Genomic DNA, 72089 nt, shown 5'->3' on the forward strand with positions numbered 1-72089 from the left:
AAACTCCCCAAAACTCTTCTCACCAGGGAATAGAGCTAAGATATTGTCACATTTAAAGCTACAGCAAAAGCCTTTGAGTTTGGGAAAACTTTAGAAGTTAACTGAAGAAAATGCACATACATTTGACATAGATATTTAACCAGTGACTAAACTTGGGAAGAAGAACTTCTCTGACAAGTCTTCTTTTACTTTAAATTAATACTATGGCCCGTTTCTTGCAGTGTGCTTAGTTAATTTACATTTTCATAAAATTTCACTATCAGCACATTTATGACTGAAAGCACACATTAGTTTTGGTTCCGACTGCATCTTTATTGCAGTCGGAGTTATGCTGCACACAGTGATCAGAAGCATTTATGCCAACTGTTTGTTGTCTGACTCACATTAAGGGGAGTGTGGGAATGGGCCCCATGCATTTCTTCCACATGGGAAAATTATGTGCTGTTTAAAAGAATTTTAAACAAGAGGTGCATCCACAAGCCAAGCCATAAAGGGAAATAGTTGTGTATTGTCAGGAGAATCACTCCAACTCCTAAAGTTACTGGTGGCTGTTGAAGGTTTTGGTAAATTAGAATAAAATTGTAAATTTGAATGCAGGTCCCAGGAAACTGACTCTCTACCCACTAAAAATGTAAATTAGTTAGAGTGTTCTGTAAACAACATGCTGCAAACCTGGTCTCAAAGCAGAGTAAAAAGTACAAAACCAAAAACGCACAGTTTAATTTGATCTGCTTCCACCATATCAAATATGTACGGCTTTGAGAGACTATGATCTTTTTCAGACTGACAAATCCTTAGGTTGACTAAACCTAACCAATACTGTGTGATAACTAAAGATAGATTAAACCACAATACTTAGTAGCCATTTTATAAATGGCAAAAGAGAGATAATAAATCAATGGTTTTAACTCTGGTTTCTGAGGTCATACAGCTTAATCTGGTGACACTCCTCACTGGTTGAAAAATCCAGTGCTTTAGCATGTTACAGGAGTAATCACTTTGAGGTATTGAGTTAATCTGCAGCTGAGAAATGTTGATGTTCCACATCTCTGTGATTTCAAGCTACAGTGAACGACAATGTTTTCCCCGCCGGTGTGCTATGTCAAACTGACGGGTTATACTGTAAATTAAGATTGACGGGTTCACCAAAACAAAGTCACATCAGTGCTGGTTGTTTTGCATTCCTTTCTATTTGTCCTTTCTATTATTGTAATATGAATGTGCCTTTATGTGTGAGGCTACTAATATTACTCATTTTGTGAGGAGATGCTGCACACCAATTAATAAATATATGCCATTTTACCAAAAAATGAGTAATAGCTATGTTGGGCCACAGTCCAAAATACAGCAGCTTTGCAATACAGGCTAAAAATGTTCTGTTTTCAGCTTTGTTTCCTGTTTACATTCACATCTTTTAAATTGTAAGCATATCAGCATATTTTGCATGTTAAAAACTGTCATGCATGTTCTAATCTTTTGAAACTGCTACATTTCAAAGTACTAGAAAAACATTGTTTTCCTACATTTTGCTTTTGCAATAGTTTTTTATTGTGTGAAACATGTAAGGAGGATGGTGGGATGGAAGATTGGACCAGAAAGCTAAGATCAAGCACCATCTGACCCAAGTTTATCTAACAACTTCTGACTGTTCCCTTTTGGTATAGAAAACCATGCAATGCAAGCTATCCTGTGGGTGACTTTTATTCTTGTTTTAACAATACTGTAGACATGCATAAGATTTAAACAGCACTATGTTTGCATCTTTTGTCATGCAACATGTCCTCCAGGGCCTCAGCCCATTCAGCATATAAAGGCAGAAGAGCTGATTATCAACAGGTTACAGCTTTGATATTTATATGACTCTTGCTCTCCAATGAGGCCATGACTACATGTTAGCTCTACTGGTTCTATTCATTGCTTTTTCCATCAACAAGGACTTGGTATGTGTGTGTCTCAACCTTGGAGCTGCCTCATCTTGCCCTCTGTTATCTTAGCCAACATTTGCCTCTTTAACATTGTTTACAGGGGTTGTGTAAATAAAGATCTGCATTTAAATGGAGTTTCATCCCCTCATCAGACTTACTTATGAAACAAATGGCTGACAGGAGAAAACATAGTATTTAACCTGGCAATTTTGTAGGAGGAAAACTGATTCTTTAAGCAATGCATATTAAGGAAAAATGAATAATTTACTGCATAAAAGCAGGATGCATCAAGAATTAATTTAGTCCCCAACTTGAAAAACGTGCAAACGCAACTGCAACCAGCTTGTGAATTAAACTCCAACACGCAACGTCTTTTCAGGTCTTCTGGTCTCCACTAACTCCTCCTAAAAGAAATGTAGAGCTCTGCTGTGTTCTCCAGCTGCTAAATTTGTCTGCCACGGTTGGTGCTGGATAGCTGAAAATAGCCATCTGCTGCCGCTGGAAAGGAGGTTGATGAGAGTGGTGAGAGTAAAGCACAACAGTAAAGATGCGGGCTTTAAAACCAAAACAATTAGCTGTAATGGGCTGTAAAGCCTGGGAACCACAGAGTTGGTATATAATAAATCTTAGTTAGTTTGCCACTGCAATCACCTCTTGTACATCAGACATCACACATGGTATCCATTTCTTATATGCTGTGAAAACAACTTTGATTAGAGTAGCTTTAACACTTTGTATGTATTTCATATAATGTACTCCTGAAACATTCAGTGCTTCATTTCTTATGTGTGTACACTGAATCATATTAAACCTAATGGATTTCTAAAAGGTGAACTATCTAAATATAAAGCTGTTACCATTTAACCAGAGGTTATCTTAGTGCCACACTTAAGAGCCTGTATGATGTCAGCTCACAGTCATTCTGCTGATAGGCTGCCCATAGCTGCCAGTATAGCCAGTTAAGTGCATGAAGTGCTGTCACTCTCATTATTATCATATAAGGTCAAAGGTCATCGTATGCCTGATTAACACCCTTCCTGGATTAAAAAGGAAAGCAGAGAAGAGAGACTGGAAGACTGACTGTGAGAAAATCATTACTGCATATTGCTGCAGCCAAATCTCACATTGAATGGATGTGATCTAGCAGCTGCTACACATTTACTTTTTGAGTCAAGCTCTTTATCCACACAGCAAACTTTACTGTATCCTTCTTGGATGAACTTTACTCTCAGCAGCTCATCCAAAAAAACTGTGGCCTGTCTTCATTTTCCCCAGACTGTCTTTTCCCAACCCCCTCTCCTTCAACCTCCTCTGGTTGCTTGTGTGAAGGTATTCCCTGAAACTTGCAGACCATGTCCAGCCTTCCTCTTCGGCCCTGCCTGAACTCACTTTATGACTGCTGATGGTGGGGTCTTCCTGCCCTGCAGCGACGTGGGCTTCACTCCACCCAGCCTGGCCTGAAATGTTCATCCTGCTGCTTTCCCAGTGTGGGTCTGACCTCCCCCATGTTTCTTCAGCTCTTTGCGTACACCAGCAACTTTCTGTAAACTCATATAATTCCAGTTTTGTTCTCACCATTAATCATCTCTGTTATGTGTTTTTTTCACTTACTTGTTTTTTTTTATTTTACACACCACAGTCCCAGTTAAAACCATTACATCTAGCTGCTGCTCCCTGCTATACCCTTCTGACCAATGTGCGTGTGTGTGTGTGTGTGTGTGTTATCTCAGTCCAGTGCCAGCAAAATGTTTAACATATGGCTTCATTTAAGGACTAATGAAAGGAGTTATTTGTCTTATAAGCAAAGGAGGACATGCACTCATATTTCTGAGTGTGTATTCGCCCATTCGTTTCTTCTTCCAAAAGAGCCCAGGCATATATTTTTTTTAGTATCATTATGTTGCAATGGAGAATGACAAGCGCTAGAAGTTTCTACTTTAGCTGAGTCACACCCATTTTCCCTCTGTCCCTGATAGGAAACATTCCTGGTCTGGAGGGGGTGGGGTAGGGGGTGTCCTTTCCTTTCCTTTCCTCACTGCTTTCTCAATCTAAGTGTGATCATTTTCATAAACGTTTGTGTGTGACTCCCTCTTCTGGCCTTACAAAACATCACAATTATTAGAACAGAAAATGCCCTCATTCCCGTCACTTCTTCTGGACCAAATCCATTATCTAATACAGCACAGATACAAAAGATTTCTCACATCTTACTTGCAAATTGTAGATATGAGTAAAAAGGATCCTACAGAGTCACATAATGTTTGACAACTTCCACTAAAACATCAAAAACGTCTTCCAAATTTGAGTCATATGGTTGTAATTTATTGATCTAACAATAAAAACACCACATTAAGCTGGTTTAAACTAAGTCATAAAACAATAAACTAATGATTGTCAAGTATAACATAAGGAGTTTCCATTCTTCATAGTTTCCAAATTACAAAAGGAAAATTAGGCAAAGGTTTTGCAAGTGTTGCAAATCACAATTTTTTGTTTATTTTTAGAGTTTTTCCATTCATATGTGGCTTATGTGGGCTATCCTTTATGCACTGCTCTTCTCTGGCCTTAATGTGTACTTTTAATTAAGTTTAGGTCTGCTAGTTGTGAGGGCCTTAAGTTTTCATCTCTTTAGGTTTTAAGTATCATTATCCTGTCAAAGAAACCATCCGCTTTGCATCATCAGTTGTTTTCTTTATTCTGTTGTTGTTGTTTTTACAGTTTGATGCTTGTTTCGAGAAACCATCCATCAATCCATTTTCTAGCACTTATCAGGGGCGGGTTGCAGGTGCTGCTGTCCTCTGCCACATTCGCCAGCTCTTACAGGGGGATCTCGAGTTGTTCCCAGGCCAGCCAAAAGATGTAGTCCATCCAGTGTGTCCTGGGTCTTCCCCGGGGTCTCCTCCCTATTAGATGTGCCTGGAACACCTCACCAGGGAGGCGTCCAGGGGGCATCCTCACCAGATGCCCAAACCACCTCATTTGGCTCCTCTCAATGCAGAGGAGCAGCGACTCTACTCTGAGCACCTCCTGGATCACAGAGCTTCTCCCGACCACCTTGCGGCAAAAACTCATTTCGGCTGCTTGTTTCCAGAGTTTTCTAAAAGTTTAGTTGCTTGTATTCCTTTCTCAGGTGCAGCAAAGTCAAACTCTGGTCTTTCAGGGTTGCTGTGCCCCAGGTCTTAGATGCTTCCCTACTCCAACACACCCGGTTTAAATTAAATAGACCCAACTGCTTGTTGCACAATGACCCATTGATTTAAGACAGGTGTTGACGCAGGGAAACATCTAAAACCTGCAGGACAGTGGCCCTTGAGGACTACAGTTTTACGTCCCTGCTCTAGTGAAAAGTTTCTGCAATACAAGCCCAAAACATGACTGATGTGGTCAAAAAGTTGTACTTTATCTCCCTCAGCCAAAAGGATGTGTCAGAGCAAACTCCTGATGAATTTTGTGATAAAGATCCAGGTAAGCTGCTATTTTTGCACATGTTGCTCCAAAAACAGAATAGTTTGACTTGTAACTTGAGCTGTAAGATGACTCATTAATCAACAATCACTTATTTCTAAATGTTTATTCAGTTTCAGAATTTTACTGTACCGCCACAGTTCCCATTTTTCTTTATGTATTTTGTGGTTTAAATGTATTTCAGTAATAAAATTTTTTTTTTTCTCTATTGAGACATGCTCAAAAGCTATCAGCTTTCATCAGTCACAGGACAATCTGTCTTGTCAGTCTGTTGATAAATGCATATAGGTTCTTTATTGGAAATACTTGTGACGTGATATTTGTAGAAATCCATTTCTTTTATTAAAAAAAAGAAACACAAATTCATCATGTAATTAACTACGTGAAAAGCAAGTTTAACCGGGAACAATGAGATTTTCTTTATGTCAAGGTTATTGGATGTTTTAGTTTCAGAACTTTGTTCTTTCCTCGGAGCCATATCAAAAGCACTTTATCGTCTTGTTCGGTTTCATGGGCAAAGATTGTTTCTGTTTGAAGCAGATTTGCTGTTGAGAAGACTTCATCTGGCCTCTTGTTGTGGGTAGATGATGATGTCATGACCTTGGATTATGAGGGGGCAAAAAACAACGTCTGAAATCGAATGGGTTTCAGGTTAGTGTCATGGTCTTTGGGTTTTGTTAAGTTCCTATTATTTATTTATTTATTTAGGTGTTATCCTTCTTGTCTTTCTTTGCCCTGTATTCTAAACCGCATTTTCTTTTCTTTTTATTGTTAAAACAATTTTATTTTTTCATGTATTACTTGTTGTTTTTTTTAGATAAGTTATAATTATTCCTTTTTGAATTCTGCTTCCTGTTCATGTTTCACACATTGTTGCACACTTTATAAATTTCTAATATTTTGTTTCTGCTTTGCTTGATTCTTTTAGCAATTTTTTTTTGTTATAAAAGTTAAATTATGCTCATCTATCTGCCTCTAAACTTTACATTTGCACCTGGGTCATCTTTGCTTGTACCTGCCACTAGAAACACATTTACATCTTTATGCAACAGTTTGCAACAGTTTAAAGGTGATTTTGAACATCAGTGTGCTGTAATATGTGCATTAAACATTGAAAAAAAAAAAAGAACATTTTAAGACAGAAATAAAGACGCAATTGAATCCAAAACCTGAAAGGGAAAAATTCACAAAAATTCACTCCATGCAGTTTTACCATCTTTGTTTTCTTTTTAAGAGCTGCCTGTAGGGGGAGGCATTGCATTGCATTTCTGCAATGCTCTAATAATGAAGTCACCAAATTCCATGCAATTTCTTTTACACTTACAACAACAAGAACTTAACATCAGAAGAATCAAAAAACAAACTTTACAGATTTAAACTTTTTCTTTCAAGAATGTGCTTTCAGGTTTACATAGAGAAAAGTTTGTTCTCCTTCTGAAGCTACAATGATGATTCACACTATATATTATGGCTCCATGTATAAAGACCTCTGGACGTTGCCATTTATTTAGTAAAAACATATGATCGTGATGTAAAAACACAAAGCTTTTGGGGAGCGGAATGACACATTTTTAGCTGTCAGAATCCAAGAAAGACCTCAGATGATGCAGAGACAGAGATGGATGGCAAATCTATGTCAATGCCTCGGGTACAATCTCTTCATTATTAATATGACAAAGTGGATATTGTGCAGTGCCATTATGTAAAGAAAGGGAATAGCGTGACCTTTTGTGAAGTAGGTCATGTCTGTGATGGGGTTAACATTAGGCTGTGTCAGCAGAATGATGTGATTTGATAATTCCCATAGCCTATGAACCTTCACAGAAGCACAGAAACCAGCTAAGGTCTGGCAGTTGCACTCATTATCCCATGATCTTTTTGTCTGGCTCTAAATACCAGACATTTGTTGGGTCAGATTGGATGTCATGTGTGGTGTTGGTTTGAATTAGGCTCAAAGGCAACCAGAAACCCTTATGAAAATATTTCAGTCAAGCAGTTAGGAGTAAAAACCTCATGAGAATTTCACATCCTGCAAGCCAAAACGAACACGAATCTTGAGCACAGAGCAGAGAATCTATATGTGCACTGGATCAGTGACGGAAATATTTCTATGCTGTCTGACATGTAAGAGTTCACCAATGATTTACCAAGAACTGAGATCCAAGCCTGTAGAAGAACTTGGGCTCTTACATCCGAATGCCTCTTCTTTATCAACAAATTGGTCCTGTAACTGTTTAAAAAGAGTTATATTAGAAAGTCTTGTTTTTCAGTAACCTCTTTGTCAGAAGTCAACGCCCTGCATTAACCTCTCCATACAAAAGGTTACTTAAAGAGAATGTTCTAACTAACTTTCTTCAGGAGCTATAAATGCTTTAGATGTGCAGTATACATATACATTTTTACATTTTTATTGAGCACCTTACTTTTATGTGTTTGAGACTATCAAACTTGAAAAAGCTAAACTTATTAAAAGTTAAGTTATTGTACACTGGTGCACCCACAGTGACAACCAGAAGCTCACATTAGTGTGTTACTTTCATTTACTTCCATTAAAATTTCAGCTTTAAGAAGAAAGAAGAGAAATAGTAATTCATTATATGTATATGACACTGTGTGTGTGTCCATAGCTGTGTGAGTCTATAGTCGTGGGTGTGCCTAAGTGTGTGATGTCATGGCCTGAATCCGGGTGATTCCCTCTCAGCCAATCAGAGTGAAGTAGGAGAATTTTTGGGGGCAGCTGCCAGTGAATGATTAAAGGTTGGGGGAGGTTAGGCTCTACACCAGGCTGTAAAACATTGACCTGTTGGAGTAAGTAGTGGTGTATGTTGCCTGTAGTGGGTTCTCAGGCCAAAATCTTGTCTTCAGCTGCTGAAATGTAACCTCTATTAGTCTGACATGACTGGACTGGATGAGACCCAGCTGATACACGAGTCCTAGTCTGTTACAGCACGAGCTGTAATATACACCAATGTTATGTCACCGTTTTTGCCGTGGTAAAGTCTTCGGGGGTTCCTTAAAACCCTCTTCAAAAGATTAAAGAGTGAGAACATGGTTATAAAATATAAGCAAATGTAAAAACATAACTCTGCATAAACATAAGGCATTTAAATTAATTTCAGAATAAGGAAAAGAACCTTAACTAATAGTTCCAATAAACTCAATATCAACATAACATTAAATCTAATCTAAGGCTCCTACAAAAGTTGCAAGAAACCTGGGTGACATGATTGATGGCCAGCTGTCGTACTCTGATCATGTTGCATCTGTCTCATGTCTCTTTGCACCCTTTAACATAAGAAAGTCAGTCTGTATCTGACCCACCCAGCTTTTTGCACAGGACACAGTTGTCTCTCCTTTTGACTGCTGCAATGTTCTTTTGGCAGGCAGGTCTCCCTGCTTGTAGACTGAGACCATCTACACATGGTCCAGAATGCATCTGGCACACTCCCAACCTCATTTCTCTTACACATCTGTATCTGTTCTAGTTATAATCTGTTATGTAAATAGATTTAAATTCAGCACTTAATCATAAGCCGAGGTTTCTTACTGCACTGAAACCTGAATGCTACTTCCTCACTTTTAAATAACTTTGGATAAAATTGTCTGCTAAATGACTAAATGTAAATGAATCAGTCTTTTTACTTGCAAAACAAATCTCTAAATTAAATAAACCCACCGAGTCATTATGATCACGAGAGGGGCTTTTATTCAGAGAAGGTTTCTGTAGACAGTACTCTATGTATTTTGTAGATTAATCAAATCTTTATGTCTAGATCAACGGCTTTAAGTGGTCCAGCTGATGTCAGGTCCTTTTCCTGCTCTTCTTTTTTCGGTTTAACGCTACTTTTTTTGTTAACCTTATCCTTTCTAGCATGATTGGCAAATATAATTATGGTCTGGCTGTCATGATGGAAAATTTTGATTTTGAAAGGAAGAGCTTTATGGAAAAGAAATGACAGTGGAGTTCTGTGTTGAAAACAGACGCTAGAAATCACTGAACCTTTCATCACCGTGAGAAATTAATTCCACACATATTTTTTTATATGAACAGACTTGAATGCAACTGAGGCTCTAATATTTTAAACCACAAGTGGATGCAACACAGCTTTTACTCATCTCTTTTTAAGTTGCAGAAAAATCTGAACAACCACAGAGCAGAATAATTCTTACTAATGTCAGTGTAAATCTCCACATACAATTAATGAAGATGTGGCTTCTTTTATTCCAAGATATGTCACTTTATATTTGCTTATAATCATTAGAAAGGAACTTTCTGTAAAGATTTTCTCTGAGATGACAAAGTGATAAATCCCTGAATTGTGACAAAATCAATAAAGAACATGTTATTGTAATGTAATAGCATTATTTTAAGATGTTGATGGACATGAGTTTCATCAAGTTACCCATCACATTAAAGAACATTACATTAAAAATAGTTACTGTAAGCAGTGCAGACTCATTTCACATGCAAAACATACAAATAAAGAAAAAAATATGTGCGTAGGTAATGTGTGAATAATTTCCTGTTAAACTGTTGCAAACTTTCTGCTATTTATTCCAACAGAAGTAAATAGGGTGGTTTTATTTTAAGCAGTGAAACCTCTGTTTTAAGTAACCTCATTCTCTGCTGAGCTCATGTCAAAGTTCCTCGTCATATGTTTTAGTTCCCTAATCCTCACGCTTTTTTTAAAATAAGGTCATAAAATACCTTTCACACAGTTTGAATCATAAATACAATTGCTTCCTTCTGTTATTGAGAAACATGACAAAAATTTCTCCACCACTCGTCCTTCATCAGAACAAGAGGAGACATTTTCCTTTATCAGAATACAGTTAAAATGTTTCAGCCTTTGACATTTAAATAAATGCAAGCACTCTGTCGCTGTAGCATCTAGCTATTATCAATGCAACATTTGCCACTCTTCACAGTTGTTTTGATAATTTAATTATTTAACCAATTATTTGGTAAATAATAGTTGCTTTTTTAACAAGAATATCATATAATGTGTCCATACAATGTGACTTTGCTGGTGTCCTGACTTTTTACTCAGTGTCAACATTTGTGACTCTTACTGAATTATTCTGACATTTATTTCATAAAGTGCCATCAGGTTCACTACAGACCTTCAAATTACATTCTAACCAGCAGCACAAATTAATCTATAATTATTAATCACATGTTAACACATTTCATGTTATTATGTTAAGCATAGGAAACCCTTCAGCTAACATGCTAACAGTAGCATTTAGCTAAATGCACAAAAAAGTGTGAAGCTACAAGTGTGATGAAACAACAAGCAACTCTCTTAAATACAGTAGGAATCGTGTCTGCTTTTTGTGCCAAAGAACTTCTGATTATAATGCTAGCAGCTAAAAAAAAAGGACAAATGTCTTTTTAACAAGTTAAAACATAAGACTTGGAATTTGATTCCTGTGTTGTAAGAATTTCAACCTCAAAAAAAAGCTTAAATTACAGCTGTTATTTGTTTCTGTCTCTATTAAGCTTCTTCCAATCCAACCATTTCAATGAATAAATCTCTTTTTAACTTTGATTGAAAAACTGGAGCTGTGCAGCACACAAACAAACAAGTCTGAATATGCCTGCCTTTCCATGGTATCAATGCTCACTGCTTCTAGCTGAGTTCTGACATGAACTTCCTATGTAGCTGCATTCCAGTGTGGGAAGACAGCAGGTACGAGACTGCTGAAAAGACGTGGAGAAAAGGGATGAAAAAGAGAGCAAGACTTAAGCCGTGGAGGAGAGAAAAAAAAAGGCAAAAGGGAAGGAGGACCAAAGCTAGTCAATAAGGAGATCATGGTGGTGCAACACTACTGGCTGATGCTGCTGTTGGTCAGCAGACATGAATGGATTACAGGTAGAGTGGAACTGGTGTGAACACATTAATGTTTGTGTGCTGAGTGAGAGATCTTTCCTTGCATGTCACCATGAATAAATGTGGTTGTTTGTGCACGTGCGTTTGGATGTCCATCTGTCTGTCTGTGTGTGTGAGGTAGTAGATTTGGGCAGCTCTTACTGTCTGGCCTCTTCTGGCCCAGACAAGTCTCAAACTGTCCTCTGAGGAATGTAGCAAATGAGCCTGCATGCAAAACCTGGCAGCAAAGCAGACATACTATTTTCCTGCTAAACTGTCAGTCAATAGGTGCTCTCACTTTTTTAAGGCACTAATGAAGTGAGATTTAGTGTGGAGAGGAAGTGTTATAATGATAGTGCTTTCTCCAGCTATCAGCCTGCACTCAGTAGATGGTAGATTAGATTAAGGAATTGTTTGTTTTAGTGATCTCAAGAAGATAAAATCTCTGTATTTGGTTTATTATTCTTACCAGGAATAAACATGTGTTCAGTAAAGATCACCTTAAAGAAAGACTAAACATTTATATTCCAATATTTAACAATAACAAAATAAGTAAGTTTACAACATGAGAGTTATGTTACTTTGAGTAAAATTTGAGGAAATGATATACGTAACAATAGATTTAACAACTGATTAATAAGGCACTCAAATATAATTTTAACATCTCTATTAATCTGTGGACCCATTTTTACAAACTGGTCTTTAACCTTGACCATGATTTTTACTCAATGACAACGTCCACTTTCTATAACTGTCAAATCTTATGAAGCAGATAAAAGAGGATACCAGTAAAATTGGTAAACATGAAGGATGAGAGTGGGCATGCTTACCTGGTTTTTCTATGAATTGTAAAGGTCTGAAAAAGAGATATTTTTTTACATTTTATGTGGGAAGAATAAATCAGTTTTTAAATGTAATAAATAGCTGATTCTTGCAACTCGCTGGTTTATCTACAAAAGTCAAATGGGTTGTCTCATTAATTATTAACTTTGATGTTTTAATCTTCAGATCACAAGTTGTTCTTTATTTTAAAATGATAAAGCTTGGGTTTCTTTTAAGAAATCTGATCTATCTTCTCTTTGAGATGAATGAACCTGTTTCCTCTAGGAAAAAATAATTTAAAACTATGGAGAACCTAAAAAGGAGCCTCAAATTAATTAAATCAAGCCTGATTTCACTGTTGATAGATCCACAGCTGAGTGCTGAGTCAAGACATCAATTTGAAGTCTTTAATTTATATTAAAGAGACATTAACGGCAAAGACAAGCGGTTTAGTGACTTCTATGTCTCTGATTTAACCTACAGCTGTTCAAATGAAGCTTATTCAATCCAATTCAGCTTTATTTGAATAAAAACTCCTTTTTAATATGAAGGAAAATCCTCCAGCAGAACCCAGTTCAGGGACGGCCATCTGCCTGACAGATTTAACTAAGACTAAGACTGATCAAAAAGGAATGTTCTAAGCCTGATCTTAAAGATAGAGAGGGTGTCTGCCTCCTAAACACAAACTGGGAACGGATTCCATAAGAGAGGGGTCTGATAAACAAAAACTCTGCCTCCCATTTTATTCTTAGAGACTCTAGGAACCATAAGTAAACCTGAGTCTGAGATTAAAGTACTCTGTTGGGTACATATATGAAACTAAGAGAACTTTGATATATAATGGAGCCCCGTCATGGAGCGCTTTAAATGTAAGGAGAAGAATTTTAAGTTTTATCCTAGATTTAACAGGGAACCAATAAAGAGAAGCTAAAACTGCAGAAATATGATCTTTCCGGCTGGTCTCATCATAACTCTTGCTGCAGCCTACTGTAAAAGCAGATGTCAATTCAAAAGACATCAGGCTAGCTATGTTAGCTGTCTGACATATTCAGCATAAAGCAATACATAATCAATTTCTTACCTTACAACTCTGTGTTTCTGACTTGTTTTGATGGCACATGGACATTAACTATGCACATTCCTGAGGCCATTGTTGCCCTGTAATGCCCCAGAGCTAAGAAACAACACTTTATAACTTTATAACCGTCTAGGGGAACATGTTACAGCTACATTTTTCTTTTACTGTGTCACTGTGCCACATGCCAGCAACTGGATTTTAACACTCAAAGATACTCAAGAAAGCAAGAAAAAGAAAGAGAGACAGTGATGGAGCAAGAGATAAGTTAAGACTCATCAGCCTGAATTTTATTGGCAGCGAAGAGCTCAGAGAAGAAACAGGATGCAAGATGAATGCAAAATTAGCCTTGGCAAGGAGTATTTTTTAAAGAAGTAAGGGTGCCTGGAGAGGACCCAAACGTGCACAGGGAGAACATAGAAACTCCATAATGAAAGGTCCTGGTCAGGATTCAAACCTTCTTTGCTAACCATCACACCAATGTGCAACTACTGAAATAATGTCTCAGTAGATTTATTTACAAAATAGATGAGTGGCCAATAAAGTGAAGAAATCTACAGAAAATCTATTATGAGTTGTCAAGTCTGTCTTCTAACTGGAACATTTTTTCCCATCAGGTGTTTTGAGTGGCATCAGTCCATATATAAGGCACTATGAGATCCTATCATATGACAGGGAGGATCTTCACAGGAAGCACTTAAGAGCCAGGAGAACCACGCAACCTCAGGATCACATCCTGCATTTGGATTTTACTGCTTTTCATAGGTAACTTCACATTTATCAGACTTGGGCAGCTGCTTCAAAAGCATTTTTGAATACACAGTTTATTTATTTATTTTTTTTAGCTATTTCTTTTAACTGTAAACCACCAACACATGTAGACCATTAGTTATCAGTCCATATTTCCTAACTGATGATAGAGCTGCATGCTTACACAACACTCCAAAGCTTTGACCCCATCTGCAAGTTGTTTATATTTTTGTTTTCTTCAGAACTTTTCGCCTGCTTCTGAGAAAAGATGCAACGTCATTTTCCGAAGGATTCATCGTGGCTGATGAAAATGGTCCCACGTCCGTTGACCTCTCACATATCTATTCAGGAACGCTTGAGGGTGGGTATGATGTGGATATCTTGCACTTCTTTAGAAGTGGAAACAATTTACCAACTTCTGAATTATAAAAGTAGGACAATTAATGTGATTAATGTGACAAGTCTCCTTTCCCCAATTCAGTCAGCAGCAACTGCACAATTACACTTTAATTGCAGATACAGCCTGGTCCTGGTAAAGAGATCCACAGGGTAGCAAGAGTCATTTCACCCAATATTCTCAACTCTTCCTTTTAGGTTCAGATGACATATTTAGATAAACACGAAAGTCAATTAACCTCATCTCTACCCTTCCTGTGTGAAAGCTGCCTTTAATATATAAGCTTCCCTCTTTATCTTACCTCGCCTTGCAGGTGAACGTGGTTCAGCCTGCCACGGCTCTGTGCTTCAGGGTCAGTTTGAGGGAACCATCCGCACCATCAATGGCACTTATCACATTGAGCCAATCCACAGATACACCAGCAGCCCGACAGATCACCACTCTATAATATACCATGAGGATGACATGGGTAAGACTGCTTTCATGTAAGCGTTTTAAGTCTTTGTCTGTATATTTGGCTTTGTAGTGGGTTTCACTCAGTGTTCATGATAATAAAGCATGTGCTTTTGGAGTCTGGAATTATCCAAACAAATACCCCACAGATAGGCCTGCTGCAGAAGATGGGATAGAGCACATAAAGAAATTCTTTGCTACATTAGATCTGTTTCAGCCGTGTGATCTACAGCTTCTTGCCAGTCAAACAGAAAGACAAGTAACCACAGCAATATACATCCTCCTCCCTGCTCGTCTCAGACAGTATCTGCAGCCTTCAACTCCAGTTGAAACCAGGGTTACTGAGGGTCAGTGAACTACGTATTAGGAGAGAAGTTACAGTGTTTCAGTAGAGTCTATGGAGAGCTCTGAGGGGGGGGGGGGCTCTCCCTGCTTGGGCACTGACCAGAGAAAAGATAAACTGAAGATGGTGTGATTTTTGTAAGAGGAGGAGTAGACGAGACTGGGTTGAAGTAAGAGGGGGAGGTATGAAGGTGGTTAAGAAGCAGAAGGGAAAAGAGGTTTCTGTGTAGAAAAAAAAGGAGAAAATGGTGTGAATTTCTGAAAGAAGAGGAGAAAGAATAGAAGGAAGCAACTTTTTAAAAAAGTTTCTTCAGCTACAGATTAAAATGAATTCCTAATTAGCTTTTGATTACTCTTATGATTTGACCAGATGGAAGTAATAAAAAATCTATCAGAAATGTGAATGTGCATGTGTATAACAGTGTGATTTTCTGGCAGCATGTGGATATTTACATTGGTATGACATTAGTTCCAAGAAAGCATGTTACTGGAAACATAGTGCAGATTGAGCCAGAACTCCCCCCCTCCAACCCCCCATGTTTGTCCTCAAATCTACACAGGCTCCACGGCTGCCTTCCTCTCCACTCCTCCTGCCATTTTTTTTCAAGCCAAGTTGTAGCAAAACCTTGTTTTAGTTAACGTAGCAGCCAACAACATCCTGTCCTTTCAAGCACAGGCCAGCGTATCTGCAGGAAGCTGTGAAAGATTTTGCATGTGATACTACAGTAAACAATCAAAGTCTCCATACAAAGTGGTAAATTGGGACTCAAGATGGTGACATAATGTGTGTATTTTCACTTCCTGTGGTTGTCGTCTGGAGGCCACAAGGTTTACATGAGGAACTTTGAGTCCCATGGGATTTTGGATATCATGCAGTCTGTCAAATCTGGGACAAAGGGTACCGCCAGCGTAATAATTTAGTGCATCTGATCAGAATCAAAATGTGAAATCTGTTCCTCCTTTAAAGTATCAGTGAAATTATTTTTAAAAGCCCAAAATACCAGCATATTCTTACATTCAGTAAGGTGCTTACTGGAGAACCTAAAAATGATCAGAATCATGTTTAGAATAAAACAGCAAAGATGTATGTTTAATATGTTATTCCCACAGTGATAATATCGACTTTATTTTGTTCACTATAACCACTGCTGCATTCCCACGCTCATAATTCTTTACAGCATAGCTTGTTTTCTTGCATTAACTTTACTGGCTTCAAACCTTGATTGTGAGAATGTGCTAAGGATCTTAGGATTGCAGAACTCATGTTGTTGCTGTACATCAACCTGGAAGAGGTTATAAAGAAGAAAGAGTTTGGTCACCACCAATCTACATTACGCAGTGTGGGTAGAAAATGAAGAAAATCATTTACTCTCCTATAACATTACACCAAAATCTAGGAGAGTAAATACAATAAAAGAAACACTGTGTAACATTAACTCACATCAGTTAATGTTGATGTGTATGAATCCACCATCAGTTCACAAACAGTAACGAAAATTGATATCAGGAGGAAGTTATGTCATGTGAGATCTGATATTGATGGTGATTTTAGAGTGAAATAAGTAAAGATGCACATCTCTGTTTGCATTAGTAAAGACGCGGTGAGCAGAAAAGCCTCAGATTAGAAGAAATCAAAATCAACATTTTATTTTGTTGTAAACTAAACAAAAAGGTGCAGCAAAAGACAGAACGTTAACCCAAAACTAGCTAAACTCAGGAATAAATACATAACGAATTCCATGACAGGTGGACGCTAAGAAGGAAATTTAACAGCCAAGACAACAATTGTGACAATTAACTGTCAAGGAGCAAAGAAAACCAGGGAGCATTCAAACCAAAACAGGTGTTGCAGTCAGAAACAGAAACCTCATGTGGCAGGAAGATAAACTAGAAAATACATCTACTGAGAAACCCCAGAAACATCTGTGCATCTTAGGTCTGAACTCCTCAAACAAGTTCTTGCAAACATCTAAAACAAGAGAGAGCATGCCAGCTGGAAATATCATTAACTGGAACTGGATGTATACAATACAACATAGGAAGAAGCTGCTGCAGGTGATGATATGGGGAGGTGAGGTGTCTATACAGGGCCTAAATGATGCTAAAAACTTCAGATTTGTTCTTCAGGATACAGAATTATTTTTCCACTCTAAAATATGACTTATTTATTGTGTGACAGTGTGACAAAATTCTTGAAACAAACACACAACAAAAACAGAGTAATGACTATTAAAAAACATTCAGACAGAGGGGATGAAAGACAAGAAACTTACAAACTGTGCTGCTTATTTATATGAAACCCTGAATGAGACATAAAGACAGGCAGGGATGAGGAAAGATAGATGAATTTGTGAGAATGGTAAAGGTTTGACACCTGGGTGAGCTTTACAGATAAATACAGCTGTATGTCACCAGTGAAGCAGTGGAAGGGAATTTTATGTCTTTATTATGTAACCAAGTGCTACCATATATGAAGACAATCATCTTGGCTTTAGTATTGAAGCTTGGAGGGATGCATGATCAGCAACCTAAACAAACTTTTTTTTATAGTCATGAGCAAACTTTTGTTTTCTTCCACATTCATTCACTATTCCTCTTGCTTTTATTTTACAATAAAAAACAGAATCATGCAGTTCCTTGGTTTAACAGCCATGTAAACCTGTCTTCTGTCTATTTCTTCATGATAGCTGTTGCTCACAGGATTCAGCTCATCAGTCTTTTGGGTTTGCAGTAAAGACACAGCTTTGATCCAACTGGATTATTGATATTCTGACAGAAATAAGAAAAGAAAACCATCTAGTCAAATTTGCAAGATACTATGGTTTCTATGTACTGTATCTTTAAAATAAATAGGTAGTATTACACAAAATGGGAAGCAACTTCAATTCTTGGTCTACAGGCTCCTTAAAGAATGAAGTTGTGGGTTTATAGGATGTTTGCAAAATATGAGGCAGACAATCTCTCAACAAGTCTGCAAATTCATGTAGCGGAACTGCCAAGAAAGATGTGTGTTCATGACTAACATGTACAAACTCTTCGAGAGAAGAAAAACATCTATGAAACAAGCTTGTTATATTGCACCTCAGGGCATATTAAACTATAAACTTGGACCACACTTTGGATACTTAAAAGGTCATTCTTGAGCCACTTAAGCTGTTGTGGAGACATAACCAGGATTTTTATATTGACACTGGAATACTCACTACCCTGAATTCATTGCACCCCTTTAATATAATACAAGGAAAAGTTGATGTTTTGGTCTTTATGCCAGATCCTCAAGTCTCAGTGTTTTGGATTAAGAACACTCTGGCATAAACTTTCTGTGTCTGGCTTCTCAACAGCTGCTAGAAAGCTTGGCTGAAATGTAACAGCTCGTTTGGGGAAATCCTTTTCTTTTGACGCTGACTGACAGTAAAGCAGTTTGTAATTGGTTAGGAAGCGGCCATGATCACTCTGAATAGGTTCAGACAGGTTTTGTTTTTTTTTATTTTTCATTGGAAAAACAACTGCAAACTAAAATGAATGTGCTGATGTGTTTAAAGATTTAGCTTCACACGTCAGAAAGATTGATCTCTGCCAGCTTGTAGGAGATAGAACCAGAGTTCCAGACCTCTGGTTTGTCACCTGGTATTTAGGCTTCCACATCCACTTTCACCCATACTCATGCCATACGTGCCACACATAGGACAAATTGAGAGGTTTATGATTGGCCAAATGGCTTCCAAAGGTGGTGAGATTGGATCTATGTCTCCCGTCTTCTGCTAAATGACCACACCTGACTTTTAAAGACTAAACAGATTTTAACACTCTTATTATCATCCCTTCAAGTTTCTACTGGCCTTACATTAATTATCCTTTTCTGTCACGCTCTCATTGCTATTATACAATACATTTTACTCTCTATCACAGTCTAAAGACACCTGCATGATAGTCCCCACCGTGCTTGTGAATAATCCACTTAACAATATATTTACATTTTCTCTCCACAGCATATGAAGATTTTCTACAATCTTTGACCCAGTAAACTCTGTTGTAATCTCCAATGACCTTTTGCATTTTTGTGAAATTCTGTGGCTTTCAGAGCAACAAGTCTCTCCAGATTGCAATCTAATCACTGTTGCATCAGTTTAAATGAGACAGCCATCTCTAAGGTATTGCAAATCTCAGACAGCATTTTTGTTTTAATGAAATCAAACCAGCACATTTGACATTTCCACAGGCTGATCCCCTGCAGCACTCAACCCAGACCGTCGTGTTAATTTTTCAAGTGTTGGCCCCCTTATTTATAAGAGTCTGAGAATGTGAGGACAAATCTGCTCATTTTAGCTCCACAACTTGCTGCTCACAAAAGAACTCATCATCAACTGATGCACTTTATGTTGGTTTAATAAGAAATTATTCAAATACAAATCATAAAAATGAGTGAAACCTTGATAGTTTCTTAACTGGAAATGTGATCAGTATTATGCATTCAGGAAAGATATAAACAAAGCTGTGTTATTATGCACAAAAAAGTAGTTTTCTGTCCTAAAGAACTAAGATCCACACCCAGTCAGTGAGCCAAAAGCCAAAGTTTGACACTTAGTGAAATTATGGGTCTCTGTTGATGTTACTGTCTTAATTTGGCTTCAACACAAACACACACACAAACACACTCACACACAAAGATCATGAAGTAAAAGGGAATTGTTGTAGAACATAACTCATCTATCTTATGCTTATCTTACATTGTGGCAGAAAGTTGAACAGAGTATTCCAGATATCCCTCTCCCAGCAAAATTTCCCAGCTCTTCATGGTGGATCCTAAATTATTCCCAAGCCAAATAATCACTCCAGTAAGGTCTATCTTGAGGTTTTCTCCTACTAGATATGCCTGTTAAATGTTAAAAAGGGAGGTGCACAAGAGTTTCAATAATCCCATGTCAAAACCCCTCAGTGGATCCAGCTCATCTATTTTTTCTTTTTTTTTGTTTTTTGTTGTTGTATTTTACCATCATGTAATTAAAATCATGAGTTTCTTTAACTCCTCTTTCTGTGTGAAATCTAAAAGAAGAGTCTTCAGCAAACCTCTGTTATTTCCTCTTCAGTAATGTGTGACTTTATGCAGCTGTAAAGCAAACCAAAGACAAGTCCTCGCTTTCAAACTTGAAAAGAAACTATGTTAACAAACCCTTAAATGTTAAGGAGAGAACCAAGAAACATTAATCACATATAAACACTCTTAGCTAACACATCTTTATTGGTTCTATGAATTGCTGGCACACATTTATACTTATAGTTTTCATGGCATGTTTTTTATGTAGCTGTAGCATTGTTTCTTTCCTAACTCTTCAGCCCTGAACCACCACACTATGTTGTGTTTACAGAGGAATAGTACTGGGATAAATTACGTTACGTTTGATCTCTGTTCATTTATTTATCGCTCTTAGCTAACTTAGACTTTACTCATGGCAGTGTTTACTTGTCTGCACACAATTTTGTGAGTGTTTGACTGCAAGAAGAAGACAAAATAGATTAAATATTGCACATGCATGTGTGCAACTAAAATATTGTGTTTGTTTTTATGTAGTCCTTCCACGCCTGAGCTACCACACTGATGGGTTCTGTGGTGCCGAGCATCTAAACAGCCTCACCCAAAGCTTTGGACCTATTCAGGTAAAGACATGATGTTGATGAGAACACAAAAACCCACTTACACACGCTCTTCTTTTTCTGTTTTTTGCCCTCAAAATGTCATCCTCTGTGATGTTATTTAAAACCAAATAAGTCCTGACTTATAAATGATTATTAGAGGAAATTCACTCATAGGTCTGATTCATCTTTTTCAGCTGACCTAATTTATAAACATATTCATTCATTCGTTCATTCATTCATTCATTCATTCATTCATTCATTCATTCACTTTTACTGCACAGGATGAGTCACTGACAACAAATTGCGAGTTACAACTCCAGATGGATGTTATTAGAATAGCGTGTGACATAGAAAGCTGAGAGCTGCCTAATGGCAGACAACCTTGACTGTGTCGTAAGATGATAAAAACAGTCCCGATAACCATCTGTCACAGGTATTAGACTAATCTCCCCCTTGGGGTCCCTATTATTTGCTAACCTTTGACCAACTGGGTGGTGGCCCCCGAGTCTATTGTGAACAGTGGATGTCAGGACATTGCTATGGATCCATTTTTAACAACATACCTGCCGGTGGAGATCATTTCCACTGTGTGATCATTAAATGGCTTGAACAGATGTTTATCCCTGATGAGTGTTCAAGTTGTGTTCCTGCAGTAAAGTGTCCCAAATTCCCAGTGGGACACCAGTACCAGCACTAAGTCTGTTTGTAAACACTTGGCTTCTTATTTTGTTTTGGTCTAACCAGTTTTGAGGTTATTAATCTGCAATATAACTCCTTCAATATAAAGAGAGAGGCATTTTTCTTTCTCTCTCTTCCTTTCTTTCTTTCTTTCTTTTATTGTGACCATTAAGGTACAAATCCACCTTGGGGACATGCCGTCTCCACTCATGACCTTCCATTTTAATCCACAGGAGACACCAGTGAGCCGTTCTAGGAGAACAGTTGATGAATCGAAGACCAGCTGTCTGCTCCACTTCCACGCTGACCACCTCTACTTCAAGAGGTTCAAGTCCGTTGAAGCTGTCGTGGCTCAGGTGATTAATTCAAAACTGCTTTTGAACATTAATAACTCCATATTTAATGTCCACACAAGTTTATTTTGTTTTTAATTTCAGACATTTTATATAGATGCTGCAGCAGATGGTCACAAGTTTGCAAAAATCCAAATGTGAACAACTTAGGTCCCTCCTTTTTTTTTTTTTTTTTTTTTATTCTTTCTTTTAGCTAAAAATAGAAATGACAAAATAGTGTCCCACAGAGACAACAGTCAACACCCTCAGGTTGAGACACAGGACACTTGTTTCACAGAACACAGTGTTCTCCAGTATTTGTCATGCAATCACCTTTGACTGAGAGCATCATAACAGGACAGAAACCAACCTTGCTCATATTTAATTCTGAGCTTTGCGTTCTGCACACATCTGTCCTTAAAGTCTTACTTCAGGTTTTTGGGGACAGTCATCTGTCATTTTGTACTTTGGTACAAGATCGGTGGTCTTATTGATCTTTATTCTGCTTTCTGAAAATGTCCTTGAGACATTTTGTGTCCTTTTTCTGACTGTGAAACTATAGTTCTGTAGTGAACCATATGCTGTGGAGGTAAAATGTAAATATGTGGTTAAATGGATTAGTCACAAGCACTGTGGGGACTATCATGCAGGTGTTTTTAACTGTGATATCGAGTAAAATGCATTTAATGGAGTAAAAGTGGTTCTTCTTAAACTGGGAAACAAACAAGGAAGTTTATTTTTGAAGAATATAAGAGATGAGTGCAAACAGAAAAATGCATTTTAATTTCATAAATTAGTTGAGGAGCAGTGATGATATGATGAGCTGTGTTCAATACCACTAAGCTATATATGAAATACTAGTTTCTGTTTTTTGTGAAGGATCATGTGAGGCTATTACTTTAACATAAACTTAACACAAAAGTAAGGAAATTAGGAAGATTATTTCTTTGTTGTAAGGATGTTTCTTGGCAATAAATCTTGCACTGTTGGAAAGTCTGTTTATTTCCAGTTTAAACAATGGCACATTTGTAAGGAAAATGCATTTGTAGGATGAGGATCACAGCTGAGTGTGTGCAGAGGTAATTCTAGGCTCTCTCGAGCCTGCTCTAACAAGTATTCATCAACCTAATCTTAAAAGGTTTTGTTGTTATACAGCTGCGGTTTTTAAATGCTACTCCTGGATGTTCTTTGGCAGCTTTCTCTATTTTTCTACGTCATTATTTACTATGTTCACAGGGACAATATGGTCTGACATGGTTCTAATACAGAAAATTAAACTATGTGCCAGAGCCTGCATTGTGACTATTTAGGACTACATTTACGACATAAAACAGGGCATACATAAAGTTTTCAGAAGCATAAAACCCACTAGACACATGGAACATAAAATAAACACCACTTCCACACAGAGCACAGAAACTTTCATCCTTGAACCTTGCAGATTTCCTGCCCATAAATTCTATGAATTCACATCCCTAGCTTAACAAACAAGCTTAACTGGACACAGCTGTAATCTGACAACTAAAGAAAGAGTGTTGTCCGAGTCAGCTTAGTTTCACGACACCCAGGTACTCAGCAGGAGGAGGACAGACTGAGCTCAGCTTCTGTATTATCTGCACAACTTACCACTGTCTTCATTTTCTCTCTCTCTCCTCTTGTTTTTCATCTTTCTTTTGTCTGAGCCTGACAAAAAAACTTCTCTTCATTTTGATAACATGCGCTCACCTGTTCACATAAGACACACTGCTACTTACTGCAGGAGCAAGAGGTGTAGGAAGTTCTGCATGGCCGACAATTATGGTATGTCTTTTGGCCTCTGAGTATGTTGGTTGCTCCAGCGGCTGACGATCAGGTGTCTGATTGGCATCTGATTGTCAGCACATGTGAGCATGGACCTTGACTCTGCTGCAAGCATGCCACGTTTGGCTGATCTGGATAGGATCTGTCCCATAGGGCAACTTCAGCCTGGTGTTCTCCAAAACCAGGGTGCAGCATTATTTGAAGTGAGCCCTAGTAAAATTTCTATTTTGATGGCCAAGTGTCATAAAATGTTTAATGTCAGAGACCATCTCCAAAGCGAGCATTTCAAGACAACATCACAAGAAGCATCACGTTTTCACTTCAGTGATTTTCCTTTCAATAATGCTTCTTTAATTAAATCCTTCAACGGTCAAAGCAAGATGATTTCCTCACCCTGATGGTACTGAGGATGGCCCTCCCTACCCATACAATCCAGAACTGATGGCACACAGTCTCCGATCCCATAGGGCTACCAGGAGGCCAGCATAAATTAATGAATTGTTAAATTACCAATATATCTTATTTCTTTAGACTTCAATCATCCAATCCAATAAATGACACCAAACAAGAGTCAACAACAGAGTCTTACACATTGGCAGAGAAGACGTTTTCCACAACTGTCTGTTTCCTTTTTCATGGACACACTCACCATACTCAACTCTGCTGCTGATCACATAAATGCACTTTTCCTACAACAGTGACACCATTAATACAATTAAAAAACTGACTTTCCATCGCTATAAGATCTATATTCAGGAGGCATTATTATAATGAAGCAATAATCAACCAAACACAAATGTTCTTACTTTTTGTGTTGAGATTAAAACCAGTAAACAGCATTTATTTTCCATTTCATATTTCATACAAAATGACGAGAGGTGTTTGATCTTTATTTTCCATTCATGCTCTCAGTATCTGAGCTAGTCACGTTTTCACTTTCGGGATTTTTCTTTCAATAATGCTTCTTTAATTAAATCCTGCAGTGGTCAAAGCAAGGTTAGTTAATGAGTAGGTCACTTTGTCCTCAGCTGCTTCCTTTTGCTGCCCGTCCTGTCATCACCTCCACCAGCCCTCCTCAGATTCTTTCCACTTTGAATACACACACACTTGTTGCTTTCGATGGTTCAGTGCCAGGATTTTTGTTGTAATGGGTGAGAAGGTGTAAGTGATGCCGTGATGTGATCTTAGTATAAATAAACAAACTGCTGTTGTCAGTCTGTGCTGGCCTGGTTTTAGTGTCTAATGCCTCCAACATGCCAACGTTTATCTTTATGGAAATTTCCTAGCAAGCTCCTGTATACGTTTGATCTCCTGCTGTATGTAGTCAGACCTCTGCATGTGACTGGTTTGCACGTGGCTGCTGAAAACACTCTGCGGCTAACCTTGTTTTAGACCACTCAGCCTGGTCCTTTTTTGTATCATGGTCTCATTTTACCCAGAAGTGTTTGTACTGTTTAAATCTACAGGAGCAGTACAAGGGAGTCAAGCTAATTTTCAAGAACCACAAAATGATAAATCTGCTGTGAAGCCACATTTCTGTAACTGTCAAAACCTTGCTGGTGATGCAGTCATGCATGTTAGTGATGACAAGCCTTTTGTTCTCTGCATCTTTCGCAGGTTGCTTCCTACATGCGGGCTGTGAATGATATCTATGACAAGGTTGACTTTGATGGAATCAAGCTGATCAACTTCAGAGTTAAATCTCTTCTTGTAAGTTTCTTGTGCACTCAATGACACAGTTGTCCAAAACCTTCATTCAACATACTTCAGATGCCAAGCATAGATAGATCTACACAACCACAAATGCTTCTTTTCACACATTCAGTTTTAATTCATAAACAAGCCATGACTGCCTTGTTAAACCTATTTTTTAAAGAATTTAGATAAGTTGGTAAATATATTTGTCCCAGACTAACTTTCCCAGAACTATAAGGCTGTAATTGATTGTTTGTATCCTGTCCTCCAAGTGACCTCAGTCAGTTTGTCTGTTTCCCTTCAGGTGATGAACAAGGAAGATAAAATGGATCCTCTGTATCCTCTTTACATTGGGCCGGAGAAATTGTTGAGTCTTTACTCTGAGAATAACTGGGGCAATTACTGCCTGTCCTACCTGCTCACCAACAGAGACTACAGTGGAGTGCTGGGGCTTGCCTGGGAAGGGAAGACTGGTGAGTCATATGTACAGCACACATATCAACCCTAAAAGTATTAACTAACTTTTGAACTTATTAATGGAAAAGTTCTACATGTTTGGAATATCATAGCATAACTCTTTCAAGGGTTAAATTACAATATCGATATTAATTAATATTACTATTTCCAACTCAGTAAGGATTTTTCAGTTGAAGTTATATACCATATTCAAACAGAAATGTCAGGTTTCTGAAAAATATGTTCATTCCTAAGCACTCATTTCTAGGTTGGGCCTCTTTTTTGTATGACATGCAGATGACATGTAGTGGCTCTTGATGCGCTGATTCCAGACTCAGTCCACTCCTTGTGAAGCTTCCCCAAATTCTTGAATGGATTTTGTCTGACAATCCTCTCATCCTTTTTTCTGTGCACCTTTTCCTACCACACTTTTTCCTTCCACTCAGATTTCTATGAATATGCTTTGATAAAGCACTCTGAACAACCAGCTTCTTTAGCAATGAACTAGGAAAACTTGCCTACCTGAGATTGGCATCAGCTCATCGGCTAAACCAGTGATGTCAAACTCTTGTCCTTGACGGCCACTGTCCTGCAGGTTTTAGATGTTTCTCTTTGTCAACAAACCTGACTCAAAATAATGGGTCATTGTGCAGAACTCTGACAATAAGCTTATGGATTCAGTTTATTTGAAATGAAAGGAAAGGAAATTTCTAAAATCTGCAGGAACGTGACCCTTGAGGACCAGAGTTTAGCATGCATGGGCTAAACAATAACACACTCACAATATAAACACAACATATTTGCAAAGCAAGTATGTACATGTACCTGCAAGAATTCATTATCTCAGTCTCAGGTTAAGTAGGACAGACTGGTCAATGCTGATGTTTGCCTCCAGATGTGCCAGAATCATTTAGAATGTCCTTGAATGTATTCAGGGAAAACAGCTCCTGAAGATTCAGGTGGTTTTCCATCTGACTCCAACTGATTTGGGAGTGTTGGAAGCAGCATATCAAGTGTAGCTCAGGTTTTAGCTGTGGGAGTAATGACTGAATCTCTCGTGAGGTTATGTTAGATGGGATGCAGACTTTAGAAGTGAAAATATACAAGTGGTTGAGTCTAGTTGGGGACAAAGAAGACTAAATATGGAGTGGTTACTAAGGGTTTTAAGACTTGTGACAAACCTCAGTGCTCCTTATTGGGCAGCATCTGCTGTATGGGGAGACTATGAATATCCAAATATGACACATCAAAGTAGACATGTGGTGGAAACCAGTTTTCTTCCTCAAGATAACTTGAACATAACTTTGGACAAATAACATTTACCAAGAAATAAATAGTGTAATGTTGTTACTTCTACAGCAGTTAAAAGCCTTTACTCTTGATAAATTGAAATGTATGATGTTTTGATAAAAGAGAAATTGTGTCAAGAGAACAAAAATGTGAGCTAAATAGAGTAAAAAAAGTCAGAGTAAAAAACAAAATCCTAATAACTGCAAAACAGAAAGTTTCTCTGCTGTGCTTCTCTGTGTGATTCTGTGTTGATCTGTCAAATCGTAGCTTTTTCCACGAATCCCAGGACTCCCTGGGCTTGTCATGACTAAATTCACTGTGGGCTGCTCTCAGAACTCCTACACACTCACAGTTTCCAGAACAGCATGAATTAATGGGCCCAGATGTGAAAAAATACACAGAATCAGCTTGAACTAGAAAACCCAGACAATTAAAAGAAAGTTTTAGATGGGATGTAGCATGTGCATTAACTGAATTGAATCTTTATATTAAAGTAAACCGCAATTTATCTATATTTATTGATAGTGACAACAATGTGCACCAACTGCAAGAAAATCTCTTAAACAAAGTCTTGTTTATTTTTAAAGCTTCATTAATAATGTGCCCTACAAAGATGGAGGAAATATACAGCATCCATTCCAAGTGGTGTTTTGGTTTGAGAGACCAAAAACACAACGTGAGTGGACCCTTCAATTACCAAGCCCCTGTGATTTGCATATAAATCTGCTTTACCCTTTCCTGATGCCATTAATAGTACACAATAGTGACAAAGTGGGTGAGCTCTCTTCAATTCACCACTTGTCCCCAACACATCTATCTTATTCATTAACCCTTATTTTACGTTTGCTCTTTGCCTGTTGTTTACCATCGACATTTCTATCCTTGCTACACTTATTGTTTATGTTACAGTTCCCATTAAGTATTCAAGATCACTGTGAAAATTACATTGTGTAGTGAAATAAAATATCGTTTCATTTCACATGAAAAGACTGTTAAAATATAATTTCAAATTTATCATAATTTGACAACTTTTATTTCAATGTCATTAAAAAAATGTTAAACTATTAAATTCAACAGTGTTCATTTATATTATACTATATTTAATTTTACACTATATATATATATATATATATATATATATATATATATATATATATATATATATATACATATATGTGATATGTTTTAGATATATTGGGGCAAAATACATGGAAATGCCATGTTTATTCTTTCCAAGCAGAAACTTTTCAGCTCTTTTTGTCCAGAATTAATTGTTGTACTCTAATCTTTTGTTGTACAAACAGCAATGTGCAGCAGTTTTGAGCAACATGGTGCATGCAGTGAGACAGTGCATGTCTGTGTGTGTTTTGCTCTTGGTTAACATGTGCTAGTGGTTACACCTATCTGTATTCTGAAAACCTAAATACAACTTTATATATAAGGTGTAACAACATAATCTCACCATGTTTCAGCCCAGTATGAAGTACAACTTGATCCAGTTTTATAAATTAGACATTTTTCTGATCTAATGAGTGCACAGCTTCCTCATTCAAAGATAAAAACACTTTTACAATAAAACTTATAACATAATAAGGACCCATTTTTTTCATTTGGGTAAAAGCTCTATGCTTCTGTACACCTCACAGGATTAGTATTTGGGTGTGGCCAGCCCAGTGCTTTACATAGATAGAAATAAGACAAATAAGTATGCGAACAATGCAAGTTTAATAAGCTTGTGCGTTAAACTCACAACATCTACAATAAACTCCTATTTCCCCAAATGTAGATGGTTCAGTACAAAGTCTGCAATGACCTAAATCTACAAACTCAGCAAAAATAAGTATGAAGCAATGTGATTGCTTATAACGCCAGCCAGCTCTCGTGACGGGCACTGTGTACATCTAGTATTGCTGTGCAGGAAGAAGCTGGACACAGAGCAGGAATTGTTTTGATAGGAAGTTTTTCCTGCTTGTTCATTGACATTGTTTCACACATAGTTTTCTATTGGCTAAGCTGGGGGGCGTGAGAGCAGGCCACCACAGTGACATGTGATTAGGGTGCAGTGAGCGTTCAGCACACACACACACACACACACACACACACACACAAACACACTGCTAGAAGTCTTACTGATGATCGGTGCCTGCATTCCATAGCATGGTTGCCATGGTGACATTTCACGTGAATGGCAAGAGCTTACGCACACACAAACACACATACACACACACACATGTTGTGGATTCAGAGTGTTAGTAACATAGTTGTGACTTTTCAGTCTCATGTGAGTGTTTAATCCTTGACCTGCAGAAACAGATACACTCAACCGGCGTATCTCCACTTAATCCAGTTTATTAGTGGTCTTGGGTAATACAAGGCCTCTAATTACAGGATCATAAACTCAAAGACCCTGATTCCTCCAGCAAAAACACCATTCACACACATGCACCACCACCCCCATAACCCTCACCAAGCTCCTCCTCTCACCCTTCTGAGTTGTGTGATAATATATCAGTCTACAGTGGGGGGTTGGGCCAATGTCCACTCCTCACAAAACTTAAACCCACAGAGATTTCATCTTCTCCTGAGACAAATTGATAACAGTCATTTTCTGCACATTGTAAAGTGTGTTCAGGAGTCTTTTTACGAGCACCTTGACTCCTCAATGCCTTGAAATCTGAAGGAAACAGATTGAAATGGAAACATCAAAGCAGATGAAGACTTATTGTCTCTAATTCTATAGCAACTGCACAACAGTTTGCATTAATATTGTACACTTTTTAACTGGATACAGAAACTTTGGAAGATGAATGACACATCTGTATTTACATGTGATTTATGTCACTAACATTTCAGATTCCATAGAACCACATTCATCTAAACGTCATGAGTGTGTCTGAGCTGGGTCAGGGCATGTCAATCTTATTTTCAGTTTTTAGTACTGGAAGAGTTGCTTTGAATCAAATTTCTGTTGAATTTCCAGTGCTTTCTATTCTTGGCAATATTTTACCCTCTTTGCAGTATTTTTTTATTTTTTACTTTTGTTTGAACAAAATGTCTGGTGAAGATGTTTTCATAGTTACTTCCCTCAGCTCCTACCATGAACGCACCTTGAAATGACTCTTTTTGCTGTTCTAAACACATTTACTAAGAAGTAAGTAGAGAGCCTTAGTGGGTCATGTGGTTAAGAGACATTCAGGGTTTGGAATTCAGTCTTTTTGTGCATGTTTATTGCTTCATTTTTGGATTTCCTCTCTCATTCAAGGTAACACAACATTTTATTACATTAAAAACAGTCTGAATGTTTAACTTCAGATGCATGATTAAAAGAAACCATGGAGACCCTTAAAGGCTTAAATAAGAAAGTCTTATCCTTTAATGCACAACATGGACCAAACCCTTCTTGTGGTATCACTGCCAAAATATGCCAGGACTCACAACAAATGAGTTCTTACATGTAGGATCCTCAAAAAGTGTTCTTGGCTGCACCTTCTGTGTGAAAATTGCATAAGAGTAAAGAAAAATACATCAAATAACACATTTTAAATGAAAGGAACATTAATTTACAATATTTTTGTCTGTATTGTCATTTCTTTAATATAGTCTGCTGTGCATCTATTCAAAAACATTTCATCATCTTGAAATGTAAAAATAGGCCATGATACCTGTATAAACAAACAACCCATAATGTTATTTTTCTATAGGATAGGCTCAAAAGATGTAGAGATCACTTACTGCTTCTGAATCTTTCCATTTAATCAACGAGAAGGATTTAATGATGCAGCCACTATGTGATCACAAACAAAAGTATAAGCAATGTCGAGTAAGGCCTTTGATGCATACCAGAGAGATTAGGTCTTTTGTTTTTTCACCACTGAAAAGATCAAATTAGCCTTGCAACACAGAGAATAAATTCCCATTCAAAACTGCTCTTAGGTCAATGGACTCTGGAGATAAAAAGGGTTGTGAAAGAAAGTCATCGGATGCAGTTACATTATTTACAGTACTTCTGGGTGACCTTCAGATTAGCTCTGCTGTGAGAGCTCTGGGAACTCTGCTGTTTTTATTATCAGTCAACGCACTAGCTGGGCCTGTTTTTGTAGTTAAAGGTGTTATTTGAGCACCTCGACTTCCCTCACATCTGTATTATAGGAAAGACGGCCCCCCAGCATTGTTTGTTCATATGAAACCATGTGTGCATGCTGTGTAAGGACTGCCTACATGGGTGTGCACACAGTATGTTTTTACATATTACGAAATTCTACTGCAAATGTTTTTTTCTCAGTGAATATGAGTGTGTATACTAAATATAAATGCATTTAAATGCATGCTTTTCCCTGATGAGTATGTGTGCATTAGGTGCAAGTGATCCAGAGGATAGTTTGTGCTTCTGGACTGTGTTTATCTCTAGAGTAATAATAGGGGCCTTTGATTACTCTTTTCTGTGGCAATAACAAGAAGGAGGAAGAAACAAAACCAAAGCCCCTTACTGCTCCTGATGCCAAAAAACACAGCACAGGCCTCCAATCCAAAACACTCTTTCTAGGAAACCCAGCTCCTTGAATAGTCCATCTGTGGGGGGGCGTCTTAGGTCAAAAACAGGGAATGTGGGAGAAATGGATCCAAAATTCTTGATAAACATGACCAAGGGAGTTTTTCATGAAAGTTTGGCTCTTAGTTGAGAGGCATTAAGAAAGCCACTTTTGTCTTCTTATTCTTTCTCTGAGTTTCTCCCAAAGCTTAATAATTTATGAGAGCATCATGTCATACCAGGTACCGTGAGAAAAGAATATTTTCACCTTGCAGATAGATGTTAGAGATGGAGCTCCGCTGTCTGACCAGTGTGTGGAGGAAGGGGTGGTTGGGGTTATCCATGATGGAAGCCAGTTTGTTCAGTGACCTGGCTTTACATTATGATTTAGTCCTGTTTTTTTTTGTTTTGTTTTGTTTTGTTTTTTTTGTTTGTTTTTTTCTTTTGGCCATTTGTGCAGGAAAAGATTTTCCTGTAGGATGGTCCAACTTTTAGATGACTTTTATTATAAGCTTAACCAGTAGGACTGGTCACTGTAAAGTTTCAGGCTGACCTCCCTCTCCACCACAGTTTCAGAATTGTCCAGGTTGCACCTAATGACAGAGCCAGCCTTCTTTACAAGTTTGTTCAGTGTGAACACTGTGTCAGTGTGAAGACACCCGACACCTTGCTGCAGACATTGAAGGATCTAAGCTGTCTGAAGAAGTAGAACCTGCTCATCCCCTGCTTGTACACAGCATCTGTGTTGGATTTCCAGTCCAGTCTGTGGTCGATGGTCACTCCCAGGTCTCAACAATCTTCACCTCCTGACTCGTGACCTTCAGTGGCAGCAAGTCCTCTTCCTGCAAACATCAGTCAGCATCTTTCTGGTGTTGGTCACATTGAGATGCTGGTGATTCCTGCCAGTCCACTCTACAAACCTGTCTACCAGCATTCTGTACTCCTCCTCCCTTCCCTCTCTTATGCACCCTGCAACAGTCGAGTCATCAGAAAATTTCTGAAGGTGACAAGACTCAGTGTTGTACTGAGGGTCAGTGGTGTATAAGGTGAAAAGAAAAGAAGATAGCATAGTCCCATGAAGAGCCCTTAAATCACTAACCACCAAGTCAGTAGAACACTGCCCAGACAGAGAACCTGTGTCCTGCCTGTCAGGTAGTCAGTAATCCGTGAGACCATGGAGTTGTTAACACCTATTCCCAGCAGCTTCTCACCCAGCAGCAGTGGCTGGATGGTGTTAAAAGCACTAGAGAAATCAAACAAGGTGATTCTCTACATACAGTAGATAAAAACAAAAATGCTGGTAGAAGACCCTGATGCCCTTGACTGGTTCCCACAGTCTTTAATGACTTCTGGTGAACTCAGTTTTCTGTGAAACAACCATTAACTATGGGAAACACCCCTCACCCCACCCCACCCCCACTCCCCAAAATGGCAAAAGCTGTCCATATTGTGTAACAGTTATTACATAATACTGATGTAACTGTATTTGAGACCTCCTACCTGATCCACACGTGGACACTAATAGGAGGAAACCAACAAGGAGACAGGATGTGTCACAGCAGAGGTAAGTAGTGGACTCAAAAGTAGACTGATGAGGCAGACGAGTACCAGTATCCAACATTTAATTCAAAGAATAAGGTACACTTACATAGACTAGAACACGGGGGAACAAAAACAATAATCTGGCAGTGAGTAAGAGAAACCAAGCGGTACATATTTACAGAGGACGACTAACAGGGAACAGGTGAAGTGAGTGAGCAATCAGACCAGGTGGACTAACAAGCCCGAAACAGAAAACACAGAACACAAGGGAATGAGCAAAGCTGGAAACAAAACTATATGACAAAACCAACAACACAGCCTATGATCATGACAGGATGTGCATATGATAATTACTCCCTGACTTGAAGACTTGGTGAACACATACATTTGACTTGACATAAAGATTTAGCCCTGTGTTTTTTGCCATTTGTGCTGAGCAGGAAAAGATTGACTCTAGGATGGGACAACTTTCATAGATGACCTTTTGCTGCTAATCCACCATATTATAAGCCTAACCAATAGGACTGGTCACTGTAAAGCTTCAGGCCGGCCAGCTGAATGATGATGTCACAGCTCAGCCGTCCATCCATGTGAATGTGGCCAGCTGTTTGTAACTATAGGAGAGGTTTTCAGGGTCGTTATGGAAACTCAGAAACAAAGAATACCATTGGAGGCCAAATAGCTCAGCAGGCTTTGATGTGAAATGTAGGGTCTACTGGACAATCGATGCACACCACCCCAAACCAGGGGCCTCTACAGATGATAACGCCAACATTGTTGATTTAAGGGATTTCCAGTAGCACAAGGACAACCACTTATGCAACGTGTTGCACTGCAAATAATGTATGTGTACTTTTTAGGTCATCAGCTCAATCACCTCGGTAGAGTCTCCATTGACAATGCAGTTGTACTTGTGTGCTTTCACGAGGCATATATGCACTTTTCACTGCAAGCCATAAAAAAACTGCAAGCCACAAACTGCAGCCTGGTCTGTTTACTTTGCCCTTTCTGTCTGTGCATTTTCCCAATAAACCATACAAGCTGGCCTACTCTCACCCTGGTGTGTCTTTTCTCTAATATGACCCCAATGAAAACCAGACTCCATGTTATTTCTTCTTCTCTCTATTTCAGGTAACTGGGGAGGGATCTGTTCACAGCAAACCACCCTCCGTAATGGCCGTAACTCCACCCTGAATACAGGCCTGGTAACAATTCAGAACTACGGACAGTTCCTCCCCCCTCAACATGTCCAACTGACCATGGCACATGAGCTGGGCCACAGTCTGGGGTCTCCGGTTAGTCTCCCTCTTATACACTCATTATGAACACCTGCCAGATACTAAGACATTTACTCAGTCCACACAATCTTTCCCTATACAGTAACAAGGTGGTTACGTCCATACAACTGTAATAAAGTAAAAAATGTACAATAGGTAGCAATTTATTATTAGTAGGAATATTTTAACATCAAGCTTTCTTTCATATTCTTGAATAATACTTTATCTAGTTACTTACTGATTACTCTGATGCTTGTTGTGGAAACTAGGATATCTTTGACCAACCCCAGTGTTCAAGCTCACAAACCCCCTGTGCATGATTAACATGGTAAAACCTGCTACCATCTCCATATGAGTGTCACTAGTGGATGACACAGTAAAGGTCTCCATGAAAACGCTGCAAGAACTGATTTGCATCATTCAGCACAACTTTGAGCCTGTGTGTGTTTAAGCTGCTCTTGTGCACTACACCTGATACTAAAAGAAAATCAATATTTTGTCTTTTTTTTTTTTTTTTTTTGGTGGTGAAGTACCAAATGTGTCCATGTTTGCTGAAGTAGTGATTATTTACAAAACCACAAAAACAATGTTGAAAAACTAACTTAGGACTCAGGGTTACTATAGGCTTTGTACTAAGTGATGACGCAGCATGATAAAAACATGTGATTTAGAATTATCAGAGATAATTTCTCCCAGGTTTTACATGAATTTTTGTACCACACTGGAGCAAATTGTCTGTGAATGATTCACTGAAGTGCCCACAGAGAACAGAACAATCTGTGATGTCTCTCACGTACAGATGTTCTGTTTATTTTTATATGTAAGCCCTTTTCACCACTGATAACAGTACACAGATTATTTAGTGTTCATTACTTTCTCTTTTTGGTTGTCTTTGAGTTTCCTGTTTTTATTTTGTAGTTTATTTCCTTCTGTATTATATTCTGTTTTTCTTCCGTTCTCTACACATCTGGCTTCACTTGCTAATTTGCTTCACCTGCTCCTCATTTAATTTTGCTCTCCTTAGTGTATATTTACCACTTTTTTTGATTCTTTTGATCATTGACAGATCATTTCCCAGTGTCTTCCTCATTTTCCTTGTTGCTTGTGTAAAAGTTAGGTTTTTTACTTTTTGTTTTTCCTGCCTGTGCAGCCCCTTTGTTATCTTGATTAAACCTTTGTTCCCTACGTCCACATGCCTCCTGTGTCTCAGCCTGCATTTTGGGTCCTGTTTCCTCCATGGACTGACAGGCAGATTTCAGCTGCACTTTGATGCATTAGTAGACAAAAGGGAGGAATGGGCTGTGATGCAGAAAAACCTTGACTAGTGGTCTGCATTGCTCAAAGTTTTTGCAAAGTAAAAGACGGAAATTTGGACAATGAATTCTTCTAAAGAATTAATAAGTCAGCCTCAGATATGATGCTCTGTGCAGGTTGTGTGCTAATTGGTTGAAATGGAGTTGTAAAAAGCTGGAAAAACTACATGACATTTTAAAACAAAGAATGTAAGGCACATAAAAACAATAAAGAGCAAAAAGTTACAAGTGGAAAGTTTTAACAATAACTGCTCTTGACAAGCTTAATTATTATTAAACCTTTGTTTCTCTCTGAATCATAGCAGTTTTTTTTCCACTACATCAGAAATGTCCAGCTCCAGTCCTTGAGGGCCACAATCCTGTAGGTTTTAGATGTCTCTCTGATCCAGCACACCTGATTCAAATTAAATGGCTCTCCTCCACAGCTTGTTGTCAGGTTCTGCCCAAGCATGTAAATCCATTAATCTGATTCAGGTGTGCTGCAGCAGGAAACATCCAAAACCTTCATGACAGCAGCTCTACAGGACTGACTTTAGACACCCCTTCACTACATCATTCTTTTCTATAGCTAAAGAACCGATAATGACAATAGTAGTTCATATTAGCCTAGACTGATTTACACGTTTTTGCTGCAAGCACCAAGAGCATAGTATGTGATCAGCATGTTAGATGGGAGCTAACAGAGCTTTGTGAAACAGCAATGCAGAGCAGATGCAGCAAATGTTCCCTTAGGCAGGATAGACATTAAGCTTTAATGTTTAGTTTTTGAAAATCAAAGCTACAACCAGTCACAAGTTTAAACAAGTAATCAGAAAGTTTGACTGTGTGGCCTTTTGGTTTGGATCTGACTTGTGAAGTCCCCAAAATGCAATTGAAACAGAACCATGCTCAAAGATTTACGCTTCAGTTAATTTGCTGATCAGGTGGAAGATAAACTGAGGTGAAAAGCATGCTCTTCGTATTCAGCCTTTGCAGAATGGAAACTCTTAATCATGTTGGGAATGAAACTAAACCCTGCAGCATTTAGACTGCTACAAAAAGAACCGTCTACAGCAGGTGTTCAGTCACTTTTTTAAACCATGTTGCCCTCCTCATGCTTTAGTGTTTCTTGGCTCCCAGATAGATCTTTATTTATTAAGCATGATTTTGCCCTGTAGATGAAAAGAAAAAAAACATCAACTTCTTTCATTTACAGGTGAAATAAAAAAGAATTCTAAGCTGACTGAACATAAAATAAAATCGAATAGAGTAGGCTTTTTTGTCTTAATATGGAGTCTGGTAGAAAGAAATTGTGGGAGCTACTGTGCAAAAGATTGTTTATATCATTTTAGATTGGTCAATTTACGACTTTAAAAAGATCAGTAGATATTAAATTCATTAGCCTCTCCTACTGCTATCGGGTGTGAAGCAGGGCTACTGCCTCCGACTGGGTCACCAGTGTCTTACAGGGTTACTTAACACAATGAGGGTCGACCCAAAATGAGTAATATGGCCTCTATAGAGTGCCAAGAAACACAAGAGAAATAATTTAACACAAAACCAAGTTTACAACTTTGATGAATGGTATTTGAAAAAGGAGAACAATGCTGCATCCGTGTTTTTAGAGCTTGAAAAAAGCAACGAGGATGTCTCAGTGGTTCTTGCTTTGATTTAAAATATTCATTTTTAAATCTGTCTTTTTGAAGCCAGCTGATTATACTAATGAATTGTGCTCCGTAATAGTGTTTTTTTTTTGTTTGTTTTGTTTTATTTTTTTTTGTTGTTGTTTTGTTATTTTTCCTTGTGGTTTTATTTTTAATTTTATTTAATGTAAGTTTTGCCACAATATTCTGAGCACATTAAAAATGAAAAATAATTAAAAAAAAAAATGACATGAACGGCATAATTTTCACAACACAAAATGCAGAAATATTTAAACATGTTTTTTCCCATAAGCCAAAATATGTTAATATGTCTTTTTTTTTATATGTTTGTGGGGTTTTTTTTACCTCCAAACTGAACTGAGGTTAAATATTTGTGGTAAGCAGATCTGTTGAAACATTACTGATGTTCAAAAAGTAAACAGGATGTGCAGAAAATCTACAACTTTAACACATTATGGAAATTCAGTCTTCCATACGGCTAGCTTTGCTTATGCTTTTCATCATTTTCATAATTAATAAAAAAGGGTGTATGTGGGAAACTGTCATTAGTTTTGATGTAAATGTGTGTGGCCTCATGAACGGAGATTCCACAAATTAGCAGAGGAAGAAGAATTGGACAGTAAAGTGGAGTTATAATTCAAGTGGGCGGTACTGCTGTGGTGTTGTACCACGTGATAAAGAAATCTCAACGGACACGAAAGCAAATGCCCCATTTTTAAGAAAAATTACCTACAGCTGCTGTATCAATTTGCCCCACCATACTCAGAGCTGAAGATGACAGATGAAGTGAGGGGCAATAAAAGCGTTTCTTACAACATCCATCACACTAAGCAAAACAAGATGCAGAAACACCCACTTTGAGGCTTGTTCCCTCAGCATGTGTCCATGTTCATTTTAAATCTATGCATGGATTTCTTGGGGTCTGACACTTGGAGAGGATGAGTTTTACCAAATGTTACACAAAAACAGCAGGAGGAGCTCCTTTTTATGTCCTCGGTTTCCCACATCTGGAATACAACATTCCTCTGGTTTTTCAGGGACATCAACTTCCAGTTAAATCCTTTGACTGCTTAGAATTTGTTAGTGTTTTGAAAACATAAGAAGATAGCTTAAAACTGACTTATCTTTCACATGGGGTGTCTCCATGTCCAGCTGAAATGACTTTTCTCAACACTCGATGACCCACAACAGTCTACTGAGATCAGCAATAAAGTGTGTTAAATCCCCTATCTGTGATAAAGATTATAACAAATGGCTTTAGCTTGGTTAGATCATTTGTTTTCCCCTGCTGTTCCTCTCAGCTGCTGAGGATAGATCTATAAATTCATAATGAAAAAAAAGCACCATATCTACCATTTTATCTTTGTTTCAGCACGATGAGGGCTCTAACTGTGGGAACATGGGGTCTGCTGGTGGTAAAGGACGGTACCTGATGTTCCCTCACGCCACAGATGAGGTGCGTGAAAACAACGATAAGTTCTCGCCCTGCAGCATCGAACACATTAGCAAGATCCTGAGGCTAAAGAAGGATAACTGCTTTGTGGGTGAGGGACAAACATCAGATATTGTCTGTCTGCATCTGGTCTACACAGTTTACACTGCACATTTAGTCACTGTAAATAAAGATCATGGTTTTCAGGGTGTTTATTTAATTTAATGTGTTTAACTCACTTTAACCAGTCAGCGATCAGCCCATCTGTGGAAACCAGATTGTTGAGGAAGGTGAGGAGTGTGATGTTGGTCACAATGACACAGATCTGTGCTGCTTCAGCGCTAAAGAGCCTGTAGAAGTCCAGTGTCGTCTCAAGCCTGGTAAAATCTGCAGGTACTATGAATAGAAAATTTGCACATAAATATAGTGTACAAACTGATTTCCGTATCAGATAATTTTCAGTTTGGACATGCTCTGGCATTTACTGCCTTGTTATAATCACCACACTGTTATCAATCTTTAATCTGAGATATTAGTGTGATTGTTTACATTCTGTCCTCCAGGTGTGTTTTTTTGTTGTTGATGTTGTTTATGTGTGGTTTGCATGGATATTTCTCACCCTGACTGTATGTGTATTATGTCTTTTCTCTTGTCCATCCATCAGTCCCAGTCAGGGCCTGTGTTGTGGTCAGAACTGTGAATTTAAGCCAGCGGGTCAGATGTGTGACGAGGAGACAGACTGTCAGAAAGAAAGCGTGTGTTCAGGTCTCGCCCCGTCCTGCCCCGAGCCAAATGCCAAGGAAAACCTCACCATCTGCAGCCAGGGCACGCGTGTCTGTCTGAACGGGGTGAGGCACACACACACACACACACACACACACACACTCATCCGCCTTACCAAACTGTGACTCAACACATTTTCCCTGTTACCCAACAAGATAAAGTTTGCAAGTGTGCAGCAATCCTACAAAGCTTAAAAAAAGGAATGCAGTTGACAAATCAGTCTCACCAGTGTTATTCTGCTCACTTAAATTACATCCCCTGATTATCATCAGCAGATTTCTGTGTATTTGAGTGTTTAAATGAGCTTTAATGCATGTCGAAAGTCAGGGAAACTCAAGGTACTACAACAAATGACAGAAGACAGCCGCGTAAATTAAGATTTCTTGGTGAGAACTTTCAGGATTTTTTTTTATAAATTCACTATTTGTTTGTAAAGTAATGCATAAAGTACTATTAACCTAAATTTTAAGTACTTAATTAAAGATCTGCCAATTTTTTAAAATCACAACTCTTATGATGAAAATAAAAATGACTAAAGTTATTAAATATTAGAAAAACTACAAAGCAGTGAAATAATCCAAACACAGAATGTTCTCAGCTATTGGCCATCAATTCTGTAGGCAGATTTCCATCTTCTATACATGCTCAAGCTGTTTAAGTCTGCAGGAGTTCTTTTTACAATGTCAGAATTTGGCTCTTGTTTTCGGTTGTCAGTGGAATTTGGGTAAAGACTCACTGTTGATCTGTTTAAAACAGCCTTTTCGGTCATTCTTTCATACTTTTGGATGTCTGCCTGAGATTAACGTCCTACTGAAAGAGCCAAAGCTTTAATCAAAACCATAGTTTCCTGACCCTAACACATTTGTCTCCACATTGTCTTGGTAATATTTCAATTTAATCATTTGTTTGACACAATTTGCACCTCCAGCACCAGAGACAGTAAACAGTCCCACATCATGATATAGCCTCCACCATGCTTTGCTTTATGTAGGCTCTTTTTTATTTGTTTTTTGTAAGGTTTTCATTTTATCAACAAATGAATGCTCCTCTTAAATTTAATCTCTTTATTGGATATTATCTTGGAAGGAAATATTTGTAAATGTTTTGCATGTAAATACTTCTCCTTTTTCCTTTCTTTTTCCCCCTTCTTCCCAAATCAGTGTTGCAGGTCAGCATTCAGCTCTTTAGATCTTTTCTCTTACAATTATTGTGGTATTGTTTGCTAAATTATTGTGTGTAATTATAGTTTTTGCATGTCATGTTTTATTTAGAGGCAGTTCCTGTTTATTTCTAGTCTGAAATAGAAGTCAGACCACTTCCTGTTTGGGTATCAATTAGTATGAATTTACAATTGTCTGAAGTTCATCAGATGACTCATCAAGCTCATTTGTATTTATAAACAAATGTATTATTGCAACACGGAATAACTGGGATTTAATTTTTTTGAATCCAGTTGTGACTCCAAACAAATCCATCTTGATGGTTTTCCTCCACCATTAAATACACTGAGCTCTGTGCAGGAGAGGAGGGGAAATTTGTTCCAGCTGTGGCTGTTGCTTCATCATATGTTCTGGTTATGTTTTTATCCAGATGTGCTAACTGCACTGAAATCTGATGAAACAATTTATGAAAAGAAATATAATACCTGGAAAAAGCTTTTGGGGGGTTTGACAAATGGTGTAATTAAAGAAATTAGAACCAGAAATTGTGTCAAACAGAGTATGGTTGTTTTTTTATGTATTTTATTATTATTATTATATTTTTATGTATATGTATATCCTGATTTTCATTTGCTATTTTTCACATTGCTTCTTTAACTGAATCATATAAACAGAGTTTCTCAAACATGTTAAACTTGGAAGCTATCTGATCTTTTAAAAATCCATGAATGATTATTCACATCACAAAGTGCTGATCAAAGAGTAAAAAATATTTCCAACAGTCTTTGTAAATTTGTCAAATACTTGCTATGGGCAATAGCTGTTTTTCTTTCTTTAAAACTTGAAAGATAAAACAGACTTAAAGAGTTTGCTGTATTTCCTGTATGCCTCCTTCTTTTATCCAGTCTTTCCTGTCTTATCTTCACTTCTGAAGAAGACCTTTTCTAAATAAGAGTCTGGTTTTCTATGCAGGTCTGTGCCGAGTCTGTGTGTGCAAAGTATCGCCTGCAGCAGTGTGACTGTCTAGGAGACTCCATGAAAGAAAAATGCCACATGTGCTGCCAGCAGCCAGGTAACCACAAGCCCATGTGTTCTCATGTTTACACAAATTTGTTTTCCCCAGAAATCAGCATAAGTTATTTGCACGAATGTTACCCCTCTGTCATGTTGTTTTCTGTAAGAGATTCAATTTACTGCTTGTTTTACTGATCAGCGGTTTGTCAAACTTTACAAATGGACTTCTAGCGGTCAATTTATTGAGTTGCACATCTTACTGAATAATGTGTGCATATGGAGTATACTGGCATGTACGACTGTATACAGTAACTAAAGCAGTTTGACTTTGTGCATCTATCACAGATAAACCTGAGACGTGTGCCAGCACCACCTCCTCTGTACTGTCTGATCACTTCCAGAGAAAAGCATTTCCCCTAGTGAGTGGAGCTCCTTGCTCAAGGAACCAAGGATATTGTGACAAATTCCATGTCTGTCGCCTCCTGGATGCAGATGGCCCCATCGCCAGACTGAAGAACTCTTTTCTACATTTGGATGATTTTGATGACATGGGAGAGTGGATGAAGGTGGTTTCTTCTTATTTGTCATAAGATAACAGCGTGAATAAAATGATGAAGGATGACAAACGTAAAGTGAACTGCTAGCATGTCATGTTACAACTCGAAATAAGAAGAACTGCTAAGACTGGCCCAATTTACTTGAAGGAGTTATAAAGTCACCCTCAGTTTATTGAAACCTCTCAAATGGTTTACAGATTAAAAATTGGCTTTTTATTGGATGTTTGGTGTAGCTCCATAATTTAGGCCTATGTTTATTGGATTATCATATATTTAGTAGATGGAAGGAAAGATAAGGAAGCATAGTTTTTGTATTCAGTTTGGTGAATTGCTGTATAAATTAATTCAGTCAGTTAAAATATTAATATTGGAATTTCGGTTGCAAATTATGGTTAAAATAAAACTTTTCTTTAGTAATTTCAACTTTGCAGCAGAACTGCAGCATGCAACTTTTAAGCATCCGATTTGTTAACATGCAGTGGTGAATAGAAGAAAAGAGAGGGATTAGAGCAAAGAACCTGAGCTCCTATTGAGTTTCAACCAGTTCATTATTTTTGCCCACCTGGAAACACTAACAATAAATATGCAATAGTCTGAAATGTGTGAAAAACACAACATGAATGCAGAATTATAAACAATAGAGTAGATTAAAGTTAGATTTCCAAATTTCTAACACTCCAAAACTGTTCTGACCAAAACAGTCACGAGAAATGCAGTTTGATTATTTCCCTTTAAAAGGACAACAAAATAATCATAATTGCAATAAAAATGCCACACACAAAAAATAAATCAACACTATGGGTTGTTTCACTGAACCAAGTAAAAAAAAAATCCCAAACCATGACATTTGTTTTACTTAACTAAATCATCTTGATTCCTAAACCTAACCAAATAGTTTTAGTACCTTAACCTGACGAGGAAACTGTTGCATAACTCTAACCATGCAGCTATGATGTGTAAACTGGCAATAGCAAGTAAAAGATAAGAAGAGAAAAAGCAGCTGTTGCACCATGGTCTCTAAATCAGTTCCTACAGTTTACCATGTTTGCAGTCTGCCTTCAATTCAAAGAAGAAAAAAACACTGATTACAATTGACTGGCAGGAAAATGATTTTTGTAGATGACATACTGTGTATAAACAATCTGTTTATACTCAGTTAAAAGCTGTGCAGCAGCTCAGCCACAAAGCTGTCTACCAACCATTTGGATTCAGTGCAGAGTCGCTTGCTTCAAGCCACAAATGAAACAAGCGGCTAATTCTGTCTGACTAGGCACCATTTTATTTGAACTCCAAAGAGGCCAGAACCAAGATTTTGAAGTGGGAGTAAGTTGTATTTCTTTTTAAATTTGCCCACAATTATACAAGCCTCTTTTTAATCTGCATGTTATTTTATATATTTTGGCTAATTGTGCATGATAATGCCCCTCAAAGTGGTAATGTACTCCCTAATACTTGCATCATGTTAGCACTAACTGATGTTCTTTATTCACATAATATGCAATAGAATACCAGTTATATATCGTTAAGATTTCAGTAGTTTTTCATGCATTAACTTCAGTGTTTTGTCCCTTAGCCAGCTATAAAATTAGACTAAAGCAGTCAACTATAAGGACAATTTTTATTTTTGTTTGTAATTCCTCTGAGTGTTTAACTGCCTGTGTTGATGTTCAGTTAGTCTTCAGTGTTTAACTGGTAAAAGCCTATGAGGTTCAGATCTTCATGACAGCGAGGAGAATCAGGAATGCACATTTGGGTATAAGAGCACAGCATGGTTTTCATTTCACTGGAGATGGAAATGACCTATCTCTCCCAGAGCTCTTGTGATTAAATAAAACAGTGTCACTGGCTCATTTTAAATAGGATTGTTGTGGAATTAATTTAATATTAAGTAGGAATTTTTTATGCTATGCCTTAAATATTCAACTATGCCTTTAAAAATAGCTTAAAACTTGTCTTTAAGTTGACAAGGCAACACCAGTCAATGTCTAAGCATTAACATATAGTTGAAATTATGTCTGTTTGCTTCTGCTCTGTGGGAGCGGACTTCATATCAATTATATATTTGTGATACCTCTGTGGTTTTAAAAATAACTTGCAGAGTACATAGTTTGCTTTGGTTGAGTTTTTCAATGACACATGAGAATAAAGCAGCGCAAGTTAAACCAAGAATGTGACACCAATAACACCAGACTATTTATATCCATGTCTAAAACCAAGTTAAACTTCTTCCCTACTTACTTGTAGTTTGTTGATCCTGGAAGTATTTTACACTATAATTACCTGATCTAGAAATGTTTAAATCAACAGGAAAATTAATGATTTGATCATTGTTTCATTTTGTCAAACAAAAATCATCAAAGTTGTGACTCACATTCATTTTTGCAAGCTTTTTTGTTGCTATTTCGTATTCAATCATGTAGGTTTTAGTAATTTATCTCATTCTATGGCTATCCTTCTCTAGCCAGCCCCCAAAAACACCAAGATCCAATCTGATCAGCTTATAAGATGATAAAAACATTATGCTCACATACTGCAGTAATCATGTTACCTTATAAGGAATGCTAAACATAATAGTCATTTTTTCTCTGCAGGCTCATTGGTGGGTCATCCTGCTGGTGATACTGGTGCTGTCTGGAGTGATGGGTTGCACCGTCTGCCTGTGTGGCCGTACCCTCAACACCCGTGATTTGGACTGAGCCTTGACCTGTGATCCCAGCCACCTATATGAGTCACACTAATTAATTTAGACATCTTTCTGGGGGGTTTTGAAGCATCAAAGACACATTCATGAGATGTTTGTGGACAAGCATGACAGTTTGTGATCTGCAAGTGGCCTCAGAGGACATTTAAAGATCTGCTGAATGCATCTCATTCTTGATATTTTTGTACTCCATTATAGAGCTGCACTTGCTTTTCCCTGGGCGACTGCACTGTTTAACCTGTTATACATGTGTTATGGAAAAAGTTGGTGCCAATTGTGGACTGGTTCCCCTCAGAAAAGCCACATAGGGTGGCACTTCATTGCTGGCAAAGTAATGCCACCTGTTGCTGCAAATACTGTGATGAAAGACGTCTCTTTTCGGTGATGATCCTTGGATAGGACCTCTGGAGTTACTGCTACCAATTGCATGTTTACACCATATCATGTGATAATAAATATGTTTGGAATCTCAGGAAATAACTGTTTACCAGATATTTGTCACAGTCTAAAGGTTTCGCTATGACCCATGTTTGTTCTAATACTGACCTTGTCTTTTGGATTTTCTTGTTCTATATTTGAGCTTTATTATCCAGTTTATTTTAAAATAATTTCTTGTTTTTCTTTTCTTTTCTATATTTTCCCTTCTACTTCTTCTTTGATTAGCCTTTAACTTGAAATATTTTGAGGTGAAGTCAGGAAGATTAGCTGAAAGAAGTGTTGCAGTTTCAATCATCACTCTTCTTATTTGACTACCACCAGATCTTCTGTTAACCCTCCAACACCATGGAATGCTGAAGATATTGATGAGACATTTAAGACTGGTGTTACTATTGGGGTTGATTTATTTGGATTATGGAAAAGACTTTTTGCAGCTGATAATTACTTTTTGATGAAAACTTTTGGCTCATAGGCTCTCCTGGAATCATGCTAACAGAATACTTCTTCATGATGGTAAGTGTTGGTTCTGTCTCTGGATCTTTTGCCAGAGTATGAAGCCAGAGTCAGGGTCAGTGCCAGAGCCTACTTCACCAGTCCCAGGCCCTACAATGGTCCCATCTGTCACTGAGTCAGCTGGTAACCTGCCTGTCTGGACTTCCCAGCAGCACTGACTTGGCAAGACAAGGCATGGCAAGCTTATTTGTACAGCACATTTCATGGACAAGACAATTAAAATTGCTTTACATAAAACATTAAAAGCATTGCAGCACGGTGTAGAGGAAACATTAAAGTAGATTAAAAAACTTAAATAAAATAAAATAAAAATTTAGCTGTGAGGAATTAACAATGGTTTTGATTTTAAACTGCTGAGAGTTTCAGCAGCTCTGCAGTTTTCTGGGAGTTTGTTTTATATGTGAGGAGCATAAAAGCTGAATGCTGCCTCTATATGTTTAGTTCTGACTCTGGAAACGAAAAAGTAGATTTGACCCTGATGACCCTTAGGGATCTGGTTGGTTCATAACTAACCAGAAGATCCTGAATGTATTTTGGTCCTAAACCATTCAGGTCTTCAGAAATTAACAGCAGGATTTTGAATTCAATTCTTTGACAGACAGGAAGCCAGTGTAAAGATCTGAGGACTGGAGTTTTATGATCTGTTTTCTTGATCTTAGTGGAAACTCGAGCAGCAGCGTTCTGGACTAATTGCAGTTGTCTGCTGGACTTTTTAGGGAGACCTGTAAGGACAGTATTACAGTAGCCCAGTCTACTAAAGATAAATGCATGGACTAGTTTTCCTAAATCCTGTCGTCAGTCATCAGTCCTTAAAATGTTCTTTAAGTGATAATAGGCTGACTTCACAACTGTCTTAATGCAACTGCTAAAATTCAGATCTGAGTCCATGACGACTCCCAGATTTCTTGCTTGGTTGTTGGTTTTGAACTTTGCTGTTTAAGGCTGAGAGATGATTTTGAACGTTTCTTCCTTGGCTCCAGAAATTTCAGTTTTGTCTTCATTTAACTAAGAAATGTTCTGGCTCATCAAAGCATTTAATCACTGTTTGGACTATAGTCTCTTAGTGAAATGGTTATGTAGATTTGTGTGTCATCAGCATAGTAGTGGTAACATATTTTGTTTTTCATAGTTTGAGCAAGTGGAAGCATGTAGACTTTAAACAGCAGTGGCCTCAGAATGGAGCCTTGAGGAACTCCACAGGTTATTTTTGCTCAGTTCTAGTTACATATAGACACAAAGTCCCTGTTTGTTTGGTTTTTTTGTTGTTTTTTAAGCCAATTAATTGCAGTGCTAGAAAAGCCTGCATTTGACACGGTCTAGTAAAATGTTATGGTTGACTGTGTCAAATGAGGTCACTAAGCTCCAGTAGTAGCAGGAGGACTGAAATGTTATCTTTGTCATTAAAGACCTTAACTAGAGCAGTCTTACAGCAGTCAAAACCCTGAATGGTCAACATCAAAACTGTTATTTTGTGTCAGGAAGTTGTTTATTGTTTAAAGACAGCTTTATCTATAACCTTACTAAGAAAGGGGAGGTAGCTGCTCATGAGTGACGAGTCTAAGTTGTTCTTTTTCAGGAATGGCTTGAGGGTCAGAGGAAAGACACCTTAAAGGAGAGACATATTTACAATCTGTAAAATATCTGAAGCCATGCATCCTGAAACATTCTTGAAAAACCTTGTTGGCAGGATATCAAGACAGTAAGTGTTGGATTTCAGATGGCAAATGATCTCATCCAGGTTTTTTAAAGAGACTGGAAAAAAATGTGTCCTGGTGTTTATGTCTCCTCTGAGTGGACACAGTGATGACATGTGTCCTGCCCCTGGCTGGGGAGCACTGAACAATTGCCTGATTTTCCTAATTTTATCAGTAAAGAAAGAAGCAAACTCTTTGCAGGCCCAGTTGGCTAGAAGTTCCAGGGTTACTCACGCAGGAAGATTAGTTAGTCTGTCAATAGTAACAAAGGCAAGGTAAATTTATTTGTATTGCACATTTCATGTACAAGACAATTTAAAGTGCTTTACATAAAACATTAGAGCAGGATGCAGAAAGCAATACAAGTGCATTAAAAAAACAAAGATTAAAAGAAATAAAATTAATTAAATAAAAACTAAAAGAAAAAGCTCAAATAAAATAAATAAAATGCAAGAAAAAAAAGATCCAGTGTGGGGAAAGACAGTATTAAAACATGATCAAGTTTAAAGATTCCACTTGAGTTGTTGGGTTGTAATACACTGCAGTAGAGCCTTCATCCTGTTTTGAGGAATCTGGGTCAACTGCAAGTTTGGCTAAGAGGCCCTGGTCTAGTCCCCCCTAAAGGAGTTCTAGTCTTTTGCACACAGTCACATCCTCTTGAACTCTTCATCCTTGTGGCCATCTTCCTGAACTATACTGTGTGTCTGTCTAGCTCCCAATTTTCAGTTTGTTCCGGTGTTTGCATTTCTGTTTTTCAACTGCATCAGCTTTTTTTTTTAATATATGAATCATTTTATTTTTTCTGTTTTTCTTGGTAAGAAATAAATGTATCCTTCTTTAGCCTCCTTCTGCTTTCCTCTATTACCATGGATTTTGGTCTACCATAAAACCTAAACCTAGACAGTATTTTAGAAGAAAATATGTAGTTTACAAGCTATATTTATAGACTGAGAATTAGCAAGAAATTATACAATATGATACATTATAAAGATATAACTTCTTTTAGCTTTTGATCTTTTAGAAAAAAACAAAGTGTGGAGAGTCTACCACTGTCTGTGCAGCTAAGTCAACACTAATGCCTGATTTAATCTCTCTCCAGGTCACCTTGACATGGTCAGCCAAATGCACTGGCGTCACAACTGCAAGGACATCTTATTTAGGGTAATCTGAGCATTTCTTGCCCTTTTATATCAGAAACAGTTGTGTAAAAACTTAAGCTGTAACTGTTTGGATCAAACACAAATTTTGTTCTGATAATAAAGGGAAAAATACATCACGGTGGTGAATGTGATGACTATTGTGAACATATTCTATTTCCACTGATACAATCTTTCAACAAATGACTCAGGCTGAGCTCTCACTTGGCAAATTTGGTTTTTATTAAAGAATTTACACAGTATAGTGACAAACTATTTACAAATATGTACAAAGAATTACAGAAATGCACATTTTACAGATTACATTTATCCAGATGTAAAAATATATAACTATAACAGTGCATCTTCTTATTAGAAACTGTTATATGTATGATATTTACATAATTAACTGTACAAATAACATAGCAATCTTTTCCCTGTTTTCAAAGAAAAAGTAAAACATTTTCAGTTTCTAAAATCACAATGATTACAGTACCGATCTCTGTAGAGCTGAGAATTACATATAGCTCAAAGAACTGGAAATGTAATTATGACTAAATGAGAATTAAAACAATAGCATTTTAAACAGCACAACACAGTGAAAACATTGACATCCACTGTGACGTATGACTATGACACTATGACATACCTCATGCTGAGCATCACATGCTCATAAAAAGTAGACACATTATTAGAAGTATGCCTGGCACTTCTTTGAGGTGCGAGAAGTAACGTGTCAATAGCAGTACAAACAATGCAAAATAATTCAAAACAAGAGCTTTTTCTGTTTGGGTTACATCAGTAAAAGTCACAGAGTTCGTTTGATTACATTAACAACAAACACTGAGGAGAAAATCTGTAAGAAAAGCGTAAAGTTAAGAAAAGATCAGCTTAGATCAGCTGTTTACAGTAAGGCACACTGATAGAGGTCTCACAGTCATGTACAGTGCTGAGAGCCACAGTGGTGAATGCTCAGTTATGTTAACAGGAAACTAAAAACACCTGATGATATACACCTTAACGCTATTTCCCCCTTTCTTTGGGGTGGGAGTCTTCAAACCATTGTTTTCACTGTGGTACCTTTATAAATTAAATTTAACGAGGTATTTCATCAGATGATATTAAAGCACCTCCAGAACAAGACGCGGTAAATCCAGTCATCGGGCATCTAAGGTGTTATTGGAATACACAACACTTACGTGTCTTAATTTTAAAATATATCCTTTGCTTACATTAACTATTGCCCACATTATTCTAGCATAAAGGAAGACTTTTTTAAAGTGCCCCTGCTTCGTTCTAATGTAAAAACCTAGATGCAGATAACACTCATTTCATGATTTGGTTTTATCAGTCAATGCAAATCCTCCCTGATTCATCTCCCCTCAAACATGACCCCGTTTTCAGTATAACAAGAAGACATTAGCCTTCTCTGCAAGTGGTTAATTCAACATGGATGACAAGTCCATAAGACATCTGTTCTATATTTCATCATGCAAAGATGACAATATGAGCAGGAAGAATAAGACATGATGAATATTTAAAAGAAAGAGATTACTTTTGAAACTAAACTAAAATCTTGTCTAAATAGAGGTGGTTTATGTTTTAAAGAACCATTTTAAAATGAAAACATATCACTGTGTATGTAGCCTGACTTGACTTTGATCATATTAATCTATTTTGGACAAAAACAAAAAAAAAAGTTGCTCCAAAATGAATTACATTTACTTTTAGCACAACAATAAAGTTACAGTTACATGTGATAAAAACATCTTTTTTGTTGTTCTTATAAAATAATGGACAATATTCACATACATATTGTTTTAAATAACATACATACTTCTATAACTATATACAAAGTGCTAAAGGTTTTATATATCTGATAAATATACAGGATTGTAAATGGTATAAATTATCAGATAAGTGCTAAATTGGACAAAAAACAGTAACGAACAGTGTCTTTTCTTCATGGTGAGTGGCTTTTCAGAGTTAACCTGCAGAAAAAGCCAAGTTTATAGTTACTTTTGCAGCTTTAACAGTGATGTCATGATAACATAGCAGATCCAGAAGCTAACTCACCTCTTTCGTTTTGGGTTCACCCTCCATGCATCCATACACTTAACAAATGTGACCTCCTGAGTTAAATCATGAACATCTGGGTTTTTTATACAAAACACCATCCTGTAGGAGAAGTTAATGAAAGAATGTTTATTTAAATTAGTCCTTGATATATCAGTTTAACAAGAGGAAGAAGGCGGAAGGTTCAACTAGTCTGTGTAAGTGGCTCTTTAAGCAAGATGACAACGAATTGCTAACATGCTAACAATAGTAATAACTTGCATACTAGCTGAACTACCTCGACGAAAGCAATTTTCACACCTTTATATAAATAACTTTTAACTTACTTTTGTTGCGTCTCGCCGGCTCTGATGCGGATTTTGTGAACCTCCATGTTAGCGCTGTCTGAGTCACCAGACCACCAAGAGGAAACCATTTTCAGCAGGTTGGAGGCTGACCAGCTCTTAGTCTCTTCCCACTTAAACTTCAACGTCAGCAGGTCACCAATATCTTTTTCTGTCACCAGCAGGAAGGAATGTGTTTTATTTGTCGTGAGTCTCTCCTTTCTGCCAGAAAAAAACAGAGAAATGTCACCGTATACCTTACTCAGTAAGTGTTTTATTCAGCTCAGGCTTGTAAAGTAGGCACCATAAAACTTAATATAAGGGGGATATTACCACATATAGTAAACGGCCCACTTTGCTATGTGTGCGGTTATATCTTTATTGTTTCTGTCTCTAGCTACTGTGCAGCAGTTATAAAACAACTCGTAACTTACAAGATGCAAAGTCACAGTGCCATAAATCTCTTTGAGAAAGGGTTTAAGCTGTTCACTCACAACTTGAGCTCCAGGTTTTCAGCCTCTCCTTTGGTTCCATACAGTGAGACAGTAAGTGATGGCTCCATCTCTGATGTATTCACTTTACTGGAGAAGTGGATCTTCAACTGATAGTGGTAAACTGGAACAAGAGCCACGATATGCATCAGTTAGGTTATCCTAGCAAACCTGCTCTATATTTATTTTGTGGGTTAAGCTTTAAGTGATCTGACTTTTGCAATTAGAATCTGAAATGCCACTGAGCTCTCATTTGTAATCTTCTCCAAGCAACTTTTTTGGGGGAATACTCTTGTTTTTTAATACTATGAGCCCATGTTACCCTTTAAACATGAGTCATGAGTATAAACAGGGGTTATCCACTGACCTCTGAAGGGCATGGTGGCTCGTGTTTTGGTGTACAGCTGAACGTCGCGTGCCCTGCGGACCTTGCTGATGCCGTAGCCCACCGTGTTGCAGCGGCTCTTGCGGCAGCTCAGACACATGCCGCGGTCAAATATGTCGTTGCTGCCACATCTGTAGGCCATGGCCGCCTCCTGCTCATTCAGAAGTGAGTCAATGAACAGGTGGATGGAGCGCTCATGCTCACACTTAACTGCATCTGTGATAGCTGGGGAGGAACGGAGGGAGGGATGAATAAAGAAACGCCGCTTAAAGAACATGAAATAAAACACAAACAGGTCAGTTTGTTATATTTTCATTCCCTCGTTGATATCCCCACCTGTCAGCTAGAATGATAGAAAATTCCTGACCTTTCCTCAGCTATGTTTGGAGCTCTGCTTTTATTTTGAGACAGGTATGAATGACGTCATTGTGCAGCTGACTGTAACAATGTTCTCTGTTTTTACATTATGATAACAAAGGGCAAGTAGTTACATTGTTATTGAAGCTCCTGGACTGTGCACTGACATAAATGTAAGAAAGATGTACTGTAATCTTTTTGTAGCAAATACATGGTCTATATTGCCAATAAATGGTCTGATATTAGCTGTACTAGTTTTAAATTTCACAAATTATCCAAACACATCCTGACCATATTCAGAGATTCTGATTTATATTTCATAGACTTTACCAAATATGCCAAAGTTAGCAATCTTCTCTAGGGCCCCTCTGAGGTTGCAGCCCGGCTGAAAGCTGCCTCCGTTGGGATAAATGTCCACGTGGCCGACGGGTTGCTGGATCCCGATGCTGAGACCCAGGGAGCCACGTGTGAAGGTGTGGAGAACGTCAACAAAGTGAGCATCATCTGGAGAGAGGCGTCTGTGGGCATGCTCACCTTCAAAGTCAGGACCTGCTGGATCAAGACCTTCATACAGAGAAAAGGGGGCATGGATTAATCAAACACGATCAAACATGAATTAATTACCTAGTAAGAATCTTTAAGAATGAGCCTTAAAGTTTTTGATTACCAGTTATTCGCCCAACTTTATTGGTTGCATGGCTGCCAGCAAATCCTGCCACATGCGCTCCGAGGCTGTAGCCGATCAAGTGGAGGTTGTCAAGAGGCATGTTGGTGCTTTCCTTACAAATACAAGTTAAACAAAATAGGACAAATTATTATGTGAAAAACTTAAAGCTTGATCTTCATAAAGCAGCACGTCTTTTTTTGCTAAAAAGAACAGATTGTTTTCCACTTTAATCTCTGAGTGAGCTCAGAGATAAAATTATATCTTGATATTTTAGCTGCTTTTTTTGTAATTCAATACAAATGGAAGCGATTTGTTAGATCAGCATGTGAGATCTCTTCATATCTATTACTGACTCCTGAATTGAATCAAATATTAAATCATATCATGGTAGAAGCAGTAGAAGCAGCAAACATCAAACCGTTATCCACTGCATCGATATACCACTTGATTGTGATCAAACTTGTGATTTACCACCCTACAAATAACATGTTTCCCTTGAGCGCCACCTTAAATAATACATCTAGAATCAAACTAAGGATCACCGTTATGGCCATTAGCTGGTAAAAGCTAATGGCCATTACAGTGATAATGGTGATAACGGTGATCCTTATCCTTAACATGTCTGAGTATTATAGCTGCATGATATGCTGCCTTACCAGCAGTTACGAAGCTATATGTATTAAGGTTTCAAGGAAGGTTTCTTTATGTTTTGTGTAAATCAAGAGCAGTTATTACAGATTCCACTTACTTCAATCCAGTCGATGAAGCGAGCGATCTCCTGGCCCACAGATTTGGTGTTCTGAGCTGCGACCACATAATGGTTCTGTGCCGAGCTGAGCCAGTCCACCACGATGACGTTGGCCGTCCGCTCTCTCTCATATAACGCCGACACCAACTTCGGCATCCAGCTCTCGAACATACCACTCAGCTGTTGTAATAAGAATCAAAACACTGAACCTCAAAACAAAATCTTTATAATGACAATAGTAAGCTTCTGTGTCTCCTAATATGTCTGAAGCAAGGGGCTCACCGTCCATCCGTGGATAACCAGGAAGGTTTTGGATGTACTGTTGAAGGTGCAGGCCGCTAAGGTATCCGGATTGCCAGGAATGATGTAGCACAGGTCATCGTCAGGATGTGATGGTTTACGTAGGGAGAATTTGGCAACACTTGCATTACCGTCATCTTTGTGATCAAACAAGTCTTTCAGAGGATCAAGGAAATTACCTGAGAAAAAAAGACAAATAAATTAGTAGCACTGTTTTAAAGATTGTTTTTATTTAGAACAAATATGTACGGAGAGGAGTGAAGAAGGTATTCCTCTGTGTATTCATTGTTTGAATCAGATGTGTAAATTTTATCAAATGTTTATGCTGGTACGTCAGGGATACATAGCTAACTAACCTGACTAAATGACTGTAATGTAATATAAATGTAATGTAACCTCAAGACCCACAGAAAATGAGTTTCTACACTGGATTGGATTGAACCACAAGCACCTACAGGGGCTCCTGTTGGTCAAAAGTGAGCTGCACAGAGTCCAGGTTTTTTCCCAGCTTTGTTCCTGCTATCTCACTGACTATAATCTGTTTTAGTGGTCCTCATAGAGTCAGCTGACCCAACTCAACTGGGGGCTGCTGGTTTTCAGAGAGGGGCGGGATGGTGTAGTTAAGAAACACACAGAGATATACAAGGCTTCCATGGGGAAAGAGGCCATAAGGCAATGCACATAATTTTTTCCATTTTTGTGAATGGAAAATATGATTTCTGTCGCATTGAATAGAACTTAGTGAATGTTGAGAAGCACAGAAACAAGTTTAGCCGCAGAGGTCATCATATAGATAAACTTAAAGTTAGTGGCTGACTTCAAACTACACACATCCGCGCCGTGCAAGCGCCTGCGCGTGCATTTTATTCACATGAAATGCCCCTTATGTCCCAACGAAGCGCGGTAATGTGCGAGAGAGTAAAATGTGGATGAAGTTAAATAGGAAACTCACCAAAAATAGAATCAGCAAGCTCTTCTTCCAAGGACGTCACACGCTGCACAGCTGCATTCAACACCACGACGTACAAAAACCAAACTTTCCACGCTCTCATTTCTTTTAAAGCGTCTTCCCTTTAGAGAAAATGTATTAATACAACCAAACACGCGGCGCTGCACGACAGTGTATTTATTCCCTCTTAATCCAGACAGTTCTGCTGAGCGCACAGCGCTGTTATCTGAACCACCTTGAACCGAGTGCGTCTTAAATAGCGCCTGTGAACTTCTGACGAGCCATTGGCTGCTGACCTCCGGGCGGGGAATGGAAAAATGTGTGTAAAGTAAAGCATTAGGCTGCTTTATGAGGAGAGTTAACTCTGGTTGGCAAGATAAACTCTCATTATAACCGGTTAAGTGCAGCATTTATATGTATTTTTTTAATTTATTCAACGTTTCGACCACATAACAAGCCAAGCATGAGGAAATAATTGGGGTTGCATGCAGAGATTTTTACATCTTGTGACTGACACAGAACTGACAACTGAGCAGTTGTTTAAGTCATAAGGTTAGCTAATTTAACATTAATAAATTTGTTCCTTTAAGCTAAATTGTAGTGAAGCAAACCAATAAACCGATCATGCACACACTGATGTCTGAGTCAGAGCCCTTGGTAATGAAAATACTTATATAAAACACTTTTTATTAAGGATGATACATTATGCAAGATCATTAGAAACCATGATTGTTCTAAATTAATGTGTGTAATGTAACACAACCTGTTTGAGAATGTGCTTTTCTTAAAAGTTAATCTGAGGGAGAAAGTGGCAGAAGCATGGGCTGAATCAATAAATCAGTGAATAAAAGTATGACATGTTTAGGTTGTGATAGCTGAAGCACTGGAAGTTCTGGTTAGTTTTATGAGACACGGGCAGAGGCCTGCCATGTGTAGCAGATAAACTAATATACAGTGTGCCAGTTATCGCTGGCTCTACATGACATTATAGAGGCCTATGAAGGAAGTCTTGTAGGGGGCTATTAACTGTTCTTTGTCAGAGATCAGATACAAAGTTGAGATAATAATTTACATCAAGCAGAATTTAATGTTTTGAACTCCTGCAAGAATCATATATTCTCAGTTAACTTGTGTTGCCAATACTTACTGTCTTATGATCCCACATATTCCTCTTCCCTGTTAAAACATGGCAGATACATCGGATCAGTTTTGTCTGTTAACAGGTTTCTGAGCGGGACTGTTATTCCCCCAGGTCAGAGGAGTCTTAGCTGTCATGAAAACAATAATGATAATATATAACACAGAAAAATATATAGAAAGGCAAAGATTCAACTTAAAAGAGGTTTAAAATTAAAATATGTAAATTACCAGGAAAAGATTCAATGCTAACCAAGAGATCAGAAACATTTGCAAAAGACAAAACCAAAAACCACAATTAGCTGTCACATTACTATAAATAGACAAAAAGTTGAAATGAGACAAGATAGATAAAAGGCAAAAATATGCAGAATAAACTGAACCACAAAATGGTCAAAAGTAAGAAACAATCAACATGAGGCACAAAATTAACAAAACGTGAGTTAAAAAAACATGAAAAAAAATATAAATCATCAGTAACAAAGAGCAAAGTGATGCCATGGCAGTGTATATAAACAGTTTGCTCTTCGGGCTCAAATTTGCTTATCAAGTGAACCTTTTCATTTGTCATTTTACACTGTAAAAGTTACTTTTATAATATTAAATTAGATTAAAATAGGACAGAAAAGACTGGAAAGAGAAACAAAGTGGACTCAAACTGATGGGAAATAATGCAAAATATTTATGAGATTCAAATTGAAAAACAAATAATCGTAGGTGTATTTGTATAGTTTGTGGTAGTTTTTTGTTTGTTTATTTATTTGTTTCCTAGTGTCTTTCTCTGACAAGTCAGGGTCCCTTTATACATTGGTGCTTGGGGTGCTTGTTGTTTCATAATCCAGGCTTTAGACATGACTTTAGACACAAATCATAAAAGTAACACTACATTAGGCATATAGTGACATTTTTGGCAGTTTTTCATGGACAGAAATTATTTTCTGCACCTTTCTTCCATTGATAGAATAATTGTACACCAAAACTACATGTATGCAAAATTAATTAGGTGTAATGATACTTCAGAATCTTGTTTTATTATTTAAATTATTTAATCACTGAGAAGCTTAAAAACAATACAAGTCATAATACTTTTATAAATAGTGTTTACACTGATAAAATGGCAAGTATATAGTTCTATTTAGTGAAATAGTACATATTAGTAATGTGTTGTTAATAATGTCAAAATTAATTGCCTGGATTAAGCTCTTGAGTTTGTAGCTGGTAGTTACATCAAAGCAGCAGATTAAATGTCTTTTCACACATTAGTTCTTTATTGCCACAAGTTGAGCTTCTTAACACACACATAAAAAAGCCTAGGATTAAATAAATTGTAGCCTGTAGTTTGAGCTGATTTAATCTAACTTTTAACAAACAAAATATGTTGCAGCATTGGTGAGTCTTGTATGTGTCTCTTTAAGGATAAAACAAAAGTCTGTAATTCCAGCAAACTTAGGAGAGTTGTGTTTTTAAACTTTCTTGAGTTCATTTTCAGTGTCTAACCTTAAAAGACAGTTTTTCAAAGATTTGTTAAAATGAAACTTTGTGTATTAAAATGAAAAGTCCTTGGCAAGCTCGCAGTGAAACTAGCAATCACACCCTTCTATTACAGCAAATAGTCTGCATTACTTCAGAGCTTGTGACCTTTGACCTATTACAGGGAGCATTTCACCCTCCAGCTAGGCTGTGTAAAAGTGCAGTTACATGCCAGCTGAAGATTATGTACACATAGTGAAGAGAGGGATGGCTATGCAGCTGCTAATTTGGTGCCCAGAACACCAGCAAAGGATGCCAAGACAAACTGGGCAGGAGGCCCAGATGAGGTGATGGTTGAAGTGCTACAAGACTGTTGTTGTGAAGGTCATTTCAACACTGACGTTCTCGTGATTACACCTAAACCCTGTCTGCTATCAGGTGATAGTGTGAAAATTCCAGAAGAATCCCCAGTTAATACTGGGAGTTAATCTTAAACAGCAAGCTAAATTGTATTTAGATATAAATAATAATGAAACCCGCTGATGTAAATCTAGTAAGACACTTATGGTAATGCCATTAAAGTTATCTTAACATTAACAACTGATTTGAACATAAGAGTTGCAGCTGTTGTTAGTTACTTGTAGTAATTTTGGTCTTCTTAAGAATATTATTTTTCCAAGTCATTTTGGGGTTTTATTTAGGACAATGTGGCTCAAATAATATTTTTGGGCCAAATTAGTACATTACAACTTGGTCAGATTGCCATAAAATGTATTGACCACAGGAGGAAACTAGTTTTCTGTTGAGAAGATGTTTAAGAATAAATAAGTAAAAGTAAAAAAAAAAAAAAAAAAAAGAAACTATGACAGTGAAAAACCTTTCGGAATCATTTTTTTCAATGCTGATTAGAAAATGCTGATCAAATGTTTCAGTCCAGACTATGCCTTACCTTCACAGCAGAGATCATGCACATAATTTATGGTAACTTACTATAAAATTAAAAATATGCAGAAATATATAAACATGTCTGTGGTAAAAAGCATTGCACATAGTGGATTACAATAATATTATACCAACATACAGAAATATGATGGAATGTAGAAAGATGTCTGAGGTGGAATGGTTATCCTTGGATTTGAAACACTTGGGGTCACACGTGTGCATTTAAGATTCTGATCACCAGTGGGTAAAAACTGTTTTTGAGACGGGTTGTCTGGTATCTGTGACTTCTGTATTTTTTGCCAGGGTAGGAGGCAGAAGAGACCTTGGCCCTGATGTGAATGATCAGAGCAGATTTTCTGTGTTCTGCTAAGGCAGCGGGAGGTGGCAATGTCTTCCAGGGAGGACAGTCGATGATGGTCTGGGCTGCTTTGATCACTTGCTGCAACACTCTCATGTCTCCAGCTGAGCAGCTTGCGAAACACACCGTGATGCAGTACTTTAGGATGCTTTCAACTGTAGCCCTGTAGAAGGTCGTCAGCAGGCCGGCCTGCAGCCGCCACAGGGTTTTTTGACCACTGCAGATGTGTTGGTTGACCATATTAGGTAATCGGAAAGGTGCACCACCATGGACCTGAAGGAGGAAACCCTCTTTACGCAGGAGCAGCTGATCTGAAGTTGGGCATGGTTTCCTCCTTCCCTGCTGAAGTCTATGACCATCTCCTTGGTTTTGATGGTGTTCACCTTGAGGTTATTTGTGAAACACCATGCCTTAAACTTTCAGACCTCTTGCCTGTGTGCTGTCTCATCACTTCCTATGATCAAGCCCATGTTGTGTCATCAGTAAATTTGACAGTGATGTTTGGGAGGGGACACAGTTACTGTATGTGAGTAGAGGTCATACAGGAAGAGGCTTAACATGCAGTCCCTGGATGAGCCTATACTGAGTGTCAGGGTGGAAGGTCTAAGGGGTCCCACATTCACTGTTAGTGGACAGTCAATCAGGAAGTCCTGTATCCAGTCGCAGGTAAAGGGTGGAAAGTCCAGGTCAGTCATCACTTTTGACTATTAGATCCAGCCTGATGGTGTTTAAAGCCAAGCTGTAATCTACAAAAAGCATCCTAACATAGGTCCCCGGCTTCTCTGTGTGGCTCAGGGTGGTGTGTAAGGCAGTGATGATGGCATCAGCTGTTGACCTGTTTGCCAGATAAGCAAATTGAAGTGGGTCAACGTAAAGGGGGAGGAAGGACTTGAGGTGGTGGAGGACCAGACACTCGCAGCATCTATGACTTAAGAGATTAATGCCACCGATCTAAATTCGTTAAGGCCAGTTATGATTGCTTTCTTGAGGATGGGAATGATGGTGGCGACTTTAAGGCAGGTTGGGACAGTAGCTAGCTCCAGGGAAGTATTGAAGACCCTTGTCAGGACCCCTGAAAGCTGGTCTGATGTCGGTGGTAAGGTGCTGTCAGCACTGCCACACTTGCTTTTGGTTGGTGTCAGCAAAATGGTTCGCCACCTTCTGTTTGTAGACCATCTTAACTGCTTTAACTCCTCCTCAGATTTGTTCACCTGACTTGAAAGTTAAGTGTCCTCACCTCTGTTGTGATCCAGGATTGTTGATTGCTGAAGGACCTAACTGCCTGTCCACTGTGACAGAGTCAGTGTAGGCCTTAGTATAAAAGAGCACTGCTCTTGTGTACTCATTTAGCTCCAGATGATTGAAACAGTCCAATCTGTGTTGCTAAAGTAGTCCTGCAGTTGGTTAAGTGCTCCTTCTGGCCAAGTTTTAACAGTCCTCCTAGCTGGCTTTGATCTTTTCCTGAGGTTGTTATTAACTGGGATCATAAGCAGGGAGATGTGATCAGACAACCCTAGAAAGGAGAGAGGTATTGTTCTAAATGCATGTTAAAAGTTGAAGTAGACCTTTTCCAGCGTGTTCTTCCCTCTGAATTGGGGAGAACAGTCTTTAGGCAGACCTGATTGAAATCCCCAGCCACAATAAATACCCCCTCTGGATGAGCCTTTTGCTGCTCAAGGATGGTATCAGAGCAGAGAGGAGTACTAACATTAGCTTCAGGTGGGATTTACACCGTGGTAATTAGTGCTGAGGTGATCTTTCTCACCAGGTAGAAGGGTCTGCACATGATAGTCAATGCCTCTAGTTTGGGAGAATAGTCAGTGAATATGACTGCGGTTGGTGCACCAGGCTTGGCGAATGTAGATGCAGAGTGTCCCTCCCCTGGTCTCACCAGAGTTGTCAGTCCTTTCAAAACAGTGCTTGATGAAGGTAGTTAGTAGCCACATCCAGGGATGAGCAGGTGAAGCCATGTTTAATTTTTAACTGTAATGCAGCAGTCACAACCATGTTTGTTCCCAGCCAGCAGTAGATCCAACTCATGTATTTTGTTAACGGCGGATCTGTCATTGGTTAGGAAAACACTTGGGATAGCCAGTCGGTGTGGCTGTTTCTTTAGCCTGGCTTGTAGGCCCGCTCTGCATCCTCGCTTCTGTCTCCTCCCCTTTGCCACCTGGGCCACTTTCCTATCCCAACAAAAATCCAGGGAAAGTCTGGTGGTCTAGCAATGTCCCACAGAACGTTGTGAGACTGGTGAAAGTACTCAGTTACATTGGTTTTGCAAGCAATCCCTGTGTTCCAGAAATCTACAGGGCTGTATGAGATTGATGTCTCAGTTACTGCTAAACAGGTTCAACTAAATGTAAGAATAAAGGACTGAAGGAGAGAGCTCAGAGTTGCTGTACCTACACACGCCACCCTCATCACTAAATCAACCAGCTGATTCATACAATAACTATACACGACAGTCTTTTATTGTTTAGACTGGAAGGGTCAACCACCTACATAGTCATACCAAAAATCGTAGTGTAACAGTAGGTCACTAGGACTCTGCAGGGGTTGGACCCCAATTAGGGAAGACAGGAACTGGAGGAGGGACTGATTGGTAGCAGGTGTGTCTGCAGGCTTCCACTTATTGTAGGGGTGCATGCACCCTGAGGTATTTGTGTTTTAATGATCTTAACTGTTTCTAAAGAGTGAAAACTTTACTGTTTTTATGTGCTTTGTTTTTAGGGGTAGCACTGACTGCCATTTATTTTAGTTTAGTATAGCATATTTTAGCTTTATTGATTTTATTGTAGTATGCGATCTGAGTTTTGTTTTTTTGGTTTTTTTAGTTTTAGAGTTTTAACATTGTCTCCTGTTTCTAGTGCTGCGGCTGGTTTGGTCCTCCATTCGCTGGTGCGGTTAGGATACTGGGAGTTCACTTCAGATGGTGATATGGTTTGTGATTGCATGCAGTTATTAGTGTGGTGTTTTTATTTAAAGTTGCTTAGTATAACCCCAGTCCCTTTGCCGTGAGTGGTTGGTTTCCCAGCTGTAGCATGTCTGTGCTCTTAGTGTTTTAGTTATTGTAAAATAAATGGTATGTGTATGATCCACACTGACTGGCCTCTTCATTAAAGCCCCTGTGTGCTAATCCTCCTCATAGGTTACACTAGCATAAGCACATACAACCCATTTTTACTCAGAGAATTAGCTACTGATGTATTTACTCATATTTGACACAAGTTGTTCTATGGCATCAATACAGATTTACTGAAATAAGATTAAGACAGGATTGGTGCCGCATGGGGTTGGTGAGACATTGATGTAAAAAATAAGATAAAATGTTAATTGGTTAATTTAAACATATCAAAGTATCTAAATATTACACAAAAAGATAAAGATTAAACAACTGACGTTACTAAATTTTGCACTTGAGGTTGACTACATCACTTTAACTTTAGATCTATAAGCTAGGCTGCAGCTTTATAGCTCTATTATACTGAATTTAATCAGGCTCCTAGGTTGTTTAAGCCACTGCAGTAAGCTGAGGATTTAGACTGATTTAAACTTTTACTAGTGTTCAGGCTAACTTAACTCTCTCTATAACTACAAGCATTTATTGTTTCGGTTTAAAGTTATCTTTTTTGTGGTAATAATCATCATTCTTATCCCTGACTCAGCCATGCTGTTCTTGAAAACCCCTCCTTCTTGCGGCTCCTCCAGCCGATCAGGGTGGTGCCTTGGCACACAATTTAGAGGTGGGGCTTTGGAAGGAGCTCTTGGGGAAGGTGATAGGAGTTTCTCGGCTGTGTTGTTTCAAATTCTGCCTTTCTCTAGCTCTGGGAAATCATCAATTACTGCAGCCTGAACTTAGTCAAACTAGGGTTTAGGTGCTAATACATGTAACCAAGACAGCCAGCAAAATTGCATTGTAAAAAGAAGGTATTTTAGCCCTTAACCACATCCTTTTCTAACCCAAAGCAAGTAGTTTTGATTAACTGTGAACATGTAATATTAAAGTGACAAAGGTGTTTAGTAAAGTGTTATTAACTGAATGTAATTTAGAAGTTAGAAACGGTTGTCAGTGTCAAATGTGCATCCCATGGTTGATGAGGCATAAGTTATTGAAGGTGCTTGAGTTGGTGTGTAACACTGCTGCACACTGCTTGCCACAGAGAGCACGACCTATAACTAACTTTGTGTTAGTGCTATGTAGCAAATGCTGGTGTGCTAAGATGCTAAGCTAGTAGCCTTTATTAGCAGAGATTTGTGATCTGTGAACTGAACAGCCTAGTGTCGCAGAGCTGCTAGCATTTAGCTGTTCACTATATTTCTGAGCCACCGATGAATGTTCATCATGAGAATGAGCATGTACATTTAGTTCAGTACTTTTTGGCTAAAAGAGGTGGAGCCCATCTTGTGAGCTGAGAGTTTTTCTTCTTCTTGAACACGTGTACCCAGGCAGAGAGGTTGCTGAAAAACAGCTGGCTTCATAAGCTGATCTCTTCTGTGAACAAGACAACACGTTTCCTCGAAAAGGGTGACAGCATTTGTTTTTCCACTCCTGCTACTGCAGGTCAGATCCAGTCGCCTTCGTCTTTGCAGGAGAAAGACTTTGCCTTGGCGACGAGAATGAGATGAGAAGAGACTGAATCAGTTGCCAGAGCTCTACAAGAGAGATTTACTGGTTCCAGGAGAGAGGAAACACACTCAAGCATTAACTCTTCTGCTAAGCTTGCAGAAAACAAAATGTCTTCAATTTTATGTATTTCCAAGATTTATTTCCTGAGCTTATTTCTAGGAATGATACTGTTTTTGTCAAATCCAGTTATTACATGGAGAAAATAAACAATGTTAGAGATGTTTTGTGCTCATAGCAATAGATTCAAGCCAAGCAACAAATTTACAGAAAATGCATTACCAGCCTTTTTTTAAAATCTCAAATCTCACACACACACATACACACATACTTTTATGTGTTCTCTTGTTTTTCCAAACTCTAACAGAACCAGACTGTAGTTTGGTGACTTCCAGATCAGAGCAAAACAGGTTTTAGAAGTCAGCATTGAGGCTTCAACAACACTCCATCAACACAGAGTCACGAGGACATGCTTCCATAACAACCACAATGAGAGCAATATTTATTTTGTTTCACTGTACGTTTTAACTTTTACCTAAGTGGTCAACATTCTCCTCATCTCTTATTCACTTTTATTCTTCTGTTATACTCTCCATTTTCCTCTAGAACTGTTCGGTAAATCATTGGCAATACTTAATGGTAAATTAAAATGGATCATAGGCCTGTGTTTTTTCAAGGACAACAGTCAAATGTGCATTAAAATGCTGCTAAATATAAACTATAAAGCCAGAACTGATCAGAACAGAAATTTTAAATATCTCCATGAGAATTAGACAACAAATCTTGTTTTTCAGAAGAACAACTGGAAAGCGTAATCAGGTCTTTTTGTTCAGTATCCAGGTTTTGAAAATGAATCATTTGTAGATCTGCCAAGTGAACATTTTTGTCTAGATGAGTTAATCACCAGAGGATCTGATCAGCTTTAAAGGAAACAGAAAGAAAGAAAAAAAACAGCTGTCAGCTGAGGGTCAGATTGGCTTTTGAGATTTGAAACCACTAAATTAATCCAAAATAAATGGGACTGCAACATAAGCTATCAGTTCATTAACTTCAGTTCCAGATCCCAAATCTTCCTCAATGCTTTCCCAGCTTTCCCATTGTCCAGTGGGAGTCCTTTTAAGAGAAACTCAACTGTTCATTCACGGAAGGCATAGACATGCCGGAGACGTATGTGTTTTGTCTCAGTCATACTATGGATTGGTTCAGCATTACGTAACTTGTTTTGAGCAAGAACCAGCTATAATCCTGTTTGAGACATAACCATCATCACAGTTAAGACCTGAAGGGAAGGCTCTGAGGTACAACTGTGCTATATCAATAACAACCTACTTAAAGTGTCACACCATTAGTGCCACTCATCCAGAGCTGCATCTGTTTTTATTAAAGGCCAAAAATAAAGTCCAAATACAGACAACTGTTGTCATGTAGATCCTTGCTCTCATTAGATTTGGGGCAGCAGAAGTAGATCGAGAAAATTAGTCTCAATCAGTTCAAGCTTTGTAAAAGAAACAAAATAGTGCTGTTATTGTTAGTATAATCTACAGTGTCAGTAAATACATTGTAGCATCACTGAGTCTGGGTCAAAATTACAATGCATGCTAATCTAACCTCTCATAAAATAAAATCATGATCACAATCACAGGAATTCATCCCCTGTGGACTATAAATGTGTGTAAATTCTGTATATTAGCTGTGAGACCAAATCAAACTCACCTCTTAAATCTAAAGTGTGTATAGAAAAGTGAATGTCAGAATATGATTAACATCATGCATTAAAGAGGCCTACAAGATATTGGGAAAAAAGGCATGTCTCAGATGTGAAAGATTCATACTGTACTTTGTTCTCTGGTGAGAAACATAATCTGTTCATGAAAATATGTTTGTTAGTAACAAAAGCTCCATAGGAAGCACTTATTTATAGCTACAAAAACCAACTCCTTATAGGGGCTGTAGTTGTACCATCATGTTCAATAAGTTTCTTCTTTTTTAAAGGCTGTAAGGCATTCAGTTCTTGGCCTATACACTACACGACTGGTCAATAAGATAACTGGATTAATGGATAGGTGCACCGGTGCTTCTAAAGCTGTACTCCAAATGTTTCAATGTTATGAATTTTTTTAAGCTCAGTCCAAGGACTTAAAACTCTACCAACTGCCTCCTCTCCACTGGATATGAAGCCCTGATGGAAATTTGCAACTAAATTAAACTGGCTGATCGTTTCATGGTCAACAATCCAGCGAAAACTGGAAATATTCCACCTGAATGAATATCATTCAGTTTTCAAAATGTGATATCTTTATTAGTTTTTAATCTCTTTCAACCAAATTATTCTCCTTCATATTAACCTTTTATAGCTTGAGATCCCCCAGTTGAGGCAAAATGAGACCAGATGTGCTAAACTATGCCAAAATGGCCATTTTGGAGACCTAGCTTGAACTGTCTGTACTAAAACTGTTCCAGTTTTGTTTTGCTTCATTCTATCAGAGTTGTCCTTGGCAGAGGCATATTGTTTTATGATTTGATAGAGATTTAGAGCTACAGATGCATTCCTCTAAAGGAATATATTCATCCTGATCATAGAGTTTTTCTTTTTCTTTTAGGGAAGACTGAAAGTTGTTTTTGTTTGTTTTTTGTGCTATGTGCCATTTACGCATCTTCGAAAATCTCTTATGCATTGCCTTTACTCCAAAAGTAGTCAAATAGACACTGTGGTTGATTTACTAATTTCATTATGGGGTATTTAATTTCTCAGCAGAGGCCTAAAAAATAGGCCCAGAGCTCCAAGTGTTTATATTATCTTCTTATACCAGGGGTCTCAAGAGCCTCTCCTGGAGATTTTAGATGTCTCCCTGCTCCAACACACTTGATTATAATGAAATGGATCCAACAGCTTGTTGTCAAGTTTTACACAATGACCTATTGATTTGAGCCAGGTATATTGAAGCAGGAAGACGTCCAAAACCTGCAGGACAGTGGCCTTGGAGGACTGGAGCTAATTGATAAATTTATCTTTATCAAACTTTTTAAAAATCCATAATTCAAAAAGATCTCATCAGTTTAACAGAAATTTTCCCATTCATTGTCTCTAAAAATTCCACGAAATGAACTGGGAAGTTAGCTAAATTTGAAGGTACATTATAGTGTTTATACATGTTCCAGGTTGAGTTTCTCATCCATGAAATAAGTCGCACCTCTAACTCCAACAAATGATTTTAAAGTAACTTAAGCAGTAAGGAAAATATTAATTTGGTTTATAACTCTTTATTAAACAATTCCTGTGCTCTTTCTTTCAACAGTGCACTGCATTTCACTTCAAAGTCAATGCACTCAACAGCTGGCATTGAGTCCAATCTGATTGATGCTTCCAAAGCCTTGTCCATGAAAAATAAAAAAATGCTTCAATTGCTGAAATACAGATAACAATGGAAGCCTGCCAAAATATATTACAGCTTCATATACAAATATATAAATGTACAATCAATAAATACAACGTGAAGTATTTCTTGAGATGTATTATAGATATCACTTTGCAAGTCCACCACAAATTTCAAAGGTTTACATGTTTTGTTTTGGGTTTTTTCTTGAGTTTTCAGTATTACAACATGTTGTTGGAAGAGCTTAGACAGTGAGGTAAACTGCCTTAGGTGAGACTGTTGACAATTCATGAAACCTTTGAAGGAGGACTTAGCCATTTCAGCATCTTTAAAAGAGTGGCTGCCATTTATTTTCAGAGGAATAATTACCAAAACTACAGAATGCAAATAGAGTGCAATTCTATAAACTTTGACATCTAAATGGCTTGAGGGACAGAGACTCTTTTAAAGTGACCAGTGACACAAAAACCGTTGTAATCAAAAAACAAGGTTTCAATAGATTAGGTATTAAAACTGAACTCTTATTTAAAAAAAAAAGACTGATTAAGGTATTTACAAAGAATGCTGTGATTCTCCGTTCAGTAGATAGTAAATGCTTCTTTGGTCCCATTTGATTGTTGGACATTAGTGGTTAAATAAAGACAAATATTGGACACAAGCAAATTAATGTGAACATTTAACAAGCAAACACACAGATATGTGCCTTAATCATGCCTATCACTATGAATCATTTTTACATTACCAATAATCCCAGCTCACATAGGCATCAGTTCAGAGGCTCAGAATACATCAAAAGTGGTATAAACAATAGATATGAGATATAAAAGCTTAAACAATGATAACAAAGCAGCAAAAGCTACTGAAAGTGTAGAATTGTGGGCGTGGGGGGCACATCATCAAATAGAAACCAGTAACATATTTAGCAGCACAATTTGCAAAGCAATGTAAGAGGTCATGAGTGGACAGAATTCTAGCACTTGTGGATGAGGTTGTGTTGGTTGCAGTGGGAGTTCATGAAAATTTCAGGAAGGATCAAAAAAAAGAAAAATCTATATTCATCAGTTGCCTTTATATTTGCAGGGACTTTTCTGGTGCTGCTGTGTGCCGTCCATCTTTGGCTATGTATGTAGATATGGATGATGTGCACAGTGGGCGACTTCAAGTCCAACTTCAAGGGTCGTTCTCACTGAAAAGACTGCCCTTTGTTTTGAGCCTGTGCATCCTGGATGGTGAACATGAGAGATGAAGCTTTTGGTTATTCGTCCAATAAAACCATAAAATAATCTTTTAATTATGTATGTTGTGGAAAGCAAACAACTGTGCTGATTGTACATTTCGCTACATGAAATTTAAACAAAACTTGTGATAAGTTGGAGCAGTTGTAACTTACTTTCTTTCTTTACGGCTGGCATTGTCTTCTTTTGACTTGACAAAGACAGCATCTTCCCCTCCTCTGACAAGGTAGGCGAACTCTCCTTCCTTAGCATTGAAAATCACCCTGAAATTATACAAAATGAAAACATTACTTTCTTTTATTCACATTACCAGGTATTTTCTGTGCCTCTGTGGTGGCAGCGAAGAACTCACTTGGACTGAGTCTCTCCGGACTTGATGCGAAGCTTTCGAATGTGGAACTTGCTACTGCCCCACCAGTCAGACCAGCTGATGAGCGTATCCTTCTCCCAGCGCAGGTTCACAATCATCAGATCACCGATGTCCACATCAGTGGTGATGAGGAAGGAAAAGGTGGTGTTACCATCCAAAATTGGTCTGCAAAATTCAAATTAAAGGGAGAGAAATGTTCAGAGTTCAGCAGCTCAGACTGGGATGTCCTGTAATGTATTTCTGAGACATGCATGTTCACAGAAATTTGATATGGTTGGAAACACATGCTGCCTGTGTCTATGTGAGCAAAGTTTTATGTACATACAGGACAAAAGAAATGTCCTCCTTCTCTCCGTGAGTTCCATACAGTGAAATCTTCATTGGCTGCTCCGTGAAGCTCAGCTTGTCCTTGCTAAAGAAGTGGGCTTTGACTTGGTAGTGGAAAACTGCAGGATGGAACAAAACACAGTAATTTATTGACATTTCCCAACCACTCTAAAAGTGTTGCTTAAAACTTATTTAACTTCACACAACTGTAGTAACGATGCTGCATAAAAATTTAGATTTGATTAAGATCCTCCCTGTCTTTATTCATTTAACCCCATATTGTATGTCTGCTAAACACGGAGAGCTTTCAACGCAGCTGTTCATCTCTAACAATAACACAGTTACCTTCTGCTGAGTTATAATTAAGAAAAAAATAACTTTTCCTTTCCCACTGTGGTGTCTTAAATGCAAAGGTGTCACATTCCCAGCCACCAGCATACCCCCAGCCACCAAAATACCCATGACCTCTACAAGTGCTACTTGCCTTATGTGTTCATACACTGTGTGTAGTCTGTTAGTATCACCACTAACTAGGCTAATATTACTACTGGCTCCAAGCAGCCATGTTCAAACTAAGGTTGTTTGCCCACAGTAGCTAATACACTAAGGATTACTTAAACTGTAGCATGTGCATGGTTTAACTCCCAGTAATGCCCAGTAAAGCACATAAATCGGCTCAGACTTTTCTACTTTTCTCATTATTAAATACATTTTCTTTCCTGTCTTGCAGGCAACAAATAACCTGTAAATTTACATTATACTGATTTTAGATGCTTTCTCTTACCTTTGTAAGGCATCATGTCACGGGTCTTGAGGTACATCTTTGTGCTGCGGGCCGTGCGCACCTTATTGACGTTGTAGCCGAGCATGTTACAGCGGTTCTTCCTGCAGCTGAGGCACATACCCTTGTTAAAGGCTTCTTTAGAGTTGCAGCGATAGGCCATGCTCTGGTAATGGGTGTTCACCAGAGAATCAATGAACAAATGGATGGAGCGTTCGTGGGAACATTTGACAAGCTGGTCCATATCTGCAACACATGAAGCAAAGAAAGACTTTGACGACATCCTGCAAGCTGGAAAATTAGTTCCTCATGTCTGCACTTTTTTATGTGTTCACGCTCAGTGACTGAGGCTGATCTGAAAGGCATTTCTAACTTAGCTCTACTTTGCTTTTACAGCACCTGAAGGTGTGATGCAATGAGACATTAAGCAAGAGTTTAATGTCTGTGGCACACTGACTGGGAACAAACACAACTTAACTATAACCCAGAAAGCTTTTACACAGACAAAGTGTTGTTGTCTCCATACAAACTTACATGAACTACATGATTTACAGCACTGTACAATACTTTAGTCAGGGCAGAGATGTGTAGTTATGAAGCAGGTCACACAAAAGAAGAAGGTTTAGCAATATACAGTCTGTAAAATTATTCATGCATGCTTTGTTTTCTTTACCCCATAAAAACATAAAGTTATATTTAAATTAATATTTTTTGTATGATTAAGTATGGGCTTTTGATAGCATTTGCATTGAAGGATAACTACAGCACTTAAGGAATATGTCTCTTAACTAGTAATATAGCTACAAGCAAGAAGCAGGGAGGGTTTGCTTAACATACTTTGAAGCCCCTTGATCCCTTCTAATGCAATCCCCAGCAAGGTATTCTGGATGCCACAACCCGGCTGGAAGGTGCCTCCATTGGGGTAAATGTCAATGTGACCCACAGGTCTCTGGATGCCAATGCTACGGTCTGGGGAGCCCCTGGTGTTGGTGTGCAGGACATCCACAAACTGGGCATCGCCTCGGGACAGAGTGCTTTGGTCATCAGCATTCTCAAAGGTTGGACCAGCAGGATCCAGACCTGGTTAGAAAAACCAAGAAGATGATTCATTTTTACTCCTTCTGTGGTCGTGGAAGGTACAATAACAAAAAGAGGATCACTTTTAAGGAATGATTTACATCAAAACAAAAGTGAAGTGTGTGCTTGGTTTGGACTCTTTCTGACCTGTGCAGCTATGCAGAACCACTGAAGCTCAAAAACACAATGCAAGGCAGTGATTATGGACTCTTAATGGGCCGCTACGCTCAGATCACAGTAAACACACTATTCTTCTAAACAGGTCAGAGCTATTTCAAAGCTGGATAAACTTCATAGTGGCAAATAGGGGATTTGAACTGGCACAGACTGCCTGTGCACACATACAATGCAGGCCTGGAATGTAGTGGCGGACAGATTAGGTTTCATTTGTGTGCTGTATTGTTTTCAGGTGCAGGATTGTACATGCACCTGCTCTGAGACTAAATTTAGTATTAAAATAATCTAACAAATAAATATACTTAAGTTTAAATGAATGCTTTTACCTGTGATCCTGCTGATCTTATGGTCAGTAAGGTCTCCAGCAACTCCAGCCACATGTGCTCCTAGACTATAACCAAGAAGATGAATCCTTTCCCAAGGCAACTGCAGCTCTTTCTGCAAGAGAACAGACAGGTGAGATGTGACTTTTTAAATTTTAATGACAATCGTCCAGACTTGCAGACTGGACTTGGCAACACCCTGCTGCACTTTCTTCCACACAATTTAGGGTTTTATCCAAAGCAATTTTGTGTAATTTTGTGCTTTGCCAAATCTTTGCAAGCCTTTAAACTTGAAAGTTACATAAACAAAGGGCAAACACATGAGAGCCAAGAACTCTTTTTGCCTTGAAGTCATTCAGGCGAAAGCTGTGCCCCATTAAACAGTGAACCTCAAGATGAGAGGTTGCTGTGAACCACAGCCACAGCCATAAAATACCTTTACAGCTGTTCAAAATCATATCCACAGCAGCTATGGTGAGTACAGTGCATAACATTACATCACAAGACTAATGACTTTGTCAATATACTAACATCAAAGCTGTGATGCATTTGTCACATCAAAGAAAGAGGGTCAAATTCCCAAAGAGCATGTGAAAAGTTTGATCTAGTTGTTAGTGACATATTGACTAGAGCAGATACAATTTCTTCAAAAACACTAACCTGTAACCAGGTGACAAACTTGGCAACATCACGGCCCACTAGCTTGGTGTAAGCTGCAGAGGTTGGGTAGTGCTGGCTGGCACGGGTCAGCCAGTCCACCACGATCACGTTAGCATTTGGTTCACGCTCATACAGAGCAGAAACCAGCTTGGGCACCCAGCTCTCAAACATCCCTGTTACCTGCAGGAACACACACAAACATGTTGAAATATGGTTGACA

General features: G+C 38.2%; 3 protein-coding genes across 3 annotated transcripts in view; 1 reads left to right on the forward strand and 2 right to left on the reverse strand.

The window, feature by feature from the left end:
- The first annotated feature begins 11075 nt into the window (after window positions 1–11075).
- On the forward strand, window positions 11076–46154 carry si:ch1073-396h14.1 (disintegrin and metalloproteinase domain-containing protein 10). The gene is made up of 15 exons (XM_042005965.1): window positions 11076–11266; window positions 13778–13925; window positions 14153–14271; window positions 14621–14776; window positions 20672–20757; window positions 21648–21770; window positions 25164–25256; window positions 25546–25714; window positions 34189–34352; window positions 38663–38834; window positions 38971–39115; window positions 39387–39570; window positions 41638–41737; window positions 42025–42245; window positions 44828–46154. Exons 1-15 carry the CDS (start codon window positions 11206–11208, stop codon window positions 44930–44932), a joined length of 2046 nt encoding a protein of 681 aa, XP_041861899.1. The 5' UTR covers window positions 11076–11205; the 3' UTR covers window positions 44933–46154.
- Window positions 46155–48943: 2789 nt separating this feature from the next.
- LOC121652884 (lipoprotein lipase) lies at window positions 48944–55258 on the reverse strand. Its single transcript, XM_042005966.1, has 10 exons — window positions 55018–55258; window positions 54048–54244; window positions 53766–53945; window positions 53018–53129; window positions 52681–52914; window positions 51976–52218; window positions 51612–51732; window positions 51121–51339; window positions 50795–50896; window positions 48944–50709 (listed from the first exon to the last, which is right to left on the reverse strand). The coding sequence occupies exons 1-10, from the start codon at window positions 55115–55117 to the stop codon at window positions 50682–50684; spliced, it is 1536 nt and encodes a 511-aa protein (XP_041861900.1). The 5' UTR covers window positions 55118–55258; the 3' UTR covers window positions 48944–50681.
- An 11532-nt stretch (window positions 55259–66790) lies between these two features.
- Window positions 66791–72089, reverse strand: part of lpl (lipoprotein lipase) — a 7436-nt gene continuing 2137 nt past the window's right edge. Inside the window, exons 3-10 of the mRNA XM_042005793.1 lie at window positions 71870–72049; window positions 71213–71324; window positions 70470–70712; window positions 69636–69878; window positions 68850–68970; window positions 68507–68689; window positions 68310–68417; window positions 66791–68141 (exon numbers count right to left, since the gene is read on the reverse strand). Coding sequence (XP_041861727.1) covers window positions 68090–68141; window positions 68310–68417; window positions 68507–68689; window positions 68850–68970; window positions 69636–69878; window positions 70470–70712; window positions 71213–71324; window positions 71870–72049 — 1242 coding nt within the window. The 3' untranslated portion in view covers window positions 66791–68089. The remainder of the gene's footprint in view (window positions 68142–68309; window positions 68418–68506; window positions 68690–68849; window positions 68971–69635; window positions 69879–70469; window positions 70713–71212; window positions 71325–71869; window positions 72050–72089) is intronic.

The sequence above is a fragment of the Melanotaenia boesemani genome, chromosome 14, assembly GCF_017639745.1.
Source record: "Melanotaenia boesemani isolate fMelBoe1 chromosome 14, fMelBoe1.pri, whole genome shotgun sequence".
Classification (NCBI taxonomy): Eukaryota; Metazoa; Chordata; class Actinopteri; order Atheriniformes; family Melanotaeniidae; genus Melanotaenia; species Melanotaenia boesemani.

Bases quoted from the DNA above. Each gene is read 5' to 3' on its own strand.
- si:ch1073-396h14.1 (XM_042005965.1), top strand. From the start codon at position 11,206: ATGGTGGTGCAACACTACTGGCTGATGCTGCTGTTGGTCAGCAGACAT. The intron at 14,777-20,671 runs GTAAGACTGCTT...GTTTTTATGTAG, and splicing joins ATACCATGAGGATGACATGG to TCCTTCCACGCCTGAGCTAC. The intron at 21,771-25,163 runs GTGATTAATTCA...CATCTTTCGCAG, and splicing joins TTGAAGCTGTCGTGGCTCAG to GTTGCTTCCTACATGCGGGC.
- LOC121652884 (XM_042005966.1), bottom strand. From the start codon at position 55,117: ATGAGAGCGTGGAAAGTTTGGTTTTTGTACGTCGTGGTGTTGAATGCA. The intron at 53,946-54,047 runs GTGAGCCCCTTG...TTATTACAACAG, and splicing joins TGGTTATCCACGGATGGACG to CTGAGTGGTATGTTCGAGAG. The intron at 53,130-53,765 runs GTAAGTGGAATC...TGTATTTGTAAG, and splicing joins GCTTCATCGACTGGATTGAA to GAAAGCACCAACATGCCTCT.